This window comes from Castanea sativa, chromosome 12, assembly GCF_040712315.1.
Source record: "Castanea sativa cultivar Marrone di Chiusa Pesio chromosome 12, ASM4071231v1".
Taxonomy (NCBI): Eukaryota; Viridiplantae; Streptophyta; class Magnoliopsida; order Fagales; family Fagaceae; genus Castanea; species Castanea sativa.
Window position 1 is genome coordinate 31,723,991 of NC_134024.1, and position 72,089 is coordinate 31,796,079.

General features: G+C 36.7%; 2 protein-coding genes across 2 annotated transcripts; both read right to left on the minus strand.

Moving 5' to 3' along the window:
* Positions 1-40,167: 40,167 nt before the first annotated feature.
* On the minus strand, positions 40,168-40,842 carry LOC142620529 (uncharacterized). The gene is made up of 2 exons (XM_075793890.1): positions 40,613-40,842; positions 40,168-40,570 (listed from the first exon to the last, which is right to left on the minus strand). The coding sequence occupies exons 1-2, from the start codon at positions 40,840-40,842 to the stop codon at positions 40,168-40,170; spliced, it is 633 nt and encodes a 210-aa protein (XP_075650005.1).
* Positions 40,843-48,295: 7,453 nt separating this feature from the next.
* Positions 48,296-52,009, minus strand: LOC142618804 (uncharacterized). Its single transcript, XM_075791831.1, has 3 exons — positions 51,660-52,009; positions 49,204-49,272; positions 48,296-48,735 (listed from the first exon to the last, which is right to left on the minus strand). Exons 1-3 carry the CDS (start codon positions 51,828-51,830, stop codon positions 48,541-48,543), a joined length of 435 nt encoding a protein of 144 aa, XP_075647946.1. The 5' UTR covers positions 51,831-52,009; the 3' UTR covers positions 48,296-48,540.
* Positions 52,010-72,089: the final 20,080 nt, after the last annotated feature.

A 72,089-nucleotide genomic window follows, 5' to 3' on the forward strand; every position in this document is an offset into this window, starting at 1 on the left:
ATTGGGTAGATCTAGGATGTGTTTAATACTTCAAGAAACCTTGTTTCAAGTCCAAGTATTGAAGCCATGCAAGTCTGTCCAAGATTCAAGTGTGAAAAGTGTTGTTCATTAAAGCTCGACAGCTAGCATCTATCGAGACTTGAAGATCTATTCTAGCCCATGGCTCGACAGCAGCTCGACAGATAGGGTATCTGTCGAGATTTATGAAACTCAAAATTTCTGGTCTGTTTTCATCCAATTCGTGATTGTACATTTGGGCTTTCTTTTCTCATAACCCTAGACATATAAATTGATTATTTTAAGGGCCGTCAAAAGTTGCACAGCCAAGAGCATAATTCCTGAAGTGTGACCGCAGACCTAGTTTTGCTTTAGTTCATCTTTCTTGTGAAGAAGCTACTGTGTTTGTGCATCGTAGGGTTTTGTAACCAAGGAGCTTCTCGATCTTCATCGTGTGATGAACTGAAGAACTTTACAGCCAACATCCTTCTCTAGTTGGTGATTGAAGTCGCGTATTGGGATCCGCGTAATTGGTTTGTCACGTATTGGGAGTCGTGCATTGAAAAGGAGAGACTATCACTACAGAACAAGTCCAATTAGGTATTAGGGTAAGGGTTCAACTATAGGTTGATATAAGGTGCTGGGATTCCTTTACTTGTAACCACTTGTTTTGATAATAGTGAATTCTCGAGAGTGGTGACCTTAAAATCATCCGGTGGGATTTTTGCCGTATTGGTTTTCCCCATTCGTAAACAAATCACCATGTCAATTTATTTTCCATTGCATACTTTAGTTAATTGGTGATTTGTTTGTGCTACCACACATTTGCATGTTAATTTGATTAATTAATAAACTTGGTTAATTAATCAATTAATTTATCACAAGGGGTCAATACATTTTTGGTCTATCAAGTAGTATCAGGGTAGACACACTCTGATTAGGGTTTAATGTTTACTACGAGATCCATTGACCCTGTTTGTCATGGATAGAGGATAGTCTCTTATTATACCTCCTTTATTTGATTGAACTAACTATGCATACTAGAAAGTACGCATGAGAGCTTTCTTACAGTCTCTAGATAAGAAGTGTGGCAAGCTGTAGAGATTGGCTGGACCAAGCCAAAGGAAGCGCCGCCCGATTGGGATGATGTTGAGATCAAGGCGGCAAACTCGAACAGTAGGGCATTGAATGCTTTATTTAGTGCAGTCACTAATGGGGAGTTCAAAAAGATATCCTCCACTGAAACTTCTAAGGAAGCACGGACCATCCTTTAGACAACCTATGAGGGAACTAAGGCTGTCAAGGATTCGAAGTTTCAGAGGCTCACTACAAGTTTCGAAGAGATTAAGATGAAGGAGAATGAGTCATTTGATGAGTTCTATGCCAGACTCAAGGACATAGTGAACTCAGCATTTAATCTTGGGGAAACCATCCCAGAACCCAAGATTGTGAGAAAGGTGCTTAGATCTCTACCAGAGAGATTCCATGACAAGATCATTGCCATTGAGGATTCAAAGGACATTAACAAAATTCCTTTGACAGAGTATATTGGCAATCTGTAGACTTATGAGATGGGTTTGACAAGGATTGGGAAATCAAGCAAGAGCAAGAGTAAGAGCATGGACTTGAAGGCCAAGAGCAGTGACACTGATGAGTCTTCTGTTGATAAAAATTCTAAAATGAAGTCCTACATCACCTGACAATTCAAGAAGTTCATGAAGAATGCCAATGCAAAGGGCTTCAACAAGGACTATAAGCAATCTAGTTCTTCTCAGTTCAAGAGTCAAGACAAAAGGAAGAATGATGCAAGGGATGGCGGTCAATACACTGTTCCCTCAGGACCCAAGTGCTTTTGGTGTCAAGGCTGCTGACACATGAAACAAGAGTGCACCACTTATCTCAAGTCTATTGTGAGAAGCAAGGCACTTGCTGCTACATTAAGCAACACTAAACCTGAGGAAGATTTCGAAAATGAGGATGACGGAATCCTAAATACCTTCACCACCACTATCAATCTTACTAAAGGGATGGTAGAAGATGTGGAAGAAGAAGAAAACTTGGTGGAGTCAAAATTTGAGAAGATGGATAAGCAAGATGACATCCACACTGCCTATGCAAAGTTAAACAAGGTCTCGAAGAAACATGAGAAGTTGTATAGGTTGGCCACCAAAAAGCTCAGTGATGTGGAGCTTGAACATGAAGAACTCTCCACAAAGTTTGATGAAGCCAATCAGACTATAGGAGCCTTGAGGTTTGAGAACAATTTCCTGGCTGAGAAGACCAAGAAGCTTGAGGTAGAACTGTTCCAAGTCAGAGCTTAGCTGGAAAGGACTTCAAGCGCTAAGCTCGATGAGATGCTTAGTTTTCAGAAATCTGCTTCCGATTGAATCAATTTAGGGTATGATCTCTCTTCTTCTAATATTGCTTCTACTAGTACTACTGTTTTTGTTCCTCCTAGTAATAATGTTGATATTGAGAACACTAATGTCAAAACTGATTTAACTAGTGAGAATATAGACAAGGGTAAATCTATCTTAAGAGCACCCTTTAAGTAGAATAAGAAAGAAGCTAAAAACCCTAGGGCTAAGAAGACTAACTCTCGAAAGCCTAAACAGACTCTGTCATCATTGTAGAGCAGCTGGTCATACTTGACCTAATTGCTATAAGTGGTTAGCCACTCGACAGAGCAACGGCTTGATCGCATTGGGAAACCAGAATCAGTTTCCATCCTTTCTTGCACCTTTTGGAGATCTTCTCAAAGCCCTTATGTTCCTTTCGAACTCGAACGATTTTAATTCTTCCCCCTCACTGCCGGTTCAAGGATTTGCTCAAAGGAAAGGTTCTTCCAAGGTGTGGAAGGAAAAGGGCTTCAAGTGATTTTATCACTTCTTTTCTCTTTCCCTTTTTGTTTTTGATTGCATTACTTGTGTGTTTTTGCTTTCTTGTTTTGAGTCAATCTAGTTTTATGCATTGCTTTGCTTTGTTTAACGTGTTTTTGTTGTTTATTTTCAGTTTGTTTTATTTTGGTTTTCATAAAAATAAAAAAATTGAAAAATACAAAAACAATGTGTGTTTATGTACATTGGTACTTGTGTACCTTAAATGGCCTATGAAACAAAGTTTTCTAAACTTTGTATATCTTATAGCTTAGATGAGCATCTCTATGCACAACTAAGCAAGTGAGCTTTGTGGCTCTTTGTTTGTGATGAGTAAGGTTAAGTAATCTCTTGTACTTAACATTTGTATCACTCTTTTTAACGGGAAGGACTAAAAAATCCTAAGAGAAAGGCATAAATAACCATCTCATCATTATTGCCCGCCAATCATGAAATGACATCTGTATGCCTTGGCATAGCAAAAGTGCTATATCAATGACATCTGTATGCTTCAACATAGCAAAATTGCAATGTCAAATGCTTAACATAATTGGATATTTCTTTTCTATCTCTTATATGCCCATGCATGGTTTGCTTAAAAGAAAAATATGCAAAGAAAAATAAAAAGCAAAAAGATCAAAATGCTTTATATATGATTGCAAGTGTGTATTCTAGGAGATATAAGAGTTATAGGATATACCTCGAAGGTGGTAGTCCCTATCAAACAGTTATAATCGTGTGTGAGTTGAAAGTGATTTACTCATATCTCAAATCGTCATAACATTGAGACACTTATACAATTTTTTGATATTTTTCACACACAACATGCAATGTTCTTTGCTGCTTTTGATACATGTGCAGGTACAATGTGATTTGGCCATCACAAGGTTTACATGTGTTAATGTATGCTCACTAAATTGTCTTAACTTGTTTTTGAAATATAAAATTGGTTAGACTTGTTTAGTGTGTGTGTGTGTTTTGGGATCTATGTGCTTAACATTTTCGTCAAGAGATGATTTTGAGAGCTTAAAATGTTGTTTGGATTGTTGGTTGAGTTGCTTGTTTTATTGCATTCATGTCTGTGTTTTTCTCTTCTTTGAAAAACTATTTTTAAGCAATCTCAACAGCTCCTCGACACCTTTTGACACCAGACTTATCTATTGAGCTCTTTAGTTGTTCTTTATCGCAATCTCGACACCTCTCGACAGCTATGTCGATCAATCGAGAATATTTCTGTCCCCTCGATAGTTCCTCGACAAATCCTCGATCCATTGAGCTTCATTTTTTCCTTGGACACCTTCTCGATAACTGCTTCTACCAACCTCTTTAAAGCTTGACAGATCCTCAACACCTTTCAATCTGTCGAGAATTACTAAGGTGCTATATAAGGAGCACTTGCGATCTTAGACTCATTCTGTTCGATCTCTCTTGATTGCTCTCAACTGTTTCACCTCCCAAACACACTTTTATCTCTCTAAACCTCTTCCTTAAGGATTCTTCGACCTTAATCAAGTTTTTCTTCACTTGGTAGTGTCTAAATCCCTCATTTCCATGCATTTCATCTTTTATGGCCTAACTTTTGGAGTTTGATGAAAAATTTAGGGTTTTTCCAAATTAAAGAGGTTTTTACAAAATTTTTGGGATGGGTTTTGAAGATTTGATCTTAAAAGCTTTATGCATTGCATCTCATGTGCTTTATAACTATATTTTCATGCATTTAGATGTCTGTTATATATGTTATCTGATTGTGTGTTCGTAGGATTGGATTGGGCTGAGCCAATGATGCAATTACCTTTGCATGTCACGTGTTCATGCATTTCCATGCATACGTTCTTTCTACTCAATATATTTTGATATATTTGAATTGCATGGGACTTTTCTGATTGTCTCTTTCTCTCTTTTTCTCTCTTTTGTTTGCATTAGTCTGCTTCTATGGCACCCAAACGTAAATCTGTTCCATCCTAAAACCCTCTTTGTTCCTAGGCATCCTCTTCTTCCAATCCTACTCCCTCACATATCTGGTTCCGTGATGAGAAGGCCAAATCGGACTTCTTTGAGAACTTTTCCCGACGAGGCATTCATTCGAAACGCCAAGTCATTTTGTCGGACTTCTCCGACACTGACCTTCCCACTATCATCCACAGTAGGGAATGGGAGTCACTGTGTGGTGTCCCGGTCACATGTCCCTCCGTGCTGATCCAGGAGTTTTACTCCAACGTGCATGGATTCGATTATTTAGTACCTTAGTTTTCCACTCGTGTTCGAGGTACGCGCATCGTGGTCACCCCAAATATTGTATCCGATGTGCTCTATATCCCTAGGGTAGCGTATCCTAACTACCCTGGTAGTGATCGTCTTAAGACTATCTAAAGATGAGTTTATATCCTCTTTTGTGAGCGACCTTCCGATTGGGGTAAGCATTAATTCACTTACTGTTCTGGCTTTGCTAAAGGCCCTCGGTTTCTTAACATGGTTATGACTTTTGTATTACATCCCTTATCTTACTATAACTCTATTACAGAGCCCCGTGCTCGGTTTTTGCTTTCTCTTCTTGAGCATCTTAGTATAGATTTTCCCTCTCATTTCAATCTTTCTATCATAGATGTGAATAGGGATACGACGACCCATGATAAGCTCATATTCCCTTCTGCTATCACGAGGATGTTACACCACTTTTCCATTCCCTTTCCCGCGTTCAATCACTTCCCTGTTATGGGTGCTATAGATGTTGCTACCGTTAAACAAAGCAAGGCACAACTTCGTTTAAGGTGGTCCGGGTCAGCAGCTCCTCCCACTCCTTCAGCTCCATCCATATTCGCTCCCTCTTCTTTTATGAGCGGTGTGATTCTTAAGGAAATCATGATGCAGCTTTTGATGGAAATATGCATGTATCAGCGGAAAAAAAATACAACGAATCTACTTCATTCATAAATGTTAACATGCACTACATAAGTTTAAGAATTTAAGAACAAGAAAGTGTACCTTGGAGTGGTGAATTTCAAAACCGAAGATCAGAAGCACTCGGGAACACTTTCAATCTTCACTCCAATTCCACTAATGCCCAAGATGTGTGGTCTCTCAATTAGTTTTCAAAGGGAGAAATGTCAAAGTGTCTAACACTCCTTACACACCACTTCACAATGGTGTTCTTACAATTCTTTACAGAAAATTTTGTATGTTTCTCCCTTTGTATCTAACTGATTATCTAATTGGGCTGGCATTTTGGGCCTTTCCAATTGGGCTTAAGTGTGTGACTTGGAGTGGGACCAAAAGGGACCAATAAGACACTAGCTCCAATGGGCCTTAGGCTTTTCTGTCAACTCTTAACAAGTCCAATGTTACCATTAATTATATTTAATATCACTATATAAATATAATTGCACTCTAGGCCTTATTAATAAATTATATCTCAAGACTTTATTATACATTCAACCCCTTCATAAAATATTCGTAGTAATACAAAGTCATGAATGTAGACTGCCACTTTGTAGATTACTACATTTTCATTCCTTGAGTACCTGGTTTAATCCTTTAAAGTTATTCATCATATATTTATGAAATCCAATTCCATAAATATATACTTTAGTAACTCCTTACTAAAGTGCTTAGGCCTAACTCTCTGAATAACTAACCTATTAAACTTATCTTAAGGGAATATTTGTATCTCCGTTAAGAGACTATGAATTCCATCTTGAGAATATATGTTCCATCAACACTAAATGTGGTTGCCCAACATACTGAGGTTTTGACCGTTACTTTAGATCTCATTCCAAAATTCTGAGTTTACAAAGAACTTATGATTTATATCTTCTGTGACTAAATCACATAAATCACATACTATGCATCTCATGGACTATATGATAATGTCCCAATATTCATGTTGCCATTATTTTTAGATAATAATAAAACAACTTTATTAAACACAACATTAAGTCATACATAATAACATACATAGCATCATACAATAGGATTTAAGAGCACTAATCCTAACAGCTTTAGCGCATGAATGCTCGCCTCGACACTCTCAGTGATGAGTTGTGGCAAGTGAACACCCGCGTTGGTCATATTGCACGACGGCAGGCAATCATGGGTGGCTTCGTTATGAAGGAAAAATTCTGGTTTTGCATCTCATGCAAAACCCACAGCGGAAGCGACGAACTAGGATCTATTTCATTCATGATTGTTAACGTGCACAATGTAAATTTCAGAATTTAAGAACAAGATAGCGTACCTTGGTGTGGAGAAATTCAAAACAAAGATTAGAAGCACTTGGAAACACTTTTAATCTTCACTCTAATTCCACTTTACGCCCAAGATGTGTGGTCTCTCAATCAGTTTTTCAAAGGGAGAATGAAAGTGTGTCTCACACTCTCTCACACCGTTTCTTATTTTTCTTTTTCACTTTCTTCTAATTAAAATTCTGTATGTTTCTCCCTTTAAAACTAACTGATTATCTAATTGGGCTGGCCTATTGGGCCTTTCCAATTGGGCTTTAGTGTGTGGCTTGGAGTGGGACCAAAAGGGACCAATAAGACACTAGCTCCAATGGGCCTTGGGCTTTTCCGTCAACTCTTGACAAGTCCAAAGTTACCATTAATTATATTTAATACCACTATATAAATATAATTGCACTCTAGGCCTTATTAATAAATTATATCCCAAGACTTTATTATACACGTAACCCCTTCATAAAATATTCGTAGTAACACAAAGTCATAAACGTAGACTGCCACTTCGTAAATTACTACATCTTATCCTTGAGTACCCGGTTTAATTCTTTAAAGTTATTCATTATATATTTATGAAATCTAATTTCATAAATATATACTTTAGTAATTTCTTACTAAAGTGGTTAGGCCTAACTCTCTGAATAACTGAAACCATTAAACTTATCTCAAAGGAATATTTTATATCTCCATTAAGAGACTATGAATTCCATCTTGAGAATATATGTTCCATCAACACTAAATGTGGCTGCCCAACATACTGAGGTTTTGACCGTTATTTCAGATCTCACTCCTGATATATCAAAGCAACCTACACTTCATGATTAGGTCCATTATTCTCTCAGGATTAAGAGTTCATGCAAATAGAAGTCGTGAGATTTATTATTCATTTGACAGTCGTTAGAAGAATAATAAATCTCACAGCGGTCCTGTTCAATATGTTTTAACTCTTAAAACATATCAACATATCAACTAGAAGCTTCCACTTCCATGATCAAGACAAATCATCTTAGTTGACACGTTATAGTCTTCGCAGATGAAATGCCCAATTTCATCACCGACTACGAACTATTAATTCTGAGTTTACAAAGAACTTGTGATTTACATCTTCTGTGACTTTTCACATAAATCACATACAATGCATCTCATGGACTATATGATAATGTCCCATATTCACGTAACCACTATTTTAGATAATAATAAAATAACTTTATCAAACACAATATTAAGTCATACATCATGTCATACATAATGTCATACATAATATCATACATAGCATCATACAATAGGATTTAAGGGCACTAATCCTAACACGTTACTTCTCCTCCACCTACTCTAGAGGCTTTTGAGGATGAGGATGATGTTAATGATGCTACTGCTTCCAATGATGAGGATGAGGATGATGGTGATGCTAGCTCTTCCAGTGCTGACAAGATGTCTATTTGACACTCTTACCATTTGTCACTCGTGACAAAAAGGGGGAGTAGTTTTGGTTATGAGAGTAATCATAGTTAGGGGGAGAGTTAGTATAGGAGATTTTTGTTAGGAGGAGTGTTGATTTTGAGGGATGTAGTGAGGAAAGTGAGAGACACTGAACTGAAAAGAAAGGCAAAGAGGTAGAGTCGATACAACATAACATAATAGCAGATTGAGCATACATATACGCGTATAATTGATGTTTTGAAGGACACTTGATAGAGAGAGAGAGAGAGAGAGAGAGAGAGAGAGAGAGAGAGAGAGAGAGGGGTTATAGTGGATGAAATAAAGAAAAATGAAGAAGATGAAACAAAGAAAGAGAAACAAGCTAAAGAAGGAGAGGGGAGAAATAAGAATGATTAATTGTGTGGATATGGAAAAGGTAGAAAAAAAGAAGAAAAAAAGAAGAAGAAATGTCTAGAAGATAAGGAATGGGTGGAGGAGAATAAATAAGATGAAAACAAAAACAATAGCTTGGCTTGTAGGTGGGCCAATGGGTGGGAAACGGAAAACTAAAGTAAAGAAAATATAAATCTAGTTCAAATATAATGTATTTTTATATTACTATATATTAGGTTAATATATTGATATTATATAATTTGCAATATATATATATATATATTAATGTAATGATAATTCTAAAACGGCATATGGGTATTAACTGGTACGAAAATATTTTGTTTCTTTAGTCAAATTGACTGTCTTGATTTATTAATACTAATTGGAGTTTCATAATATTCAATCAAAAAAACAAAATTAGAGTTTCATAATAATTTTTTTACTCGGAGTCCTGGCTCTGTCCCTGCCAAAGACCATGATGTTATATATATACATATATATATATACACACACACACACATATATATATATATATATATTGAGAACCATGATGATATAAGTATATAACAACTACATGGTTGGGGAAACAATTAACGTGGCTATCCTATTTTGGTTTACTTAAAGTCTTAAACTATTATAATCATGTAATTCATCTTTGCTACCGTTGAAACTATAAAGTTGTAATTTACAACTATGTTTTATGTTGACTTTAATTTCGTGTCAAATTTGATTGCAATTCTGTTCAATCATTTTCCTGTATTTTTGTAAGATTTAATGTAAGGGCTGTGTGTGAGAGTTTAGTGAAGAATTTGTGAAGATGTGCATATTACAACTTGCTCACAACTAGCTCACGACTGCTGACCCGTGAAACAGGTCACGTGAGAAGCACATGCTGGAATTTGAAGAGTTCTTCACAGGCTGGATTTCGCGAGTCATTTGCGACTCAGGCCAAGTCACAAGTAACTTGTGAAACTCACTACTTGATTGCTTTTTTGAGTTTGCCTTTTCCCATTCTTTACGAACACTATAAACCCTCATTACCCACAAAATTTAAGAAGAAGAATGAGTATTTACGAGAAACTTTAAAGAAAAAAAACCCTAGCCAAACAATTGAGAGTTAGAGATTGTTTACCCACAATCCTCTACATCATTTGTCTAGAGTTTCCATTTACTCCTACCTCTCCATCTACACATCCTTGAGAGGTTCTTAGCCTAAACACTTACCTCACACATTCTAAGTGTTAAGAGAAGTTTTGGTGCCAATAGGAAGCATTGGAAGAATCCATTAAGTGGTGGATGTAATCGGGCAGAATTGCGGAATCCGGATAACTAGTGAAGACAAGACTTTGAGAAGTCCGTTGGTAGCAGGAGTATGGAGGGCTCAAGCACGTTGGGTAGATTAGGCTTGGAAGGTCTTTTTGATATTCGTGTACTCCAACTTATTCACTAGTGGATCGATTTTAGCTTGGAGGGCCGCAGAGAGGTTTTTCGTGTAGTAGTTCAGTTTCCTCTTCGATAACACGTCTCGGTGTTATCTTGTGTTTGCATCTCTCTTCCCTTCTTTGATAGGCCAAAAATGTATTGACCCCTTGTGATGGATTAGTTGATTAATTAGCCAAGTATAATTAATTAATCAATTTAACATGTAATGTACGTGGCAACACAGAAAAATCACCAACTAAATAAATATGCAGTGGAAATTAAATTGACAAGGTGATTTGTTTACGAATAGGGAAAACCTCTGAGGCAAAAACCCCACCGGATGATTTTAAGGTCATCACTTTCGAGAATCCACTTTTATCAAAACAAGCGGTTACAAGTAAAGGAATCACAGTGCCTTATACCAATCTACAGTTGAACACTTACCCAATACCCAATTGGACTTGTTCTGTAGTGACAATCTCTCCTTGTATTACACGGCTCTCGGTATGTGACTAACCAATAGATACGCAGATCCCAGTACGCGACTTGATCACCAACTTGAGAAGAATGTTGACAACAAAGTTCTTTAATTCATCAACCAATGAAGATCATGAAGTTGCTTGGTTACAAAACCCTACGTTGTTCAAACATAGCAGCTTCATGAAGATGAACTAGAGAAACTAGGTTTCCGATCACACTTTTCTTCACACTTGTGGAATTGTGCTCTTGTGCAACTGTGCTCTATGTGACGACGCTTAAAATAATCCTTATATATGTTTAGGGTTGTGAGAAAAGAAAGCCTAAACACATACTCATGGATTGGATGAAAAATAGCTTTGAAAATTTGAGTTTCAAAACCCTCGATAGATAGCCATCTATCAAGATAGCCGTCGAGCCACGGGCTTTAGCAACTTTTAAACCTTGATAGATACTAGCTGTCAAGCTTTAAAATCCAGCACTTTCTTACTTGATTCTTGGACAGACTTGCATGACTTTAACACTTGAACTTGAAATCTTGTTCCTTGAAGTATTAAACACATCCTACATCTACGCAATTACAAGTAAAGTGCGTTTTGTCAAAGAATTAGTCAATACATAAAATGTTGACATATGTTCCTAACATGAATCACATATGCTCTAACAATCTAGCCCTTTGACAATCTGTGACAAAACCACAATAAACAAATGAACATATGGGAGAAGTCATAAATCACTCAACTCATATTCACTTGTTAAGTATAATAAAATCTATCCTAACACAAACTCTTGAAAAACTTTGCAAGAAGAGAGTTTATGGCAAGTAGACTTTGACAACTTGTATTTCTGAAACACTTAAAAAAAAACTCATCAAGGCATCTTGGTGTGAAATAGAAATAAAAGATTGCATACAATAAATAAGAAACATGTATATAAAGAGAGAAAAAAAACAACACATGGAGAGATTGGTGAAAGAATTGTAATAACAACCTTAAATGTATATATATTGAAAAGTACAAGGTTTGCTATCACAATATGATTACAAGATCTAAGGTACATGAACAATGTATCTAAAATAGAAAGAAACGAAATAGATACATGAATATGTCCACTACATCCCTAAAAAATATGAACACTCCCCCTATCTCCTAAACTAACCCTTCCCCTATGAGTATGACTACTCTCATCTCAAAACTACTCCCCGTTTTTGTCACGAGTGACAAAGGGCTAAGTACATCAAGTAGACATCTCATCATCACTAGGCGAGCCAGCATCATCATCCTCATCAGCATCATCACTACCGAAGCCATGGTCACTCTTATCCTCGGATGCCGGTGGAGATGGAGAAGAAGAGACCGTGAAACCACCCATGAAAGCCTGTTGTCGTGCGATACAACCAACACGGGTGTTCACTTGACACAACTCATCACTGAGAGTGTCGAGGTGAGCATCCATGCGCACAAGCTGTGCCATTATGGCCTCAAGAGTCACACTGCCCGAAGAAGAAGAGGGAGTGGATGTGGATGGAGCAGTAGAAGCTGGAGAAGCAACTGTCTCGGTTTGAGTCCGCCTTGAGCGAAGCTGTGCAAAACTCCATTTAATGGTAGCGACATCAATGACACACATGAACGTGAAGTGGGGAGACTCAAGATAGGAGACACAAAAATGGCAAAGGAGCCGTGTGATAACCAAAGGAAAAATGAGCTTATCACAGGCCGCCGTATCCTTATAGACATCTATAAGGGAGAGTATAAAGTAAAAGGGAAATCAATCGAAAGATCCTCAATGAGGGATAACAAAAAGCGAGCACGAGGCTCTGTGATGGTGTTATAGTGAGACAATGGATGTAAAACAAAGGTCATCACCATGTTAATGAACCTCAGACCTTTACCAAAGGCCAAGCAACGAGTGTACTGACGATCACCCCAAGAAGAAGGTGTCTCATAGAATAGAGACAAGAGTTCGTCTTTTGACACAGCCCTCAGACGCTCACAGCTAGGGTAGTCAGGATGCACTACCCTAGGAACATATAGTACCTCGGATACAATACCTGGAGTAACTACCATGCGTATACCTCGAACGCGAGTGACAAATTGGGGTATAGAATAATCAAATTCGTGCATATTGGAGTAGAATTCCTGTATAATCACGGAAGGGCACGTGACCGAGATGCCACAGAGTGACTCGTAACCCCTACTGTAGATGACAGTGGGTAGGTCAGTGTCAAAAAAGTTTGACAACATGACTTGGCATTCCGAATGAATGCCTCGTTGTGAAAAGTTCTCCAAGAAGTCCGATTTGGCCTTCTTTTCATGGAATCGTACATGAAAAGGAGTAGGGTCAGAAGGAGAAGAAGAAGAAGAAAAAGATGCCCCAGAATGAAGAGGATTCCAAAATGGAGTGGATTTACGTTTAGGTGCCATGACGCAACTAACGTAAGAGGGAGAGAAAGAGAGAAAGAGAGAGAGAGACAGATAATAAGAAAAGTACCAAACAAAAAATATATTAAAATATATAGAATTGAAGGTACGTATGCATGAACATGTGACATGCAATTATAAATTCATCATGGGCTCAGCCCAATCCAAACCTACCAACACACAACATAAGAACAAGGTATACACACATCTAAAATGTATGAAACATTGTTAAAATGCACATGTAATGCAATGCATGAAGTTTAAACATCATTTTGACAAAACCTATCCCAAAATTGAGCAAAAACTTCATTGATTTTGAAAAATCTCAAAACTTTCCAAAAATCCCAAAAGTTAGGTCAAACATATGAAATGCATGATGAAGAGAGGGATTAAGGACCTTACTAGTGAAGAAAAGCAAGATTAAGGTCGAAGAAAGCTTGGGAATGAAGTTTGAAGTGAGTGAGAGGTGTTTGGGAGGTGAAAAGACTCAAAGCAATCAAGAGAGATCGAGGAGAATGGATTTGAAATCGCGAGGCTTGTATATATAGAAACTCCATAAACCTCGATCGATCGAGAGCTATCGAGCTTTAAAAAGGCGTGTTTTAGCTATCGAACCAGCTATCGAGGATCTAACAAGAGGTTTCCAAAGCAAAGAAGCTCGATGGATTGAGGTAGCTATCAAGGAGACAGAAAGTTTCTTGATGGATCGAACTAGCTATCGAGAAGCTATCGAGATTGCTTAAAAACAGTTTTTCAAAGAAGGGAAAAACATAGATATGAATGCAATCAAGCATGCTACTCAACCAAAGATCCAACAAACAATTTAAGCTCTCAAAATCATTTCTCAACCAAGAAAAATGTCATGCATTTAGATCCAAAACACACACACACACACCACACACTAAACAAGTCTAACCAATTTTATATTTTAGAAACAAGTTAAGACAGTTTAGTAAGCAAATGTAAATCTTGTAATGACCAAATCACATTGTACCTGCACATGTATCAAAAGTAGCAAAGAATATTGCGTGTTGTGTGTGAAACATCACAAGATTGCATAAGTGTCTACATGTTATGACGATTTGAGATATGAGCAAATCAATTGAACTCACACACGATCATAGCTGCTTGATGGGGACTATCACCTTCAAGGTACATCCTATAACTCCCACATCTCCTAGAATACATGCTTGCAATCATGTTTTAAAGCATTTTGATCTTTTTACTTTTATTTTTCTTTGCATATTTTCTTTTATTAAACATACCAGGCATGGGCATATAAGAGAGAGAAAAGAAATACCTAATTATGTTAAGCTTTTTAACATTGCACTTTTGCTATGCCGAAGCATACCGATGTCATTTCATAATTGGTGGGCAACCATTGTGAGATGGTTATTTACGCATTTCTCTTAGGATTTTCTAGTCCTTCCTGTCAAAAAGAGTGATACGAGTGTTAAGTAAAAGAGATCACTTAACCTTACTCATCACAAACACGAGCCACAAAGACCACTTGCTTAGTTGTGCATAGAGATGCTCATTTAAGCTACAAGAGATACAAAGTTTAGAAAACTCATTGGCCATTCAAGGTACACAAGTACCAATGTACCCAAACACACACTGTTTTTGTATTTTTCTAATTTTTCAATTTTTTTATTTTATTTTTATGAATGAAAAACAAAACAAAACAAAACTAAAAAACAACCAAACAAAAACATGTCAAATAAAGCAATGCATAAAAACTAGACTGTTTCAAAGAAAGCAAAACACAAAAGTAATGCAAACACAACAAAAATAGGGAAAGAGAGAAAAAGTGACTAAATCACTTTGAGTCTTTTTCCTTCCACACCTTGGAAGAGCCTTTCCTTTTGGCAAACCCTTGAACTGACGGAGAGGGGGAAGAATTGCACCCATTCAAGTTCATAAGGAACATGAGGGTTTTGAGGAGATCTCCAAGAGGAGCAAGAGAGGATGGAAACTTACTCAGGTTTCCTGCTGAGACCATACTATTGCTCTGCTGAGTGGCTTGCCACTTGTAGCAATTTGATCAAGTGTGTTCAGCTGCTCCACAGTGATGACAGAGATGCTACTTCTTCTCTTTGGACTTTTGAGCATTACTCTTCTTAGCCCTAGGATTTTTGGTTTCTTTCTTAGCAAGATTAAGGGGTGCTCCTAAGATAGATTTATCCTTATCTATGTTCTCACTAGCTATCACATTTTTAGCATCATTATTTTCAAATTCAATAATATTAACAGGAGAAACAAATACAGTAGTACTAGAAGAAGCAATATTAGGAGAAGAAAAATCATATCCTAAACTAGTTCGATCAGAGGCAGATTTTTGCATGCTAAGCATCTGCTCAAGCTTTGCACTCGAGGTCCTCTCCAGCTGAGCTCTCACTTGGAACAGTTTTGCCTTAAGCTTCTTGGTTCTTTCAGCCAATAAATTGTTTTCAAACTTCAGTGCTCCAATAGTTTGATTTGCTTCATCAAACTTTGTGGAGAGTTTTTCTCATTCGAGCTCCACATCACTAAGCTTTTGGTGGCCAACCTATACAGCTTCTCATGTTTTTCTGAGACCTTGTATAACTTTGCATAGGCAGTGTGGATGTCATCTTGTTCATCTATCTTCTCAAATTTTGATTCCACCAAGTTTTCTTCTTCATCCACATCTTCTATAATCCCCTCAGTAGGATTAACAGTGGCGATGAAGGCATTTAGGATTTCGTCATCTTCATTTTCGGAATCATCCTCAAGTTCAGTGTCGCTCAAAGTTGCAGCAAGTGCCTTGCTTTTCCCAATGGACTTGAGATAGGTAGGATAGGTAGGACACTCTTGTTTCATGTGACTGAAGCATTGACACCCGAAATACTTAGGTCCTGAGGGAACAGTGTACTAACCGCCATCTCTAGCATCCTTCTTCACTTTGTCTTGGCTCTTAGATTGAGAAAAACTTGATTGCCTATGGTCCTTGTCAAAGCCCTTTGCATTGGCATTCTTTATGAACTTTTTGAATCGACTGGTGATATAGGACTTCTTTTTAGAATCTTTATCATCGGAAGACTCATTCATGTCACTGTTCTTGGCCTTCAATGCCATGCTCTTTCCCTTACCCTACTTGCCAATCCTTGTCAAACCTAATTCATAGGTCTACAGATTACCAACGAGCTCTGTCGAAGGAATCTTGTCAATATCCTTTGATTCCTCAATAATGGTGATCTTGGCATGAAATCTCTCGGGCAGAAATCTGAACACCTTTCTCACAATCTTGGGTTCGAGAATGGTTTCCCCAAGATTGAAAGCTGAGTTTACTATGTCCTTGAGCCTGGCATAGAACTCATCGAACTCATCGAATAACTCATCCTCCTCCATCTTGATTTCTTCAAAGCTAGTAGTAAGCCTCTAAAGCTTTGAATCTTTGACAGCCTTGGTTCCTTCAAAGGTTTTTTGGAGAATAGTCCAAGCCTCCTTTGCAATTTCAATGGAGGATATTTTCTTCAACTCTTCATTTATGACTACACTGAAAAAAGCATTCAATGCCCTACTGTTGAAGTTTTCCACCTTGATCTTTGCATCATCCTAGTTGGCCAGCGCTTCCTTCAGTCTAGCTTATCTCCATAGCTTGCCACACTTTCTCATCTAATGACTGGAAGAAAGCTCTCATACGTACTTTTCAAAATGCATAGTTAGTACCATCAAATAAAGGAGGTACAATGAGTGACTGTCCTTTATCCATGACAAATAGGGGTCAATGGATCTCAAAGCAAAGATTAAACTTAATTAGAGTGTGCCTGCTATGATACCACTTGATAGGCCAAAAATATATTGACCCCTTGTGATGGATTAGTTGATTAATTAGCCAAGTATAATTAATTAATCAATTTAACATGCAATGTATGTGGCAGCATAGAAAAATCACCAACTAAATAAATATGCAGCGGAAATTAAATTGACACGGTGATTTGTTTACGAATGGGAAAAACCTCCGAGGCAAAAACCCTACCGGGTGATTTTAAGGTCACCACTCTTGGCAATCCACTATTATCAAAACAAGCGGTTACAAGTAAAGGAATCCTAGTACCTTATACCAACCTACAGTAGAAACCTTACCCCAATACCCAATTGGACTTGTTCTGTAGTGACAATCTCTCCTTGTATTGCACGACTCCCAGTATGTAACTAACCAATAGATGCGAGGATCCTAGTACACGACTTGATCACCAACTTGAGAAGAATGTTGGCAACAAAGTTCTTCAATTCTTCAACTGATGAAGATCATGAATTTGCTTGGTCACAAAACCCTACGGTGTATAAACACAGCAGCTTCATCAAGATGAACTAGGGCAACTAGGTTTCCGGTCACACTTTTCTTCACACTTGTGCAATTGTGCTCTTGTGCAACTGTGCTCTATGTGACGGCCCTTAAAATAATCCTTATATATGTTTAGGGTTGTGAGAAAAGAAAGCCTAAACATATACTCACGGATTGGACGAAAAACAGCTCTGAAAAACTAAGTTTCAAAAACCTTGATAGATAGCCATCTATCAAGATAGCTGACGAGCCATAGGCTTCAGTAGCTTTTAAACCTCAATAGATACTAGCTGTCGAGCTTTAAAATCCAACATTTCCTTACTTGATTCTTGGACAGACTTGCATGGCTTTAACACTTGAACTTGAAACCTTGTTCCTTGAAGTATTAAACATATCCTAGTCTACCCAATTACAAGTAAAGTGCGTTTTGTCAAAGGATTAGCCAATACATAAAATGTTGACATATGTTCCTAACATGAATCACATATGTCCTAAAATTCTCTTTAAGCTTTACATTTATTGCTTATTGTACTTGTTTATGGCTTAGAGTACTGTTTTGGTTTATTACATTTCATTTACTCTTGTTCCGTACTTAGATAATTTAGAATATAAGCAATCAAGCTATAATTTAAAATTGGAGGGGTCTAAACAAGCATTAGTGTTTTCACATTAATTGAGCTTTCAATTGATATCAGAGCGGGTACACTTTTTGGATTTCGTTATACTTGTGTGATCCTAGAACCCTTTAGAGATGGATAGATCTTAATCTCTCAATGCACCTCCCTTCTCTGATGGGAGTAACTATGTGTTTTGGAAAGTACGTATGCGTGCTTTCTATGTACTATTGATGAGATCGTTTATGATTCCGTTGAGAATGGTTGGATGAGACCGACAACACCCAGGGCTAAGTGGGACAAGGTTGCACTTGCTTTGGTAAATGCCAATAGCAAAGCTTTGGCAGCTTGTGTATGTGGGCTAAAGCTTGCATACGCTAGCACACTTTTACGTACGCAACTAGGGTTTTGGAAACATAAAAAAGAAAAGTTTTTTGCAATAATGACTGAGGTTTGAATGAATCTCACATCGTTTGGGAGCCGTTCTAAACCCCTTTTTTCCACTATATAAAGCTTTACATGGTACATTTTCAAAACATAGAGAAATCCCACGGGGAAAATATAAGATTCACTAGAAAATAGTGAATCAAAAGAGAGTTTTTCACAAAACACCCTCAAGTCAATTTTATCTGATCGGAACCTTTTCAGGTCCTACTCCTTTTAGTTTAACATTGCTAATCATGTTTTTATAGACTGTGATAGATTTGACTAAGGGGAACGGTAAAAAAATCAAGCCTAGGAGCTTTTTGCTTTAAGGTATTCATTCTAGCTTTTTGTCTAGGAGCTTTTTTTTATTTATTTTTTATTTCTTTCTTTTGTCATTTTAATCCATTTTTCTTGTCTAGTTTATGTTTATATATACTTGTTTAGCTTAGCTTTGTGCTTGCTCGACGCTTATAAGCATGCTTAGTTGTTAGATTTATGTTTTTCTCTTATGCTATGTTTTTCTGTTTCATGTTTTTAGGTTAGGGTTTTCGAACAATCTTACGCACGCATGTCGTGAGCATGTGTACGTAGGTCAAATCCTGTGTACGCAGGCCTCTGTCTACACATGCAGGTATTTGCCTAGAAACCCTAATTCGAATTTTTGCTTTGTTTGGTTTGCTTGTTTCGCATATTTTGCCTATGTTTAAGTCCTTTTTGCATACATATCTATATCTAAGTTCCTGTTTCACATGTTTTATTTGCTTGTTTGATTTTAACTTGTTAGATTGAAGTTTTCTTGTTTAAGATGTCATGTACATGCATTCACATGCTCATACATGATGCCATAGTTGCTGCGTTGTTGAAAGGTAAGTAAATGTAAGTTATGCATCGGTATGAACATGCATTTGATGATGTATATTGTTTGAATATTTGTCTTATGTCTTTTAATTCCAATTACATGCTTTATATAATTTTGTGATTGCCATGATACCTTGCTGTCATAATTGAGTTACTACCTTGTTTTAGATGTATGACATGATAGGGTTTTCACATGCTAGATGAATGCTAGGGTTTGTATATGTGCATGGTTTGGCTTCTTATTGCTTCATAGTTAGATAGGTATGTGTTTTGGGATAATGATGTCATGTTGTATGCTTAGATGTATGTTAGTGTGTGTGTGAGTATAGATGCAAGTGTTGAAGCTGTTTTTAATGAGGTTAAGATGTAAGACACAATGATGAGAGGCTAACCTTAGGGTTGGGCAGTCTAGTAAGATCAATGGTCCTTCCTCGAGAGGACACTATATATATGGTTCCTAGACCATTGCAAAAACTAGGTGGTGACTCCATTTCTGTTGTGTCCACACCAAGCTCAATCTTGGAGAAAAGATTGATGCCAAAGTTGTAAGGAAAGTTTTAAGATCCTTACCTGAAAGCTTTCGAGCCAAAGTCTCCACCATTGAGGAGAGTAAAGATTTGGATGAGATCAAAGATTCAAGAGCTTGTTGGCTCTCTTCAAACTTATCAGCTCGGATTGCCCTCTCACAAGTTTAGAAAATCGCTTGCTCTCAAAACCATAAATGAGAGAACCGGTGATTTCTCGGATGAGGATGATGTTGAGAAAGAGGTGGCGTATCTCACAAAGAACTTCCGAAAATTTATAAAGACTAAGAACAATGGAAAGCCATTTGGCAAAGGAAAATTCTTATCCTCCAAGAATGGAAAAAGAGACTTCAAGAAGAAGAATGTAAAAGAGTAATCACCACCTCAAGGGATTGTTTGCTATGAATGCAATGGACATGGGCATTTGAAGAAGGAATGTCCGAACTATTTAAGAGGAAAGGGTAAGGTGCTAACAACTACCCTTAGTGACTCGGAGAGCTCAAATTCAGATTTAGAAGAAGAATGCAATGGTGATGGTAACTATTTAGTGTTTATGGCAATTACCTCGGTTGATTCCAAAGATGAATTGAGTGAATCGGTTGAAGAACTTGGTGTACACTTTGATGTTGAAGAAGATAAAGTTTCGGATGATGAGGAAGTGTACCTCAATGGAGGTGATAAGAAACTTCAAGATATTTATGAAGCATTGCTTGGGGATTGTGACCAATATGCTAAAGTTGCTAAGAGTGCAATCAAGAAGATGAAAAGAATTGAAGAAGATCACAAATCCACTCTTGCACAACTCAAGGATGCCAAGTGTGAAGTTGAAGACTTGAAAGAGGGGTTGCTGAATGCTTACTCAAAGATCAAGTTTCTCGAACTTGTAGTGATTCAATCTAATATCAAAGTGGAGCACATCACAACCAAGAAGTTTGATAGTGTTCTTTCATCTTAAAAGCCTTTCTCAAACAAAACCAGATTAGGCTACACTGGTGAAGGAAGTTCAAGTGCCGAACCAAGAAGGGAGATGAAGTTCGTATTGGAAAAGGATGTAGAAAAGCCCAAGATTGAGATCCCTATTGTTGAGAAGAAGGACATTGAGCCAAAATCAAAGGCAAAAGGGAAGTCATTGCCTAAGAGTCAAAGGGGACCTCAAGTGAAGCATTTTTGTCACTATTGTGGCATTCGAGGGCACACAAAACCAAATTGATTCAAGCTTCATGCTCTCGAAAGGGCTGATTCTCTGCATTCTCAAGGAAATACAAGAAGAATACCAAGAGGAAAGCAAGCTAAGCGAGAAAATGATGGTCAACTCATTGGAGATGTCATGGAAATGCTTATGAACTTTCATCATGCCTAGCTAGCTTCACCCCAAGGTTTGAGAGTTTTGTTGGTTATACCCCTCTGTCTAAGGATCTCACCCAAAGCACCCGTGCGGTGTGGGTGAAGAAGGATACTTATGCATGATTTATCCACTATGTCCATGCATTAATACTTCCAATGTATTAGGGTCGTAGTTTCATGCACCATGTCAAATGTACTCTTCTTACTTCAATACTTCCTTCTTAGCATATTTCTTTTAATGCCTTTTGTTTTGGTTGCTTTGTTTGTTGATCTTAATTTATTGTTTTTGTTTTGAGTGAGTAAAAATCCAAAAACTTATAAAAAGTATAAAATCTCAAAAAGTTTGATCGCTTGTGTTGTGTCATATCACATGTTGAGTTTGGCCTAGTACCTTCGTACTAATGGCGTAGTGCATTTAGAAGCTTAGCTTGTTATGTATGCACACTTTAAGTGTGAGTGATATCTAGAAATCTAGGTTTGATTGTTGTAAATAGATCTTCAAGCTTGTCATGAATGTCTAGCCAATAGTCTTGATTGATCTTGATATATGCGTAGACTTGCTCCTATATATCTCATCACTTTTTTTTTTGGTCAAAAAGCTCTTCAAATGTCAATCTCTAAAAAGATGGAGAAAATTGTATTCAAAATGTATGATGCCAAAGCCAAAGGCTTATTCCTTAAAGACATATAAAAAATTTCATGGCATCGTTGCTAAAAAATTGAGTTGTATTGATCATAATGTATGAAAAATGGAAGCCAAATGAAAAGTTTTCAATTATTGTAAACACTTTGGTAAGGAGTCATATTTGTTCATTTCTATTAGTGAGATAGGTCACTTAACTTTTTGCTATTTGTGTATGACTTGATTGAATTGATCATTGAAGCTTCATACTAGACAATGGACTTATTCATACTTGATTCCCACACACAACACACAAGTCTAATATTCAATGAATGTCTATTTCCTTTGTGTGATTGTACTTGTTCAAATGTGATGTGTGTGTGCTCAATTGCTTGATGATTAGATCCAAAAATATCCGGAAGTGATTTTTGTCACTTTGATCCTTAAAGTTTTTCTCGAAATATCAAATTATTAATGTTGACAAACTTTGTGTTTGGCCATTTCACAACTGCCTCCGTGAGTGGTCACAAGTTGTGAAATTCATAAAAAACTTCAATTTCTTAAAAATTTCGGCAAAGAGTTTTCCGAGTCCCTCGCGAGTGGTTCGCGACTTAGACCTGTCCCTCGAAATTTGCCTTGTGCATCTACACATTTCGCGAGTAGGCTCACGACTGGTTCGAGAGTCATTGACTCGCAAGATGCACGAAAAGATAGTTTTTAAAGGGCTCAAAAAATCAGTTTTCAAAAACGTTGTCTTTTTGCACTCCATGACTCCCACCCACAAAAACTCAAAATTTCATCAAATCTCCTTGGATTTTGATTCTTGGACTTCTCAAAGGTATTTTCTAACATATAACTTTTATTTATTCCTTTGATTTTGTCTTAGATCACTTCAAACATAGGGTTGGGGTTTTTTTTTTTGTTGGGTTGGGAAAACTTAATTATTTTTTTTTTGAAAATTTTTTCAATTTTTTTGATTGGGCTTAGTCCCATTTTGTTTCTTGTTGATTGTGTTGGCCCCATGTGGCATTTTGAACATGTATTAAGGCAAGATTTTAACATGTTCATGCATTGTTCATCATATGTGTATAGTGTGTGTACACTAGGTGTTTGATAAAATGCCTCAATGGTATTTTTTCATTCTTTTGGACTTCAATGAGTTCCAAATTTTGGGGTTTACCATGTTTACTCATGTTTAACATGTTTTCATCATTGCTTGTGTGTTTTACACACTTTACCCCATGAGTGCTTAGTTATGCATTGGTCATGCATTGCACATGCACACTTGATGCACACACCCTATCACATAACATGCTAGTTAAGTCAGTCTAAACCTAATAGCACGTACAACACGTTCATGTGTCTTTTTTATGCTCGTTTATTCATATTTTAGAGAGTTTTCTTTTATTATTCTTGGTTTTTGTGCTAACTTGTATTTAATCAAGTTTGTTGCCATTTTTGCATATAGTTTGTGTTGGTTTCTTTTTGTAGATGTCTCCAAGAAAGAAAATTGTTGCAAAGAAAACCACCAAGCGCCAAAAGTTTGATGAAAAGATCTTTAGAGATAGAGAAGCCTTTGAGAAACACTCGGATATTTACAAAGGGGATGTGATCATTGTAGAGAGGGAGGTAAACTTGGTCGAAGCTGTTGAGTGGATTTGCAAGAGTTTGCGAACCCATAATTCGGGAATTCTTTGTGATAATAGCTTAATTTTGTATATTTATATCATTATTAGAAAGCATTATCATACTTATTTTGATTTAATTCATGCATTTTATAGTTGGTTTTGGAATAATGCTAAATAATCAATTTTGTGCTTAATTGAATTTTAAAGCGTGAATTTGTATTTTCTAGGATAATGAAATTAAATAAGTGGATTTGTGCAAAGAAGAAAGCTAATGGAATTTACTTTTACGGATTTTACTCTTACAAGGGCCATGATGAAGTCAAAGAAGGTCAACCTAATTAAATTTGAGTCCAATTGGAGCAAGGAATCAAAGGAAATTTACACTAAATCCAAGTCCAATTCGGATTAGTATTTCAGCTTGCACACCAGTTAGTATTTGGAGCATAAATTTTGGCTTATATGTCCAGTCAATATGATTCAAGTTGGGTGGGAAAGTTAACTTAAAGGGGTACAACTTTGTAGTTTACCAAAGGTCCGAATTTTGAAATAAGTGGGCCGAAAATGTTGGTTAAGTGAAGCCTAAAAACCTGGGATTTTCTCCAGATAGGAATTCAACTTGTAATAGGATTCCTTGACCTATTTAAAGGGTCTTTAGGGCAAATTTTAGGGGGGGGGGGGCTGCCGTGGAATGTAATTTAGATCTTCTTAAAGTTTCTTTATAGTGTTTTGAGTTTTATTTGTGTCATGGCTTTCTAGAAGTCTTGCATTAAGCAAGGGGTGAAAGCCAACAGTTTATTAGTATTTTCTTAACAATTATTTTATGATTTTAATTCTTATGTTATTAGGTTTTTCATTGATTTACTCATCTCAAAAAGTGTTTAGTTTTGTATAATTCTTTGATTTATCGTAGACTCTGAGCAAGTTAAATGCTTAGTATTCCTTGCGAAAAAATTCACTTGTTTTATTTTGCCTAAAATTAATCAATTTCATGAAACTATCCTAGACAATTAATTCGTGAGTTTTTATTGTTAAATCATCTGACTAAGATCATCCTTCGTATGAATTTTAGTTGAGTTATAAAATAAATATTGTTAAAACTATCAATAGATGTGTTGTGTGTGGATCCCTAAACCTTAGCACCTTAATATATTGTTATTTTCTCTCAATTTAAATTAACTTTACTAAACCATCAAAAATCTCTTCAATTAAACTTTATTATTTTAGTTTGATTATCTAGTGGTTTACTAATCAATTCCCTTTTCCCTGTGGATTCGACCTCGGACTTACTGAGTTATTACTTTGTGACAATCCTACATTTAGGAGCATTATTTAAGTCCCAACACTTTGCAAATGCTAGAGTTGAAGGTGATCAACTAAATTGTTGGGTTCGACTCCTATCCAAGCCATTGTTGATGAGCTTGGAGGACAGAAGAAGAAGCAATCCTTGCATACGATTGAATTCTCTCTAGAGATGAGGGTCTTTGCTTATATCTTGCTCTTCAATCTCTACTCGGCGAGAAATTTGACAACTCTGTCTCAACCGAGGGCTGTATTTCTCCTTGATCTCTACAAGAAGAAAAACATCAACATATGTGCTCACATCTTCCATCTTTTTACTCTATGTGTTCACAAGAAGACCATTCGGATGACTTTACCATTTTCGGGATTGATCATGTCCATCCTTCACCGTGAAAGGGTGAAAATTCCATCAAGATGAACAAAATGAGACGAGAGGATCCTATATCAGCCCACAAATTGACTAGAAGTAAAGCACGTATTTCAGGCAATGAAGAAGAAGAGAGAGAGTAGAAGGTGAGGACACTGCTTATGAGGGTGGCAACACTGATGAAGACATTAACAATTTCACCCTTGAACCTGAAGATATGGAAGCCTCACCCTCTCAACCTTAGGAGCAGCCATAGGCTCAGCCTTAGGGATAGCCATATGCACCACCTCATGTAATACCCTGATTTGATTTTATGATCATCGCCGTCATCGTCATTGTTAATACAGAGTTGAGGTACTATATGTGTATGCATGGTAAGATGGGAGTAGACAATTTTGTGGTGCTACAAATAGGTGAGAAGATTTAAAGTTTTAGTGCATACAATTTAGTGCAACAATTAAAATAATAAATAAATAAAAGAAGATGTTTTATGGGCTTCTTGGAGACTAAAGAGATAAGTTCAAGTGGGATTTAACTCCAGCCCACTACCCCACCAAGCCCACATCTCTAATGCGTTAAAATATAAGGTAGAGGAAAAGATAAATTAAGGTTTTCATAAGAAGGGTTTCATCACTAAGGAGGCTAGGAGGTGTTTTTTTCCTTGGAGTTAATTAAAGCGGCAACCGAAGAATCCCAGGTATGATTTCTCATTTGTTAGAATCAAAGAAATAAAAATTTAGAACCTTATCGTGGAATCGATAGTGATGGGTAGATTGTTTAAAAGGGGATTGTTTACAGTATAAATCTTAATTCATGTATATATATATATATATATATATATATATATATTAACTCCTAGATTGCATATCCTAATTCAAGAACAACATGGCTTTTACGTTTTCCTGGTGGTCATATAGATTAGATGGGCTTAACGTTTTCTTTTTACTTTGGGATTATAAAGCCACGGATTCCATTTAAGAACAAAGCCACTGTACGCTGTCTAGATAAAGCCATAGATTACAAAACGTGCTAGAGTAAAGCCTCGAGTTACACGGTTTGATTATGTACATGGCTTTTATGTTTGTATTAAATCCTAGGGTCCCTACAGCTTGTATTCTAGAACAAAAGTCAAGATTATAAAGCTTAAATAATGTGTAAGGGTTTACTTTCCGTTGGGGCATATATCAAATCCTGAGTTTACAATATATTGGTTACTGCCTCTAAGGTTTGATAAATTCAAGGAAACATTTTGGGTAGAGATTCCTTGCATTAGTGTTATTAATTAGTTCAACAAAGTATAATCTTGGTGAGTCAGTTTGTATAATTCGATAAGCTTTATATTTGGTGGAGGATATTAAGTAATTCCCATGGTTGATTATAGGTCCAATTTGAGAGTGTTTTGAGACTACTTGGAGGGTGTTTCAATTGGACTTTCATGGTGATTCAAGTGCTATAAGTAATTATGCATAATATGCACAAGTTTTGTTCTTTAGGTTCTTAGAAATTAAAGGTTTTCCAAATTTATATTTTTAAGCTCACATTTTCTAAAGTTTATCAAAAGCATTTTTACATCATTGAAAGAGAAACTTCGACTTTTTTAAATAATGTTTTAAAAAGAAACTTCGAATTTTAAATAACGTTTTGAATTTCCAAATTTCATTTAAAAGATGATTTCTAAACTAAACTATTTTTTGAAAAGAATTGAGGTTCAAAGTAGGTTTTCTCAAAAGATTCTTGTTCTTTAAATTTGTTTAAAACCAAGTAATTTCAAATTCATATTCCTATTCCTATTTTCCAAATTGTATTTAAAATGTTTCTTTTAGCAAATTGAATTTTTAGACTTACTCAAGAATTGAAAAAATATTTATATAAACTCCTCAATTTCTATTCGTGCCCCAAGAAAGTCAAGCATCCTTTGATTTATGTTCAATTTGATATTGTGATCTTTGATATGCCTCTGTATTTGGAATAATTGTTAATATCAAGTACACTATTATATTTTGTATAAACTTTGCTTTTGTGATATGTGGCTCAAAATAAGTATTTTTAGATTTGATCAGATATATGTGTAAGCTCACTCACAGGGTTTTATGTGAAAATTAATGTTGATCCCTCACTAGCAAGAGTTAGATGTTGATATTCGCTCACAAGATTATATGTGAGAATATGTGATATGTGTATATGTGACATTGTGCTCTGATTGATTATGTGTATGTTTTTTCGAATGATTTTAAGATGTGATTAAATATGCGTTAAGTGATTTATTATATGTTTTGGAATAATTATATTTGATATCATTGAATGAGTTTGTGAAAAATAAAAATACTCGTGCTATGCTTGACTCTATCCTGTTGTGTATTGTGTATAATTATTTACTGGATGTGTGGCTCACCCCATCATTACAATTTTCAAATTAAAGTTTAGTTGGGGAACAAAACCTTTGGATTATTTTGTAAGGTGCACGGTAGAGCGTGAGAGTTTTTAGGCGACATTAATAATACTTGAAGCCTTAAAGGATTATTAGTTATTTTTATTCCGCTTTAGATTTCACAATATTTTGGAGATTATTCTAAATTGTGGATATAGTATTGTATAAGATTTATTAAGAGCATTGTTTATTTGGAGTTTTATTGAATTATGTTTAAATTAATTATGTTTATTGAGTTATGTAAGATCAGCAAGTTAGTCATGCATCTAAATTCATGTTCCATGGATTTGGGTCGTTGCTTCTTGATAGATTCGATTATTTCCAGTGCTCACTAAGAAGCTATGCAACAGACGTTGGATGATTGCTGTGCATACACCACAACTCAGATGACGTATCTTCAAGAGTAAATCATTGCTCTCTCCACTCATATTAAAATTTGGTGAACCTTTGGCCATTCCGGTAAAAGAAAGGGAGTAGTATCTAGCTGAGCGGGAGTATATCTTGAGGGGGAGCAGATTTTTTAGGCCATTTTACTGCTCTTATAGCTAATTTATTATGCTATGTTCATTTACATTGCTTTACTTTAAAACTTTTAGTACTATAGTTTAAAACTCAGTTTATCATTAGTACTTTGTGTATCTTGGTGTTTATAGCCGTTTCTTGATGCTTTGAGTTTTCTATTGCTTCTTGCTTTACTTTCTTTAATGCATCATGTATTTGTTGGACATATAATTAATTTTTGCATTGCTCTTAATTGCTTGCGTGTTCAGATGATCATTTATTCGTTAAATGTTCATTGTGGTCATTTCATAATGACTGTTCATGTTTGATCAAGTTATGCTATATGTTCTTGTATCTTTTGTTTTTCTTGATCACATTTTACTTGTTCTTTATACATGCCTTGTATTCTACTTGTCTAATATTTAATGAAGTTATTTTTTATGTGTAAGCGTTTCAGGATACATGTGTATATGGTTCAAGTGCTTCATAAGGTTTTAGATTTAGTTGTGAGTGAGTTTTGCCAACATTCTCATACTCACGTTTTAAGTCTAGATTTTGTTTAGGGGTTTGGTCACAAAATAGCTAAAGGGGGAGATTGTAAAATTGTAATTTACAATTATGTTTTATGTTGGCTTTAATTCCGTGTCAAATTTGATTGTAATTCTGTTCAATCATTTCCCTGTATTTTTGTTGGATTTATTGTAAGGGCTGTGTGTGAGAGCTTGGTGAAGAATTTGTGAAGATGAGGATTTCGCGAGTTGCTCGTGACTGTTGAGCCGCGAAACAGGCTACTTGAGAAGTACATGTTGGAATTTGAAGAGTCCTTGTCAGGCTGGATTTCGGTTATTCGCGGCTCAAGTCAAGTCGCGAGTGACCCGTGAAACTCACTATTTGATTGCTTTTTGAGTGTGTCTTTTCCCATGCTTTACCAACACTATATAAACCCTCATTACCCACGAAATGTAAGAAGAAGGAATATTTACAAGAAACTTTTGAGAGAGAAAAACCTAGCCAAACACTTGAGAGTTAGAGATTCGTGTACTATAGTTGAGAGAAGTTTTGGTGCCTGTGGGAAGCATTGGAAGAATCCATTGAGTGGTGAATGTAATCAATTGGAATTGCAGAATCCAGATAACTAGTGGAGACAAGACTCTGAGAAGTCCGTTGGTAGCAGGGGTTTGGAGGGTTCTGGTACATTGGGTAGATTAGGCTTGGAAAGTCTTTCTAATATTCATGTACTCCAACTTATTCACTAGGGGATCGATTTTAGCTTGGAGGGCCGCAGAGAGGTTTTTTGCCGAGTATTTCAGTTTCCTCTTCGATAATACGTCTTGTTGTTATCTTGTTTTTGCATCTCTCTTCCCTTCTCTTTAAGTTTTACATTTATTGCTTATTGTACTTGTTTATGGCTTAGAGTAGTGTTTAGGTTTATTGCACTTCATTTACTCTTATTCCACACTTAGATAAGTTAGAGTTATATAATGAGTCTCTCACCTTAGTCCTTTCTTTTATGATTTGATATATGCATCGATCGACATGCACAAATTCATTTTCATCGAGTGATATATAATTCGTTCTAGGCCAATTTGGGTATAGCATTATCAAATCTAGCTAATTCTCATACTTGTTATCAAATTTCCTTTTGATTTGATCTTTTAGGGCTTCATTTACTATTGATAAATTTTGAGAGATATAAATTCTCAATAGTTTAAACTCACAAAAACTAAAATTCTTGAGAGTTGATGATTTTGTTGTTGAGATGTGCTTAAAATTTGAATTTATACCTTTAGACAACAATATATTTTAAATTTTATTTATTTAAAATAATCCTATACATACTCATCTATTTATTAACTAAATTATTAGTAATTTAAACTTTATAAATAAAATTTTAAAAGACAAAACAACCTTAAATATATATACGCATCTCTCTCCCTCCCTTTTTGTAAAAAAAAAAAAAAAAAAAAACTCTTTTTAAAATTAACTCTACGTAGTTAGTCCTAAGGAAAACAAAAGGTGAAATTTTGAATCTAATAAGTGTAAGCTCGACTAATTGACTAAGCTCGGTTGATCCACAACCCCCTAGTACCTACTACCTACTACTTAAATCGACCACTAGTAGATCTACTAATTAGAGTCAAGATAATCCAACTGGAATAATGATGAGCTCAGCTCAGGCTTACCTAATGACAAGTTAACCTAGCTTGTCAATTTGTAAATCAATCATGTTCCTAGAATTAGGCCAAAGTTTATGACCATCATTATCCAATATTACTCAGAAAGACAAATATTCAAGAAATGACACTACAATGGGTCATAAAGATTTTTTAAAGGGCAAGAAAAGGAAGAAAGAGGAGATTACAACAACAAATATCTCTCATTCTCTCAACAAAATATATATATATATATACACACACACACACACACACACACATAGAGAGAGAGAGAGAGAGGTGTCCATTGTCCACGTTAGTTTTGCAACCAGCTGATTTGTCAAATAATTAAATAACCTTAACCCATTAAGACACTTGGAGCCTGTTTAGATGTGTTTTTGGACAACTATAATTAATAATAATAATTTATAAGAAATGTACAAAATTGTACAAAACTCTTAATTAAATATGAAATTATGCTAGGGCCACATAAATGACCACAACATTGTGATTGGCAAAGATGTGTCAGTGGGCCATGTGGGGACACACCTTTGCTAATCACAACTCATTATGTGGAGAGTTGTGGCACAATATTGTGGTCATTTATGTGGTCCTAGCACAACTCTTAAATATGTGAGATATACATATTGTCCGGATCGTCGCAAATGGTCTGAATCGCCGGTGAAGACTTCGTCGCGAAGGTTCCTAATCGGCAACGAATGGGTTCCAATCGGCGACAGTGGGAACTGAACAATATTTCCGAATTGGCGACGAATGGGTCCAAAACTTCAAAACCGTCACAAATGGGTCCGAATCAGCGACAAAGGGGTTTGGATCGGCGATGAATGGGTTCAAATCGGCGACGAAGGGGTCCAAAACTTCAAAATCGTCGCGAATGGGTCCGAATCGGCGACGAAGGGGTCTGAATTGGCGACGAATGGGTTCAAATTGGCGATGAAGGGGTCCGAATCGGCGACGAGTGGATCTGAAACTTCAAAACCGTCGCGAATGGGTCCGAATCGGCGATGAATGGGTTCAAATCGGCGACGAATGGGTTCGAATCGTCGAGAATCGCTGAGAATGGGTTCGAAAAGGCGACGGTGGGAGCCGAGATCGTCGCGAATGGGAGTCGGTGACTGTGAATCGTCGCGAATGGGAGTCGGTGACTGTGAATCGTCGCGAATGGGAGTCGACAAGTGGGAATAGTCGTCGCGAATGGGTTCTGTGGTGTATTTGGGAGGCTTTTGTATTTAGGAGGCTGAAATAAAAGAAAGGCATACTTTTTAAGTTATAAAATGAAAGGGAAGTGAAGTAAAAGGCTGAGTTTTTAAGTTTTTAGTGACGAATGTCAGTTTCGTCACTAAAGAACCCAGCTTTGTTAATGTTTTTAGTGATGAACTTTATATTTCGTCACTAAAACATACTTTTAGTGACAAATTGTGATTTCGTCACTAAAAACATTAAGTGTAAAACTCTTATTATTTTAAGTGACGAATATTTTTCGTCGCTAATTCTTCCTTATAGTGACGAAAAGTTTTCGTTACTAATACTATCCACAACAATACCTACAGTGACGAAATATTTCGTCACTATAAATTAATTAAACTCACGCCAAAGTTTCCCTTCACTGGCGCCCATTTTTCAAATCACAATAGTGACGAAATTTATTTTTCGTCACTAAATGTTATAATTTTTTTCAATATTAGTGACGAAATGCATATTTCGTCACTAAAACTGTATTTTTAGCGACGAAACATATTTCCTCACTAATTTTCGTCACTAAAAATACATTTTGTTGTAGTGACATCAAAACTTTTGCAAATATTGGTTGGGACAATTGACCCTAATCACCATAAGGTAACTACGACCATGTTGCCTGAAGACCAGCAAAACTTCGCATTGTCTTCCATGTGGAGCAACACCTTCAAGAGTCCTGTCCCTTTACCACGTTCCGAGCTAATCATTTTTTTTACTTTAATTCGTTGAACGTTCACTAATTTTATGGCTGGTTTTGCTCACGTTATGCTTGCTCAATTAAAAAATTATTCAAGAAACTAACAAGTTGGATTGCAAACCCAAAAATATTTCTGCTTAATATCCATAACTCATTTTTTTACTAATTAGAGCTGCAGAGGAATTTTTTTTTTTTTAATTTGCAAAGTGATAAATTATTGACTAACAAAGCCTAAGACGGCTATGATAGCTACTTAATTGTCTTGTTTAAAAAGTATCAACCATTTATTTTAGTGTATATTTTTAAACTAAGTGCTATTTTTGGTGTTGAAAGCATCATTATGAAATTCTAAATGGGAGTAAGACGATGAATCTATTAATAAAGAAGATGCAGATAGAAGAACACTGAATACCAAATACAGGGTTGTTGATATTATTGTCTTCTTACTCTTGTGATGGTTAAGGTCTTGGAATTTTTTCTGGTAGTGACCGCAATAATATGGCATTGCTGATTTTGCTTAGGTTAAACTTAAATCCAAGATAGGTTGATGTCTAAGTTCATTGTATGTCTATGTATTTTCCCCCCTCATATATTCTAGGTGATTAACCTAATTAGTGCCTGTGGTCACCCCTTAAAAAAGTGAAAGTTAAAAAAAAAATGTAGATACGTAAATCAAGGTTATCAGACCCGAACCGTTCAATGAACGGTAAAAGAAAGAGGTTCAAGGTTTTTAAGGTCAGACCAAAGTCGAACCGAAATCAAACCGTGATGACGTTATAATTAATTCAATAATTTTTTAAATATTAATAAATATATTAAATTAGTATAAATAGAAAATTTAACAAAAATAATCCAATTAAATATAAATATCTATATTTGAAATATATTTTCATATCATTACTTTTACAAGACAAATAAGAAATATCAAATCCTAAGCAAATTTAAATATAATATCTATTTATTTATTTATATATTGATTAGTTAAACTTGTAATAATAATAATAATAATTTCCCGTAATTTTTTTTTTATTACTCACACTTTGCCATGTGTCAAATTTAGAAAAAATTGTGTAAAATATTGTGATACTATATTACTCTTAAAAGAATGATGCAAAAGATACAAATTATTTTACAAAATTTTTTACAAACTGCTGATATGGTGAGCGATTATTAGTAAATAAAAATGTGATATTAATGGTGGGTCTAAACAAAAATTAATAAGAAGCTGACCACATCAACATTTTTTAAAATATTACAAAATAATTTGTACATAGAGCATTACTCCTCATAAAAATACTTGAAATATTTAATGCACCTAACAATGCATGCCACATCATGTTGGGCAGCTGAAAATTTAATGGCCGAAAATCTAATGGTTGTTGGCATACTTAAATATTTAATGCACCTACGCATGTCACATCACATCTTTCCAATGTTAGCAACGTGAGGGACTTGGGAATTCCAACTCAAAAGGAGTAACAAAAGAAAGAAAGAGAACACATAGCAGTAGTATTCAGCGAAAAAGAGGAAATTACAGAGTGATCTCCATCAACGAAAAAAAGAAAGAGAGAAGAAAAAGAAGAAGAAAGAAGAAGAAGAAGCGGCAGCGGAAGACGAAGGCGTGATTGGTGTTCTTCTTCTCTCTCTCTCTCTTTTTTTTTGAGGAACTTGTCTTCTTCCCTAGTTCTTTTTTTTTTCCTTACAAATCCCTTTGTTCAAGATCTAAAATTATCAGATCTCCTTCCGATCTTTGTTCTTCTTCATGTTCTTTTATTTCTTTTTCATTTCTTCTAGATCTGACCATTACTTCATACTGGTGTATTAGCCAAATTTCACCGAAAAAGCTGAAACAAAAAGAAACCGTTCGAACCTCAAAAACCGGTCATGGTTCTCAAAACCATACTGTCCGATCACGGTTCGCGTGGGTCTCTGCTTTTTTTCCATAGAGCGGTTCTTGAAACTAAAAAAACCGCAAAAACTGAGAGGTTCGTGGTTTTTCCAGTCCGACCGTATGGTCCGGTCCGGGTTTCAAAACCATGATGCAAATAAGTTAATAAACTATTGAAAAAAAAAAAAGAGTTAATCTAAATGCACTAAACTGAGACAAAATGCAATTTTGATTATTATTGACTTATAATTACAAGAAGTTTCGAATTAGTAACATATAACCTATCTCACAAAACTTTTGTCCAAAAGCCCAAAACATGGTTTTGTTTAGTTTTGATTAACACTTTAAAGTTCCATCCCAATAATCAAGAAAAGAAGTTATAATTAAAAAAAATGATTGGAAGGAAATTTCACCTTAAAACAAGACAGCACAACTCCTTTATTGAAGGTAAAAGTTTTGTTCTTGGACCTCAATACATAAAAATAAGTCTATTATATTTATATGTTAAAAGTTGTTGCATTAGTAACTTAAAGTGGTGTTTGGTATGAGGAAATTCACATTACACCACTATAAAGATTCTTAGGAATATGGTGCTTTGTAATTTAGGAATGCAACTATTCATATGTTTGATTTAACTGGGAATCTAATAAGATTCTTATGCTTTATTTATTTAAGAATCTTAAAGAAATTATTTATTTTTCTCATAGTGTCCTTAGATTTGTAAACCCAATATCAAATCTTTTATTTTTTTGTTTTTATCTTCCTCCATATAAATAATGACAAACAAAATATAAATTATAAATTATGACAAATTCATTAAAACTATAGTTTAACATTTCAAAATGACATTGTGGTGGCCTAGCCCAATAACACTTGGCTCTTGGGTTCGGGCCCCTAATTTATATGTATACTGGGTAGGGATTATCCCACAGTGGAAGGCCTAAGAGATGACCCTAATTGCTACCGATAAGACCTCTTGTGTTGAGTTAAGATCCACACAATATTTTCCCTGACCCCCGAGAAGGTTCAAGCTCAGCCAAGCAAGACTTCTTGACCCTTAAGCTATGTTTATCCTTATTTCCCTTGTGTCTCCCCCTGCCCTAAATATTCCCAAGCCCTCATTCACACCCTCCTTCCCCCTTTTGTAAAGTAGGCGGGTCCCCCTTTGCACCATATTCCTGACTAGATAAGACCCGTTGCACACTCCCGAAATGACCTCCTTGGAACTTGCACCAGACATTGGGTCATGCTTGGTAGGCAGATTCCCCCAAGGCACTATCTCTAGTCCACGGCTCATTAGGGGTGCTCGATTTATTCTCGATACTGTTCAGTTCGGTGTCAGGACAGGTCGTGCCAATTTTAGGGAGCATGCTGTGATTTCGGGTTGGGCCTTTGTTCATGGTTCATAAAATAGCCCCCACAATCCCATCTTCAGATCGTGGGGATGGGATCGTGGTCACACTCTCGGCGCGTGGGGAATTGTGCCTGAAGTGATCGCTGCTTCTTGGAGACACCAAGCGTCAGGCAATAAATGTGCTGGATTTGACAACCTTTGCACTAAGCATGCGTAGAGCCAGCTATCAAGATCAACGGCCAAGATTGCCTGACCTTTCAGTTACCGAGGCACGCATGGGATAAAGGACAGGGGTGGTTATCAGGTTTCCTGCCCAAACATTTATTGCTCCCCACCCTATAAATATCATTTGACTTTCCCCTACTTACTTTATCTACTTCATTTTCCCTCTCGAGCTTTCAACTTAAATCCTTCGAAGTCCCAAGAATCCTTCCACCAGAGAATAGCCCTTTTATCGAGAAGACCAAATAACCTGTAAGTCTTTTGGCCTATGCCTTATTTTCTCTTTAGTTTTTACCAGTAATGGGGTTTTCCCATTTAGTAAATAACGACGCCGCCGTAGTGGCCTTTAAAGCTATGTTCGATATCCCCCAAGATGTACAAATCCAGTACTGTCTGGAAGGGGACATAGAAAATGATAGGTTGTTGAGGGTGATTTTCATCCCAATAATGGCAGTCCTTAAGGGTGGGACTAGGTTCTCTTTAGATCCCTTTCTACTAAAGACCCTTCGTTTTTATGGGCTTTGCCTCAACTATTGTCTACCCAACTTTTACAAGGTAGTAAGCTGCATCAATCGAATTAACAGGCTATACAACCTAAAACTTACCCACCCCGACATCAATTTTTTGTATAGTTGTTGTGGTAGCCTCACCAATGGCTATTACCTCAAAGTTCGGGATCCCCGAATAAGGATAATATCCTACCTCCCGAATTCCAAAAGGAATTTCCAAGGGGAATTTATAAAGGTGAGCAGCAACTGGCTTGCTAGTGAGCTCATATGTCCGACTTCACCTCGGAGAGTAGGTCAATGGCCCTTAAGAACTTGTCTTGCACAATTTAGCTTGCTTAATTTCCTCCCCCTCCCTTTTTTTCACTAACTATTCTTTCTCGGTTTTCATTGTAGATTCTCGACACATCAAGCCGAATCCTAGTCTCGTCAAAGCTCGGGATCTAAACTTCGTCATTTGTTCGAAGATATTCATGCACTTTGACAGACAACTCACTCCGGGTGTAGACATCTCATTTTGTATCTTGTTAATAAACTTTAATCCTCGGTCCCAATGGTGAGCTTGACATGTATACAAAAGGTAATTGAAGTTATTTTGATAGTTTGGAAGTAATCACAGCTTAAAAGTGCTCAAATCGCTTTGAAAATGATTCTGAAAATGACATTTGCTCACTATTTTGACCATAAATTTTGATCCACAAAAATTTTTTGAGTGCGGTTTGTTTCATTGGAATTTAGAAATCATGGGTTTCAATTTAAATACAAATTGTGCCTAATTTGGATTATATTGAGTGAGTTATGACCATTTGAAGTTAGGCCAACTGAGCAGTTCGATTTTCTGGGTTTTAAAACTTCATTCTAAGGGCCCAAAAACATTGTGCTTTGATGTGAGCCAGCCCACAGACCTTTGGGTATGTCCAAAGACCATTAAAAAGCCCTGAAAACTCTAATTTTAACTTATAAATACTCATCTTATGTCTCCAATAAAAATCCTAGCCACAGAGAGTGATATTTGGTCTTCATTTTCTCTAAAAGCCTAATTCTCTTTTCTAAAACTCTAGAGTAGCACCTTTGCACCTTTTTTTACAAATTAAAAAAGCTCTCTTTAGTTAGTTCTAGAGGGTGGCCTACGGCTCAGGGGACCAGATCGAGACCCCTCCTATAGAGCAAGTGCCTCCTTTTATCCCTACCTCCGCCGATCCCCCAGTTTCTCCACTGATGACTCCTAGTCCAAGGCAAGAGGACCACTTGAGCACTGAAGGTGCTAAGGGGGCTTCATCTTCTACTCCCCTAGCCCTAGGTTGGCAGCACACCTTTAGGCTAGGTGAGGGGCCCCTTCTTGCTAACTTAATCTTGTGAACTTAGAGGAAGGGTGAGGGTGGATGCATAGCGAACAACCTGGGGCAAGTGCTACTATTGCTTGAGGATGTACACTTTTAGGATGATGTCAGGGACGAAGACATTGTCCTTAACCTCAAATGGCACACTATCGCTCTAAGTGCTCTTTCTCGGTACTTCTTCAAGGTTATTATGTAAATAATTCTTTTCTACCTTAGTATTAATGTATTTCTTCTTTTTTAGGCTGCTAAGGGGGCACACTTGCTCGAAGGTTGGTTGAAAAATTTCATCGAGGAGGCATCTAGGAAAGGGCTTTGAAGCAAGTAGCAGAGTCCACTTTTTAAGAAAAGGCCAGAGAAGTTGCTTTGGCCGAGAAGAAGTTGGCCATTGATAAGATGGCCCGGGATGCCGTCGAATGGAAGATGGGGGTTCTTCAGGGAAGTTTGAGGAGTCCGACACCAAGCTAGCCCATGCTTTAATTGTAGTCTCAACCCAAGATAAGGAGCTAGAGGACATGAAAAAGAACATGGAGTAGGTCGAGTAGAAGTTCTATGACACCAGCTTCGATGAAGCCGAGTGCTCTGCCACCGTGGTGATCAAGGAGGCTAGGCTAAAGGGCTTCATGGAGGGGTGGATGGCATCTATTAATGACATCAACCTTCCTCTGACTTCCCCTTTCAAGGACTCGTCCTAGGTTCCTTTGTTCTAGATCCCCTATAGAGGAGGCTCATAATGAAGGGCGTTCCAAAGCAGAGGAGGAAAGCCCCAATTTGCATAAGCTTGTGGAGCAGATTAAGGCCCACACCAAGGTGATTGATTTGGACAACCCAAATCCTCCTATGTTGATCCAGCCCCTACTACTCCCAAGGGTGTGGAGACAATGCCCGACCCTACTGCTCCGGCCACCGAATGGGGCCCCACTCTTAGTCCTCCAACTATCACGTAGAACCCAAGCCCTTAGGCATAATTCATTGCTTGTTGTTGTTATGTATTATCTCTTTTTCCTTTTTTTTTTAAACCATCCCTATATTTTGTAAGGAAAATTTTTTCCTTTTTTTTTTTTTTTTTTTAAATAGAACAACTTTCTTTTTGTTTCATTTTTGTGTCCATTAAATTTCCTGCGCTGAGTTTTCATTTATTGCGTAAATTTAACTAAGTGTGAATGCACGGCACTTGGCCCTTGAATGGGATAGCCTTTAACCTTTGAGTTAACAATGTTTGTACAGTAAATGCATAATAACTGACGGTTATACGACTTAGCCTTTTTTAAGTTGCCAAGTATACATTCATGGTGTTTGTTTCTAAAGCATTCGAACTGCCTTCTTTCACCTTCCATTTTCTTTTTTCTTACTTTCTAACCTAGACGATGGCCGGGGTTAGACCAAGACTAGGTTGCTGTCCTAAATTAAGTTTCCACCTAGTTGGTGACCAGGGTCAAACCGAAGTTAGGCTTCTGTCCTTAGTTAATCTTCATTATGCATCATCTTTCTTAAAACCAAACTCATATCTCTTCAACAGAATAAAAACATGTTGGCACATAAAAGATCATGGACATTCATTTTTCTCAAAATTTACATTCCAGAAGATGTTAAGTGCACAAAAATTGCTAGCAAATCAATAGAAGTATTTCTTAAGATTGCTCACATTCCATGGCCAAGGGAGTGGCCTTCCCTCCAAATCCTCTAGGTAGTAAGCTCCAGCACAGGCCATGGCGTCACTCGATATGGGCTTCCCATTTCAAAGCTAACTTTCCCAAACTCGACTCCCTTATACACCCCAGCACCCTTTGCAAGACAAAATCTCCTGCAAAAAACTCCCTTGGTCTCACATTTTTGTTATATCCCCAAGATAATTTTTGCTGGTAATTCGCCAACCAAATAAACACTATCTCTCTATCTCCTCCAAGAAGTCTAGTTGCTCGGTCATGACTACATCGTTTGTGCTCGGGGAAAAGCCTGCAGTCCTCATGCTTGACAAGCCAATTTCCACGGGTATCACTGCTTCTATTCCAAAAGTCATGGAGAAGGGCGTTTCACTTGTGGACCTCCTAGAATGGTCTGGTAAGCCCATAGCACACTAGGTAACTCTTCGATCCACTTCCCCTTAGCAGTCTCCAACCTCTTCTTCAATCCATTAACAATAGCCTTGTTTGTAGCTTCTACCTAACCATTACTCTGAGGATATGCCAGAGACAAATACTTGTTTTTAATCCCGAGGTCACCATAGTACTTCCTAAATGCCTTACTATCGAATTGTAATCTATTGTCTGAGATTAGGGCCTCCAGTATTCTGAGCCTAGTGACAATTTTCTTCCAGAAAAATTTCTTAACATCGACATCCCGAATGTTTGCCAAAGCCTCAACTTCTACCTATTTGGTGAAATAATCGATTGCTATTATCACAAACCTTCTTTTCCCCATGACTTGAGGGAATAGGGCCACAATATCTATCCCCCACTGAGCAAAGTAAAAGGCAATATACTAGAGATCGGATTGAGATTTCGTCCAGGCTAATGGATGTTCAGTGCGTGCCTTTGGCATTGGTCACACTTCTTAATATATTATGTGGCATCTCTCTGCATATTCAGCCACCAAAAACCTTATGCCATCACACGATGGGCTAATGACCAACCACCAATGTAGCTCCCACAAATCCCTTCGTGCAACCCAGCAAGGAGCCTTGTCACGACTTCTGGGTGCATACACAACAGGTAAGTCCCCCTAAAAGATTGTCGATATAGCCTTTTCTCCACTGATAACCAAAACCTGGTTAATTTTCTTCGTACCTTCTCGACTTCCTTATGTTCACTGGGAAGTGTTCCATCAGAGATGAATGAGATAATGGGGTCCATCCAGCTTAAGGAGGCAGTCGAGGTTGCAACTATACAACGCTGATGGTCTATGCTCAGATGCTCCAACAACTCCACCAAGATAATTTGGGGTATATAGTCTCCCACGGATGAAGCTAGAGTGGCCAAGGAATCCGCATGGCTACTACGCCCCCTAGAAATTTTAGATAAATTCACCAACTTAAAACTCGCTTACAGTGAATGCACCAACTTCTGGTACTTTGCCATTTTGGGATCCCACGCCTCAAAACTTCCTTCAACTTGGCTCACTACCAAATCTGAATTAGAAAAAACCTCTAACTCCACAACCCCTAGCTTCATGGCTGCTTGGAGTCTAGCCGCTAGCGCTTCATATTCAACTTTATTGTTAGAGGCATGGAAACCTAGTTTGAGCGAATGTTCCAACTTTATACCTGTAGACACCATATTTTGTTCGCCCTCGATTTGCGTGCTGACCCTGAAAATTCTAAAAATATTATCTTTTCTCCACGGGACCGTGGAAACATCTAGAGTGACGTGGCGCAACCCGTTCGGGCATTAAAGCACTCGAAATGCCATTTCAAGTCAAATTGACCAAAATGCCCCTAGTCAACCCTGGGTTGATTGAAAGTCAAAGTTGAGTCAAAATCATCCCAAAATGATATTTTCATTTTCTACATCAGACCTGAGCTACTCGGTGATTTTCGTCAACTTTGACTAAGTTTGACCCCAGGTTGACTCCCAAGGGCACCGAAAACCCTAATTTTGATCCGATCATCAGATCGGTTTGGGACCAATGCCATTGTGAATATTATCAAATTTCCTTTCCAATGACTATTCATGGGTCGAAGTCAAAGTTAAAATGGTTGAGATATCCAAAAAACCATAAAAAGCGCATTAGCACGCTTCTTGAGGTCACAACTTTTGATCCAACCATTGGATTTTCAATTTCTTTAGTTTTTTGAACACTAGACATCCATAGCTTTCCAGGGACACCAAGATCTACTCAATCTAAGCCTAGAAAGGCTTTTAAATATGCATCCAAAGTCAAACTGGGATAAGGCCAGATGTGTTGGCTGGCTGCCCTTGAAGGTTTGTTGGCAGCTGAAGGGTCAATTTTTCAATATAAATACCCCTAGACCCCTCATTTTGTAAAAAAAAAAATGATGAATTTCTAGGAAATCCTGGGCAGATTCTCTCTCTTCTCTCTCTTATTTCTCTCCTAAATACGTCCAAACACATCAAAACATCTTAGAACACCAAAAAATCTCACATTTTTCCTACAATCTTCAAGGTAGTGTTCTTACACCTAATCTTCCTCTCCTTGGTTCCATAACTTGGATTTGAGGTTTAGGGGTGTGGATGTAGCTTTATAGCTACAATCCACAACCCTTTCTCTTTTTTGCTTTTCCTCTCTTCTTTTTGCTCATAAAATGCTTTATTTGCTTCTCCTAGTATGTTTTAGCTTCCTAGCATGTTTTATAACTTTCCTAGAATGTTTACTTGCTTTTTTCCATGATTTATCACTTTGATGTTGTTGGCCTAGCCTTGTTGGGTTATGATATGTCTACTTTTCATGTTTGTGCTTAAATCCACATGTTTTTAGGCTCCTTTTCATGTTCGTTCTTAGATCCACATGTTTTTAGGCTACTTTCATGTTTGTGCTTAAATCCATATGGTTTTAAGCTCTTTTTCATGTTTGTGTTTATATCCACATGTTTTTAGGCTCCTTGCCATGTTTATGCTTAGAACTATGTTCATATGCTTAGATATACATGCCTTTTGTGTTCTTTGCCTTATGTTTGCTTAGATCAATAAGTTAGTGTTTAGATCTATGTTTCTATGCTTAGATCTATGTGTTTATGTGCTCTGTGCCATGCTTGTGTGCTTGGATATATGTTAGTTGCTATGCCATGTGCTACTTTAGCCCTTTTGTCCCTTGTTATCTCTCTTTCTTGCTTTTCGGCCCTTTTAGTGGGGCGTAGATCTAGATCCAATGGTTTAGGCCTACATTTGTACACCTAGGCCTATATTAAAGGGTTTGGATCTTTTCCTTTATCCATATACATGTTTGCTTTCTTGCTTCTACGCTTTATATCTATGTATTAGCCTCTCTAGATCTAGGCTTTTCTATGTGCTTTTTGCCCTCCATAGGTTTATGCTTAGGTGGCTACATTCGTCTCTCCTATGGTTTGTTTGGATGTGACCGCTTGTGAGATACACCTTCGTGGTGTCGATGTGCCAGATTCACACCTTTCTCCACCTCGTGCGATATTGATATGCTTGCCTTACTTGCTTTGTGCCACCTATTTGGCTTTCTTTGCTTCTATGCTTTCTTGTTGCACGCTTGCCTACATGTTCATGCATGAGTCTGTGTGTCATCCATACTTCAATTCAATGGAGCTATGGGCACTCGATCCAAACCTACATTTGTCCTCCTAGGGCACTCCCTTTTGTTTGATAACATGTTTGTTTGCCTCTTCGTGTGCTTCACATGTTTGTTTGCCCCCGTTTGGCATATTTTCCAAGCTTGTCTTTAGCATGCATTTCCTTTTGTTTGTTTCTTTGCATGTCTACTAGCTTGTTTCTTTTGTCTTTGCATGTACACGCATGGAGCGAGGATACTTGGATCAAGGGTGCGACTTCCTAGGCGCGAACAAAAAGGGCAACGATGCAAGCCCACAAATGGCAATGTTTAGTAGATTAGGGGACCTAGCCCCCTCTAGATCGGTTTTCTCTTTCCCTTTCTCTAAGCCTCTTCTCTAGAGCATGTATTAGGGTCCCCCTATATGTACCTCCTTTTCTTTTCCCGCTCCTTGATTGGGTCGTGTTCCCTAGGTATGACAATGCCTAGTTTACTTTCTCACTCTATGTGATAGCATTGTACATGATGTATGTATGTGTATATATATATTTGCCTCTGTGTGTGTGGGTAGTTGTGCACTTTGTATGATGGACTCTCATGGCTATGTGAGCGACCTTCTCTAGTCATGAGAGCTCTTGACCTTGTAGTATGGGTATGTGCTCAAGCCGATTGTTGTAGGTGCATCTTCATTCTATATTGTGTGCATGATCATCGCGATGATTGTCTAGATCCATATCACCAAGTGACATTGGTTTCCCTGTGTATGCAACACATATCAACATGTTTAACACTTTGGAACCACCACGCACCCTTGGTGTGGTGGTCACTCCACAAGTATAAATGCTTGTAGGGTGGGGGAGGGCAAGGGCCGGGGTTCAAGTCTCCAAGAGGAAGCTTCACACATATATACTCTTAGATTAGGCTAGAGTAGAAATTCTAGCTTGTATTAAAAAAAAAAAAAAACTTTGGAGGGCTTCAGCTCATCATGGTGAGAACATGTCAATGCACGCCATATACACAGACACGAAACCCTGCCGATGCGCCATAACGCATCAAATGCGAAACTCTGCCGGATTTTCACCGTGAAAATAGGGCATCCCCATTGCCGTATTCTCACATCGAAACCTTGGTGAGAATAGTGTTTTATGTGCTATGACACATCTGAGGCGAAGCGATGCTGGATTTCTACCACGTAAATAAGGCAAAATGCAGCCGGATTTTCGCCATGAAAATTTGGTAACGACTTCAAACACACATGGAAAGTATCGATCGGGACCACACCCATTCCGAAACCAAACCTCAAAGCCCAACACAATTAAAGCCCTAAACGCTAATGCCAATAGCTTGTTTTCAACCGCCAATGTCCAAAAATTATAATTTTACCAAAACAAAGGACTGTCTACAGATAGGCATTGTGGGTGTCTAACACCTTCCCCACATATAACCAAACTTCCGAACTCAAGAATCAAGATTTTTTGCCCATCCATATTAGATTAGGGAAAATGTCCTTTTTCTTAACCTAGGATCAGTAATAAAATCAAATAGAGTCAAGTGGCCAATCACATCTTAGAAAAAACCCAATGATTAGTGGCGACTTCACTTACCCTTGGTAATTCCCATAAAATCGACTCACATTCCAGTTACACACCCAAGGTACGACACACCTCCTCCACATATGTGAGCGAGCGTCACCACGATGGGTGGTCGACATAGAAAGCCGCGAGGCGAGGCGTTGGCAATTCCTTCTAAAGATTCCAACACGATTCCTATCCTAGCTCTGCGGGCATTGGATGCCCTGTCCACATACATCTTCCATGGCTGAATTGAAACTTGGCAAACCCTATGTACATCACCAACTGGTGGGGTGAATTCCGCTATAAAGTCTACCAGTACCTGCCCCTTGATAGCATTCCTTGGCTTGTACCTAACATCAAAAGATCCCAACCTTGTCCCCCTCTTAGTTATTCTCCTCGTGAAATCTAACCTCGTCAAACAAACTTGTAATGGATGCTCAGTCAAAACATACACCATGTGGGCTTAGAAGTAGTGTGGTAGCTTCCTAGTAGTGTGCACAAGGGTCAGTGCCATCTTTTCCATATCCACCAAAGTCTTGCTGACATAATACACTATCCTTTGCATTCCATTTGATTCTTATTAACATGGCACATACCACATGCTCGGACACTGCTAGGTACATATACAGGTCTTCTCCGAGCTCTAGACTGGATAGGATAAGGGGACAGGCCAGGTAGAGTTTCAAACTTTGGAAGGCTTCATCACATTCCTTGGTCCATTGGAACCTTTTTCCATTTCCTAAGTAACTGAAAGAAAGGCTTGCATTTGTTAGCTAATTTAGACATAAATCAGTTCAGGGCTACTATCATTTTCGTGAGCTTCTGCACTTCCTTAGGATTGCTTGGCTAGACCCTACCCCAAATGCACACTTAGTAGCGTTGAGGCGCAGCTTGTGGTGCCTTAATATCTTAAATACTTCACCCAGATTCAGGATGTACTCTTCAGGCTTCTTACTTTTAATTACCATATTGATATCTCTATAGTTTTACTGATTTGGTTCCTTTAAAATTTTCGTCATCAAAAGCAATTTTCTCTTTGGCCAACCTAGGCTTCTTCCTAGGACTATCTACTATCTCCAGCTAGGGATGGCAATGGGGCGGGGCGGGGCCGAAGGATGGGGTCTTTGTCCCCGCCCCGCATGGTTTTGTCTTGCCCCATCCCCACCCTACCCCGCCTCGTATGACGGGAAAAACTTTCACACCCCATCCCTAGCCCTGCAAAGCCTCGCCCCACCCCATAAAACTCTACTTTTTGTTAATTTGTCCTACAACTAGTACAATTTTTTTAATGAAACATATTTCATTAATAAAAATATACTTGAAATTATAACTAAATTTATCCCATCATATCAAACCAATTTTTAGAAAAAATTGAATAATATATCCAAGTGTTTAACAAGACAATCACAAAAAAAAAAAAAAAAAAAAAAAAAAAAAAAAAAAAAACTCATAGTATAACACATAACAAAATAAAGGCAAAAAACCACATTAGGTAGAATAAAACAAGCTAATATTGATATGTTTGTTTAAATACTAGGGTTTTAGGGTATGAAAAATTTATAATTATAACTCTTAGCAATGCAGAATAGGGCGAGGATAGGGAAGGGCAGGGCAGCTTGGGTCTAAGAAGTCTAAACCCATCCCCACCTTACCCCGTTGTGCGGGGCTAAAATCTTTCCCCATCCCCGCCCTAACACCTTTGCGAGGCGGGCAAAACCCACGCAAGTTGAAGCGGAGAGGGGCAGGTTAAGCGGAGCGAGGCAAAATTGTGATCCCTACCTCCAACTTCTAGTGAGGGGTGATGCTTAGAATCCCTTTCTGATGGCTGGCACTCACTTTGATGGATGCTGCATGTATAATCTCAATGATCCCATGGGGAAGAGGCAGTATACCTCCTCGATTTTTGACGTCTGTCCTGTTGTGCCTCTCCCTTAGCTGACCACGTACTCCCTCAAGTGCCTAGCTCTAACGAGATGCTCTAGGTGTTCCTGGAATGTCTTGCACTATTTGGTGGTATACCCCTTGTCTCGATGATATGTGTAGTACAGACTCTAGTTCCTTCTAGTTGAATCCCCGCCCATCTTAACGGGCTAGCGAAAATATGGTTCATGCTTTATCTTCTACAAAATTTTATGTATTGGCTCTTTAAACCCCATATTCACTCCCTCAGTTTGGATATTAAGGTTCTGTCCCCTTGCTTCTCTTCGTGGCCTTTGTTGAAAGTCCTCAGGTCAGTGATCCTTTTGGTACTGTGAAGCAGCAGGAGCCTTCCCCCTTACTTTGTAACTGATCATCCTCCAACCTCTTATGCTCTTTAATCCATCTCATTAACTGGTGCATGTTCTTGGGAGGCCTCATGGTCAAGGAATCTCTTAACTCGAATTCTTGGGGGAGCCCCAGTCTTAAAGTACTCATTGTCTTCCCCAATCTCATTGTACAACTCCCAATACTGTTTACGTATGATCGGAGAGTCTTCCTACTCCCTATCTTCATAGATAGCAAGGCATCAATGGGCCAAAGGACCTAGCTACACGTCACAAAGTGTACCCCGAACGCCTGAATTAACTCCTTGAAGATATGAATGGAACCCTTCCTTAAAACGTTAAACAACCTCATTGTTGTGGGTCCGAGGCTAGGGAACACTTCACATAAAAGCCCATCATTTAGAGAGTAAAGTGCCATGAGCTGAGCGTAATGGCTTATGTGATTAATTGGATCAGTCTTGCCATTATAGTAGGTAAACGGCAGATAAGTAAAATGCCTTGGCATCTCGATACACTCTATTTCTTCAAAGAACGACAACCAAGCCATTCTCCTGAGTGCTTGGCTCATGCATCTAGCGTAGCACTGGGATGTCCACATCTTTCTCTCCTTGGTGGCATCAAACTATGGTCTCTGGATTCTTTTGACCTGTCCCTGATAGACGAGAATGGCCCTAGTGGGATGATCCCTCGATGTACTCACACGTGGAGTCCCGCTCATGGAACAACCCCTCGTGGTTCCTTCTCTACCGCCTGCCCCTTATCTCTAGCTTTAACTCCTTAATTTGCCTCCGCAATCTCTGTATCTCGCGATCTCGGTCATTGTGGTATAAAGCCTCAGGTATGTAAGATACAGTCAGTCCACTTAAGTTTCATACCTATCTTGGTCGTGGTGCTCTCTTCTACGCTTTCACTCCACCGACCAAAGGGCCTGAGATGAGCCCATTACCGGTTTCCCTTAGACCCCCCCTGAGTCCTCATTTAGATGTGGATTCTCCATCTAATAAAGTCTTTCACCAACTCTAGGCTTTCAGCAAAGTAGGAATTCTCACCAACAACACCAATTATGGTGGCTAGCCCAATAGCACTTGGCTCTTGGGGCTAGGCCCCTAATTTATTTGTATATTGGGTAGGGATTATCCCATTGTGGGAGGCCTAGGAGATGGCCCTAATTGCTACCTATGAAACCTCTTGTGTTGAGTTAAGGCCCACACTCTATTTTCCTTAACCCCCAAGAAGGTTCAAGCTCAGCTGAGCAAAGACTCCTTAGCCCTTAAGCCATGTTTCTCCTTATTTCCCTCGTGTCCTCCCCTACCCCAATTTTACCAACCCCTCATTCACACCCTCCCTAGTCTTTCCCCCCTTTTATAACCTTCCTTTAGTGGGTCTTCCTCTATGCCATATTCCTAACTAGATGGAGCTCACTGCACACTCTTGAAATGACCTCCTTGGAACTTGCACCAGACACCAAGAATGCTCTGTAGGCGAATTCCCCGAAGGCACTATACCTTGTCCACGACTCAGTGGGTGCTCAGTTTATTCTCAGTACTGTTCAGTTCAGTGCCAAGACAGGTCGGGGAAGTTTTAGAGAGCAGGCCGTGATTTTGGGCTGGGCCTTTGTTTATGGTCTATCCAGACATGTATAATACAAAAATAACTATTTAAATTCTTGTTCTTTATGGAAATCACAACACCATATCTTATTAATAAAAATAAATATTTTATTTTATTTTAGCATCTAATTAATCCCAAATAGGAGACATAAATATTGTATGAAGCTAAAGGGAGACTCAGCACTGTTAAAAAAAGATTCACATTCCACAGCTCCCAGAATGATTTTTTTTCCTGATCCTTAACTAAGATGTGGGACTTTGTACATTCGTGACAACATAAAAACATCCTATAAATCTGATATTTAGTAACCTTGATCCTAATAAGACCATGATTATTTGATATTTTGACTGGCAATAAATGGTCCTTGCTTTTGGTTCAAAAAGAGATGGATTGCCTTGGCTGATGATATGGCAGAGTCTCCTTTCTTGACAATTTTCTCCAACTCTCCAACCTTCTCTGACAACAACCTGGCATTTGAGTTGGTGGACTGGACCAATTCATTTGCAGTTTCCAGCGCAGAGCATAACTACCAAAAACAAAGTGGAAAGGGTAGCAACATGATCAGAACAAAGAAAACACCTCATCTCAAGTTAACAGCCTTGCGAAAACATATTGAGGGTGCAGTCAAGACAATGTCTCTAGTTTTATGCAGAGCAAAATCCACAAAAACACACCCAAAAGAGGAGGAAAAAACCGTCATAGCAAGTGTCCTACGACACCAATAAGGAGAGGAGGTGCTTTTTGAACCCACAACCTCACCCTCCATCTTGTTCTTATAAGGAGAGGAGGTGCTTTTTGAGCTAAAGCTCATTGGCATCCTAGGACATCAATTGTAATATAACATTTAGAAATTATGAATAATTTATGGTGGATGAAACGACAAGTGGTGGTGGGGATGCATAATGTGTTCAATAATGTCTAAAGCACGAATCATTGATGTAGAGATGTTTTACATATACTTATATATGTCCTTCAATGCTGATCATTTTATCACCTTTAGAGTTAGAGCCGTCCAAGAGTGGTTTGTACCAGAAAGTGCCTCATTCAAGCGGCCGTAGTCTTCCTGAAGCAAGACCAATGATATTAGATGCATTCTTCTGTAAGATATGTACATGCTGAAACATAGATTACATAACAATTGGGAACAAAAGATTCCTGCTTGTTGATTTGAAAGTGAAACTCTTATATTTCTAAACAGCATTTAGCAAGATTACATTACTCCAAAATCAACATGTACAAAGGAAATTATAGGATGAAATTTATAACACAAAGCAAAGTTTTTCTATTCTGGAGTTGGGTCATTCCCTGCAACTCAAGACACTCCCATATATCACTTCTCCAAATACATGGCACTTTTCAAATTAGCGTTTGATACCAAATACTTTGAGATGTAAATAGCAACACTTCAGTAAATTTGTTGACATCTATAACCTATATTCTGAAGTAAGACATTTGTGCCTAATGAAAAAGCCACACTCCCAACATCATTTATCATTTCACATGCCACAGTCAGTTCACTCATCTAAACACATGACCTGTTAAGGGCAAATATGCGCAAAAATAGATTTTGAACTTCCGGTAGTAAAGTTTGTTGGAGAGGTTTTTAAATAGGTCATGTGACTAAGTGTGCATTTGAATTGGGATGGAAAATTAAAATTATTTTACTATTCAGTTTATTTTTGCTACTATTCATGGGCCCCACTGCACTTTTTGATACTATTCATGGGCCCACTGTACTATTTCAACTAACTTTTATCTTTATTTACACTACTTACAGCAATAAGTTTTCAGTTTCAGCAAAATAAGCGATATCCAAACACACCCTAAAGTACATACGAATGGTTTTAGGAATCGCCACGTATAGGGTTGGAGGAGATTCCTCCCAAACCAGTTTGGATGAAAGCTTTTTCCTTGATAGAAATCTTCCAGAATGCTAGATCAAAATTTTCATTAAAGATGGATGTGAAGAAAGATGAACGACCACACCAATAAGGAGGGGTCAATAATAATTTACTTGAAGAACCACACCAACAGGGATAAAAGGAAACTAGGAACAGTGAGTTGAGGTTATGATCACAATGCCCTACAAATAAACTAAAGATCCCCACAAAGAGCTGGTGGCAAAAAATGTCACCATATTAGACCAAAAGTTGGTGGAAAATAGTCATTAGGCTCTGTGGTTGCATAAAGAATTTTTTAGAATCTAAAGAAATAAACCATCCAATTTGCTAAGTTTCGCCAGTTACATAGACAGAATTTTAACAACTGAATAATTGTTAACGATAACAAGTCTGACTTCTTGTCAAACCAAAAGAAATGCTTTTCTCAACTGCATAGATTACCATTAAGATTCATTATGCATTGCACGAACTGACAGCACTAAGCAATCACTAATAACTGAAGCCGAATCAGCTACCTTAGCAGTCCAATTTAGCTAAAAGTGCTTTAGAAGGCAAATGAAAATGTATTCAAGTCAGACCCTATCACAGCTCCATGATAATGGTACATACAGCTTCCCCTAATATATAACAACTTTCTAAAGACTTCAGAATACATGAGCTTTTCACTCAATTTGAAGGCATCTCATATCAGGATAATAGTGGTCAAGTTATAAAAATGTTAAAAACAAGTTGTGACACAGAACAGAAATGCAATAAGGCTAGATATTGTTTTTGCTAAACATAAACCTTTGATCTATAAGAATTATGGAATCCACTAGATGAAAAAAAAAATTAAATCAATAGCAATTTTATTAACACTTCTTATTTTCGTTTTACAACTTAGGGGCTAATTTAAAGGCTTCAGTAAACTTATTTTCCAAGAAAACATATTCTTAAAAGACCATAGAAGGACTCAATTTTGACTAGGAAATCCTTAAAAACGCCTAAAATCAAGGAAATAAAATCCTAACTTCTAACATTAAATTTTTTTTATCCTACATCAAGTTGCTAAAATGTCGAGCTATCCTTCAAAACTGGAGATCAATAGGACAATGATTCTAAACCAGATCTTCTTTGAATGCAGCCAACTTGGCTTTTCTGTTTGTTTAAGAATACCACTTGAAAGTATTTGACCCAAAACTATGATCATACCCTCAGAACGATTCATTATAATTAAAGACATTTTTTCAAATTTGCTAAATTGAATATTTGCAGGCTCCCAGTGGAGAGGAGCCCATATCAGCAATCATTCAAATATATACAGGAAAATTAGCAAAAATATAAATGCAAAATCCTCATGGCCAAGCACATGATACCCAGAAAAACTAAGTGCAACCCTTTTCAGATCCTTATCCGTTTAACCAATTTTCTGATCATGTGTCTAATTAACGTTAGTATACATATACGTACATTAGATAATTCAGATGGGTATGAACCAAAATGCGATTTTTATATGTTTATAATGGTGAAATCGAAATAGTTTTAAGGAAAAGAGTGATGGGAGATGAACCTGAAAGAGCTTGGTGAGGTCCAAGGCTTGAGGGGTGTTAGTGGGGCTTGAAATTGAAGAGGGAGAAGATGAGAGAGGGGTTTCATGGTGTGGAGTTGCAGTGTCATCCGATTCTCCAAGATCGCTGAGCAAATCACCTATGCATAGAAGCGGTCCTCCTATTCCTCTCATGTTTGGAGAGTTTTGGTCACCAAGACAAGATTCTCCACGTTTTTTTCTTCCTAGTAAGTTTGTTTGTGGGATTTGGGCACCTTAACAAAGTTTCGCAACTAGCGAGTTTGTAACTGAGATTGTGTTCTATGTCCCCAAGGTTGGGCTTGGCGTAGCGAGAGGAAGACCTAAAACAATATATACTTGGATATATGTAACTTTTTATTTTATTTTAGGATAATTATTCCATACTTACAATGAAAGTGATGGATATTTTTTTTGATTGGAAACTAGAAACTTTCATCAATTAAAAAGAAATTACATCATGATGAAGAGCTTGCTCTAAAAAAACAAGGATTCTCTTCCATCCAAATTAGAAAATCAACAATGCCACAAGCATGTTTAGCTAAAAGATGAGCAGGCGTATTTCCCTTGCACCTCACATGAGAAAAACCTAACATTACGAATATCATGACAAGAATCAAGAATCTCATATATTATAAGAGCAACCACAACAGCTGCATGAGATAAACTAGCAAGAGCCCTATAAACATTAAGAGAATCACCCTCTGAAATGAAGTCCTATATTCCCAAATCCTTTGCAAACTGCAGACCAGCCTCAAAAGCTTTTACCTCAACTTCCAAAGGACCCAGCGGAGCACTAACTTTCATAGACATTGTAGCCATAACCAATCCTTGACTATCCCGAACCACAATCCCAATCCCTGCTTCCTTCTTTGCAGAGAAAATTGCCCCATCAACATTCACTTTATACATATTCTTCGTAGGTGGACACCAATACTCAATCTAATTTTGATCAGACTTAATTGAAACGTTTTTGGCACCAACATATTCTTGCAAATAATGACAAGACCATGCGGTAGTTCTAATTCCCCTTTCTTCTTTCCTCCATTTCAAACTTCATTACGATCAGTCCAAATACTCCAAGCTATGGTGACCACCAAAGCTATAATATTTTCCTCACAATCATCCACCATCATCATTTTCCATAACAAGTCAAGATAAGAAGGGAATGAACCAACAAAACCCGATTGGAAAATCCCAAAGCTTTTCCAAATTTTTTGAGCTCTAGGACAAGACCAAAACACATGTCCTGTAGTTTCTAAATCCAGATTGCACTCATCACACATATCCTTGGCTAGAATCTGTCGGTGTCTCAAAATCCTTTTTGTAGGTAATATGTCACAACAAGCCCTCTACATGAAATGTCGAATCTTATAAGGCACATCTAAATTCCAAACACGCCTCCAAAAACATTTCATATTGCTCTCATCCAAACTAGAACCTGAAAAACCCAAAGGAGAAGCATCCAAGATGTCGATAGCCACCATATAAGCACTTTTGATAGTGAACAACCCATTTTTAGTCTTCGCCCATATAAGCTTATTAGTAGGCAAACGCATGCTCAACGGTATACACTTAATAGAATCCACCTCACAAGGTAAAAAGAGTTTTTCAATTAAGCCCGAATTCTAGAAAGATTTATTGGCGTCAATCAACTCAAAGACTCGAAAATCTGGAGAAACATTAACCTGAGGAGAAACTACCATATGAGAAGAAGAATTTGGGAGCCATTTATCACCCCACACCCTAATATTGGTCCCATTACCTACTTGCCATCTCATCCCCTGTTCGCCAAATATAAGATGGATTATTCCCCATGGATGCCTTCACAAAATCACATTCAGGAAAATATCTCGCTTTGAACACTTGGAAAACTAAAGAGTTTTGTCCAACCTACAATTGCCACCCCTGTTTTGCAAGAAGCACCAAATTAAACAGTTTGTGCAATTTAAATCCTAATCTTCCACAAGACTTAGGCATACACAACTTTTCCCAACTCGTCCAAGCCGTCTTCCTTTCATTTTGCTTCTGCCCTTACTAGAAATTTCTAATCAAGCTTGTCAGTTCATCACAAAGAGTATTTGGATGCCTGAAACTGATGGAAAAATACATGTTTGCATCGCATACAAAACATACGCAACGAAAAATTAACGGATCTACTTCATTCGCAATTGTTAACATGTACTATGCAAATTTCAGAATTCAAGAACAAAAGAGCGTACTTTGGTGTGGTGAAAATCAAAACCGAAATCAGAAGTACTCGGGAACACTTTTAATCTTCACTCCAATTCTACTTTACGCCCAAGAAATGTGGTCTCTCAATTAGTTTCAAAGGGAGAATGATAGAGTGTCTCACTCTCACATACACATCATTTCACAAAGATGTCTCTCTTTTTCATGCATTAAAATTCTGTATGTTTCTCTTCTTATAACTGATTATCTAATTGAGCTAGCCTTTTGGGCTTTTCCAATTGGGCTTTAGTATGTGGCTTGGAGTGGGACCAAAAGGGACCAATTAGACACAAGCTCCAATGGGCCTTGGGCTTTTCTGTCAACTCTTGACAAGTCCAAAGTTATCATTAAATATATTTAATACCACTATATAAAAATAGTTGCACTCTAGGCCTTATTTATAAATTATATCCCAAGACTTTATTATACATGCAACCCCTTCATAAAATATTCGTAATAATACAAAGTCATAAATGTAGACTGCCACTTTGTAGATAACTATATCTTAATCTTAGAGTACCCGGTTTAATCCTTTAAGTTATTCATCATATATTTATGAAATCCAATTTCATAAATATATACTTTAGTAACTATTTACTAAAGTAGTTAGGCCTAACATTCTACATAACAAACCCATTAAACTTATCTCAAGGGAATAGTCTGTATCTCCGTTAAGAGACTATGAATTCCATCTTGAAAATATATGTTCCATCAACACTAAATGTGGTTGCCCAACATACTGAGGTTTTGGCCATAACTTTAGATCATACTCTTGATATATTAAAGTAACTTACACTTCATGATCAGGTCCATTTATCTCTCAGAATTAAGAGTTCATGTAAATATAAGTCGTGAGATTTATTAATCATTTGACAGTCGTTAGGAGAATAATAAATCTCACATCGATCCAGTTCAATATGTCTTAACTCTTAATACATATCAACATACCAACTAGAAGTTTTCACTTCCATGATCAAGACAAATCATCTTAGTTGATATGTTATAGTCTTTGCAGATGAAATGCCCAATTTCATTACCGACTACGAACTAAAATTCTGAGTTTACAAAGAACTTGTGACTTATATCTTCTGTAACTAAATCACATAAATCACATACTATGCATCTCATGGGCTATATGATAATGTCCAATATTCATGTTACCATTATTTTAGATTATAATACAACAACTTTATTAATACAACATTAAGTCATACATAATGTCATACTTAGCATCATACAATAGGATTTAAGGGTATTAATCCTAACAGAAACAACTCATCGTATAAGTTGGAATAGCTTAGGCCACCGCCTTTATCAGAACTTTTTTCTCTGCCTTTGACAGCAACTTCTCCTTCCAACACATCAATTTCTTAGCAAGCTTCTCCTTAATTGAATTAAATGTGTTGTTTTTATTTCTACCAACCAACGATGGAAGACCAAGATAGTTCTCATGATTTCTGATCACTAGTGCTCCAAGTCAATTTTTGATTTCCTTCTTCACATTTGTATCTGTATTAGAGCTAAAAAAAAACAAAGATGTCTTTGTTCTATTTAATTGCTGACCCGAAGCTACCTCATAAACTTGAAATATCCACTGCAAAGAGTCACATTCCTTCAGAGATGCTTCACAAAAAATTAAGCTATCATCTGCAAAGAATAAATGTGAGAGCTTCAATCCTCTTCTAAACACAACTACTCCATGTAAATCACCCACCACCGTAGCCTTCTTTATCATTGCTGACAAGCCTTCAGCACATAACAGAAAAAGATATGGAGATAAAGGATCTCCCTGACGCAAACCCCGAGTTGGAACAATGTTACCACATGGCTTTCCATTAATCCTAATAGAGTATGTAACCAAAGAAACACACTTCAATAAAAGATCTCTCACTTTCTGATTAAAACCCAACTTTTCCAAGATTTTCTCAAGACACCTCCATTCAACCCTATCATATACTTTGCTCATATCTAATCTTATCTCACCTCACCTTTCTTGCCTACTTTCTTCTGATTTATATGGTGCATAGTCTCAAAAGCAAACAATACATTATCAGTTATTAGTCTACCTTGTACAAAAACACTTTGAGAATCACTAATAATGGAACGTAAAACTTTTTTAAGTCTATTTGCAATAGCTTTTGAGGCAAGTTTATAAACCATATTACATAAACTAATAGGACAATAATCAGTTATTCTCTGTGGTTCTTATTTTTTGGAATTAAGACAATGTGAGTTTCATGGAAGTGAGGAGGGTAAATACCTAAATTAAGAAAATCAAGTACGGTCTTAACAACCTCATTGCCAACTATTGGCTAGAAAAGTTGAAAAAACAAAGGTGGCATACCATTGGGGCCTGGAGCTTTTAAAGGATACATTTGGTTAAGAGTTGCCTTCACCTCTGCTCCTTGGAAATCTCTAGTAAGCAAGTTATTCATATCTTGAGAAACTTTAGGCTTTATTGCTTCTATTAACTCCATGAAATCGGAAGGGTTTGAAGAAGAGAACAAGTTTGAATAATAGTTCACCACTATCTCCTCAACCTTCCTCATATCTTCTTGCCAACAATCATTCGAACCCAACATACCAGAAATTAAATTCTTTTGATACCTGGCTGAAGCTTTGGAGTGAAAAAATCTAGTATTTTGGTCCCTATCGTGAAACCAATTTATTCTAGATCTTTGTAGCCACATGGCATCCTCTTTGTCTAAAGGGATCCACTAGATTCTTTGCACCATCAATCTTTGCTACTACCACATCTCCACGAGTAATAATGTCTCGAATGATATGATACTTTCTCTCAATGTACTTTCCTTTCTTGTGATTCCTTGGATCTTTGGATTGTGCAACCGCTCCACTATTGTCGCAGAACAATGTAATAGGAACTTGCTCAATTCTTACAACACCAAGATCAGAAAGGAATTTCTTGAGCCAAACAGCCTCCTTTACTGTCTCACAAGCAGCAATATAATCGGCTTCCATGGTGGAGTCAGCAACACAAGATTGCTAAACACTCCTCCAACTTATGGCTCCACCTCCCAAGGTGAAAACACATCCCGAAGTAGATTTTCTGAAATCTAGATCCGACTGAAAATCTGAATCTGTATAGCCAATGGGAATCAAATCCTCACAGCGGTAAATGAGCATATAATCTCTCGTTCTCCGTAGATTGATATCTCATGAGTAGTATCTTGTGGTGTATCTAATACAACCACATCATCCCTAGCTTCATCCATTGGTTGTTTAACTACAGGTTCATTCATTTCAGCCAAGACAACTTTACTTCTAGGAGTAAAATTATTCATATAGTCATTTTCCAAGAATTTGGCATTTGTGCTAACAAACACTTTATTATCCTTATGACTATAGAATAATCCTCCAACTGTTCCTTTTGGATACCTTACAAAGAAAACCACTTCTGTTTTAGACTGTAACTTGTCAGACTTTCCTTTTAACACATGTGCTGGACAACCCCAAATGTGGAGATGTCTCATTCTAGGCTTACGCCCATTCCACAACTCTACAGGTGTTTTAGGAACAGACTTCGAAGGTACTAAATTCAGAAGATACATTGTAGTACTTAAAGTATAGCCCCAAAAAGAAATTGGTAGAGTCAAATAACTCATCATGGATCTAACCATATCTAAAAGAGTCTTATTCCTTCTTTTTGCTACACCATTTTGTTGTGGAGTTCCAGGTGCAGTCAACTGGGATATAATCCCATTTTCAGTCAAGTAATCCTTAAAATCACCAAGAAGGTATTCGCCACCTCGATCAGATCATATGGCCTTTATGCCTTTACCCAATTGATTTTCAACTTCAGCCCTAAACTCTTTGAACTTGTCAAAGCTTCGGACTTCCATTTCATTAGGTACACATAACCAAATCTAGAGTAATCATCAGTGAAAGTAATGAAATACTCATAACCACCTCTTGCTTGGATTGACATAGGACCACATACATCTGAATGTACTAGTTCTAGCAAATCTTGAGATCTTCTACCTTTTGCATTAAAAGGTCGTTTGGTCATTTTACCTTCCAAACAAGATTCACAAACTGGAAATTTATCAAAGTCCATGGGTTCCAAGAGTCCATCTTTGATAAATCTTTGAATTCTGTTTTAATTGATATGACCCAAACGCAAGTGCCAAAGATATGCTTCACTAGTAGAAGGAAACTTTCTCTTTAATGATTTCACATGTGAATTATTATTAAATTCAGAATTATATAATTCATGCTTATCTGGAGTTAAAATATAAAGACCATCCACAATATTGCCAGAACAGATAAACATTTTATCCTTCTTTATTACAACTTTGTCTTTCAGGATAATACAATACCCATGTTTACCTAAATAAGTTGCAGAAATTAAATTCCAACGAACATTAGGTACATATAGATAGTCTTCCAGCATTAAAACTCTAGAACTAAAACATAAATTAACAACACCAATAGCTACAACTGGAACTCTACTCCCATCTGCTAAGGTCAGAAAAAATTCTCCTTTATTCAGCTTTCTGGTCTCTTGGAACCCCTGCAAAGAATTGCAGATATGATTAGTACAACCTGAATCCACACACGAGGAATCTGTGGGATCCTGTACCAAACATATTTTAAGAAGAAAAGATCTTTTCATACCCTTATTCTTGGTAGCTTTAAAAATTGGACAATTCCTCTTCCAATGTCCTTTTTCACCACAATGGAAACACTTTCCTTTGAGCTTCTTTTCCTTATTGGCAACTCCCAAGGCAATTTGTTTACCCTCTTTCTTAGTGAAGTCCTTCTTCTTCTTCTTACCCTTGCATTTCAACTTAGGTTGAGAAGTAGAAGCTTCACCAACATTGGCTTCAACACTAGAAGTACCAAGGATGCCTTCCGCCACTACCAATTCATTCATTAGTTCAGACAAAGAATAAACCTTTTTGTTCATATTATAATTCAGTCTGAATTCCTTGAATGATTCCGATAGTAAGTGGAGTATCATATCCACTTAGGATTCTCCATCAATGTTGGCACCTAAAACCTCCAATGTATTCAGACTAGAGATCATTGTAAGACAATGCTCTCTCACTGAAGTACCTTCAGCAATTTTGGTATTATAAATTTGCCTCATGGTTTCTTGTTTTGTTGAATGGCCTTGCTCACCAAACATCTCCTTCAGACTATGCATAATGTCCGAAGCAAGTTCTACATCCTGCATTTGATGCTGTTGAACATTTAAGATGGATGCTAGGATATAGCACTTGACCATTTCATTAGATTTCTGCCAACGATCATATCGCTGTTTTTCCTCAAGAGGAGCATCTAATGAAGGAAAGCTAGGATATGGTTGAGTAAGCACATATTTGTGCTCTTCAGTTGTTAAAACAATGTCCAAATTTCTTTTCCAGTCAACATAGTTGGATCCAGTCAGTTTGTTTTGATTAAGAATAGAAACAAGTGGGCTAAATGATGCCATGTTCAAATATGAAAATAATAAACATAAATATAATAAGTAAATTGGACATTATCAATTTTGCATATAAACGTATAGTATGGAACCTTAATAAAATCATAACATAATATATGCAACAACAACCCAATCCCATATTCAATATTCCTCAGTATAGAGTGAACATTAAATACTATGATTGATTGAGAACTATTCTCATTATTAGTGCTATCATGATAACTCTTATCAAACACTAATAATATGCCGTTTTACATTTAGCCTCTAAGTAATATTAGTAAGAACTCAGCATAAAGGATACTATAATACTTAGTCTAGTGTATACCATTGTCTAGAATCATGTGTAGCCACATTTCATCCCTTTAACAAGCTTATTTTGTAGTACCATGATACAAACACCCTCTGCATGGAATACAAAGCTCGAAGCTAAGACAAAGCATTTGATCAAACCACTATAAACCAAGAAATTCAATCTTGTAGGACCATGAAATGAATACTCTCCGCATGGAATGCTAAGCTCGAGGCAAAGACAAAATATATATTTCACACTACTATGAACCAACAATGGAGGCCGTGAGATCCAACCCTTGTATCTCTCTCCCATTAGATGTTTTAAGATAAAAGTTTTTAAATTTAAAACATGCATAAACTAATTACACATTGCCTTGCTCTTTATATATGTAAAAACACTTAGGAAAAATTCTGAATCCACAAACCTCGATCGATCCTCGACAGATTCTCGATCGATCAAGAATAAGTTCTACAAAGCTCGATCAATTCTCGATAGATCCTCGATCGATCGAGAGATCTTCTATCAGCTCGATAGATGCTCGACAAATCCTCGATCGATCGAGCGTCGCAAATTTTGAATTTTCCAGAATTTTTCTAAGACAGTTTTTCTACGTTTTCATGTACTAAACAACCAACATACGATCATAATGAACATAAATTGATATCAAAACTGAATTACATTGATACTATAGCCTTAAAGTTCAGTTTAACATACTTAAACTCAAAATTAAACAACATCATAACATCAATATCAGTTTTTATCAAACAATAATTTCAACAACCATGCAGAAAACTATTTTCTAACAACATGAAATCATTGTTACCAATTCTAAAACTCAAAACATGTTAAATAGATATGAAAATGAAGACCGCTTTGATACCATTTGATGGAAATATGCATATGCGCAGCCGAAAAATAACGGATCTACTTCATTCATAAAAGTTAACATGTACTATATAAGTTTCAGAATTTAAGAACAAGAAAGTGTACCTTGGAGCGGTGAATTTCAAAGCCGAAGATTAGAAGCACTTGAGAACACTTTCAATCTTCACTCCAATTCTACTAACGCCCAAGATGTGTGGTCTCTCAATCAGTTCAAAAGGGAGAAATGTCAAAGTGTCTAACACTTCTTACACCACTTCACCATTGTGTTCTCTTACAATTCTCAACAGAAAATTCTGTATGTTTCTCCCTTTGTGTCTAATCGATTATCTAATTGGGCTGGCCTTTTTGGGCCTTTCCAATTGGGCCTAAGTGTGTGGCTTGAAATGGGACCAAAAGGGACCAATAAGACACTAGCTCCAATGGGCCTTGGGCTTTTCTGTCAACTCTTGACAAGTCCAAAGTTACAATTAACTATATTTAATACCACTATATAAATATAGTTGCACTCTAGGTCTTATCTATAAATTATATTCCAAGACTTTATTGTACATGCAACCCCTTCATAAAATATTTGTAGTAACACAAAGTCATAAATGTAGACTGCCACTTTGTAAATTACTACATCTTATCCTTGAGTACCCGGTTTAATCCTTTAAGTTATTCATATGAAATCCAATTTTATAAATATATACTCTAGTAACAATTTACTAAAGTAGTTAGGCCTAACATTCTGAATAACAAACCCATTAAACTTATCTCATGTGAATATTTCATATCTCCGTTAAGAGACTATGAGATCTTGAGAATATATGTTCCATCAACATTAAATGTGGTTTTCCAATATACTGAGGTTTTGACCGTTACTCTAGATCTCACTCCTGATATATCAAAGCAACCTACATCTCATGATCAAGTCCATTATTCTCTCAGGATTAAGAGTTAATGCAAATATAAGTCGTGAGTTTATTATTCATTTGATAGTCGTTGAAAGAATAATAAATCTCATACGGTCTAGTTCAATATGTTTTAACTTTTAAAATATATCAACATACCAACTAGAAATCTTCATTTCCATGATCAAGACAAATCATCTTAGTTGATATGTTATAGTCTTCGCAAATGAAATGCCAATTTTCATCACCGACTACAAACTACATTTTGAGTTTATAAAGAACTTGTGATTTACATTTTCTATGACTAAATCACATACGATGTCATGGATTATATGATAATGTCCCAATATTCATGTTACCATTATTTTTAGATAATAATAAAACAACTTTATTAAACACAATATTAAATCATACATGATGTCATACATAATAAAATACATAACATCATACAATAGGATATAAGGGCACTAATCCTAATAGAAATAACAAGCAGAGGAGTAGCAGGAAAAATGCTCTTGGTCTGAGATGCCCCTGACGTAGAGTGTCGTAGAGTATGCTAAAAAATGTCGTAGCTTCATTTTACGGTGCATCATGTCGTAAAGTATGCTAAAAAATGCAAGTGCAACTATGACCGTCATACTCTACGACATGATGCACCGTAAAATGGAGGACTATGTAGACAATATTGTGGTGAAGTTGAGAAAGCAAGAAGATCATGTCAAAGTATTGAGAATTGTTTTCGAAAGATGTAGACTTTTGAAGTTGAGAATGAATCCGTTAAAGTGTGCTTTTGGAGTATCTGCCAGGAAGTTTCTAGGATTCCTAGTCCACTGTATAGACGTAGACTTCGCCAAAGTAACAACAATAGCAACTATAAAGCCACCGGCCACGATTAAAGAATTAAAGAGCTTTTTGGGCAAGGTCTCTTGCATCAGGAGATTCATATTCGGCCTAGCATCAATCACTTTGGCTTTTATGAAGTTATTAAAGAAAGGACAGAGCTTTGAGTGAGGAAGTGCACAGTAGAAAGCTTTTCAAAAGTTACAGCAGATTATGATGAACCTCTCCACAATGTAAGCCTCGGTTCATAGAAAGCCATTATTGCTTTACTTGGCCTCAAGCCCATCTGCGATTGGGGCCCTAATAGCCTAAGAAGATAAGGGCAGCATTAAACAACCAATATACTATGTAAGCTGAGCCTTAAGAGATGTTGAAATACGCTACCCTCGGGTGGAGAAAGTGTGCTTGGCAACTGTTTATGCATCACAGAGGCTACGCCATTACTTCTTGGCCTATGAGGTGCATCTCTTAACAAAATCTCATGCGATCAAGGTGCTTCTTTGGCAACCCATTCTATTTAGAAGAATATCCTAGTGGTTGTTGCAGTTATCACAAAATGACTTGAAAGTGGAAACACCTAAAACAATAAAAAGCAAGGCCATAGCAGATTTGTTGGCCCAATTTCTTGGAGAAGAGGAATTCCCCTTAAACAATGAGGTGCCTCGAGAAGTAGCCACAAAAAAATAGCTAGAGAACAGTGGGTCATGAAATTTGATGACTCCTTTACGGCAAACTCAAGAGGTGTAGGAATGGTCCTTTATCACAGTGACAAAGAGGACACAGTGTAGGGAATTAACACGAAATTCCCAAACCTGTGAGAAACAAAAAAATAGAGAAAACACATGCCAAAGAAAAATAATCACACGCACAAGATAGTATTTACATGATTTGGCAATTTGCCTATGTTTGCGGAGTTGCAGGGATTTCACTATTATTAGGGAAAAAATACAAAGTGCGACCCTATAGTTTTTCACTCTCTTAAAAACAACAACAAGAAACCCTAATAACCAAAACAGCAGTTTCTATATCTTGTGCACAGGATTCACAATGGGCTACAAAACGGGCCAAAATCTTCCATTAAAAATCGCGCAAAATTATTTAGGGTCGGGTCGTCAACCGGATTAAACACAACTAGGCTCCACAAAGCCCAACAAATCTCCCACTTGGAGACTAGTTCAATCACCAACATCAACCACAATCTTCCAAAAACAATCCCTCATCCCTGAAACTCATCCTCCTGTCCTCAAGCTAGAAGACCAAATAAAGTTGCATACAGCTTCAGCTTCTCAATAATGAGAGCCTTAGTCAACATATCTGCCGAGTTCTTAGATCCACAAATCTTCTCAAGTATTACTAGTTTATCTTCAACAAGGTACCGGATAAAGTGGTATTTTGTCTATATATGCTTTAACTTTGAATGAAAAGTTGAATTTTTAGCAAGAAAAATTGCATTCTAACTGTCACTATGTAGAATGCCCATCTCTTGCTTCTTACCCAATTCATCTAAGAAGCCATGTAGCCAAATCATCTTCTTTCCAGCTTCAGTTGTTGCAACATACTCAGCTTCTGTAGTAGATAAAGTAATAATCTTTTGTAAATTTGAAGCCCAAGCTATAGATGTACCACCCAGAGTAAATACAAACCCAATAGTACTATTTCTACTATCAATATCACCGACGAAATCAGCATCTACATAACCCTACAGTTTCAAATTTGTACCTGTGAACCAAAGACATGTATTTGATGCACCTTTCAAATATCTCAGAATCCACTTGATTGCCTCCCAATGCTGCTTTCCTAGCCTACTCATGCATCTGCTCACAACTCCCACTGCATGTGCAATGTCTGGCCTTGTACACACCATAGCATACATCAAGCTGCTAATAGTTGAGGCATAGGGCACGTTGCTCATATAGTCCATTTCTTCTTCTGTCTTCAGTGACTATTCTTTGCTTAGTTTGAAATGACTACCCAGAGGTGTGGTCACTGGTTTAGCTTCATTCATGTTGAATCTGCTGAGACTTTTCTTCACATACTCTAACTGTGAAAGCTTCAATGTACTATTAGCTTTGTCTCTAATGATTCTCATACCAAGGATTTCTTTTGCAGCTCCCAAATCCTTCATTTCAAACTGTTTTGACAATTTCTTCTTCAGATTATTAATCTCCTTAATGCTAGACCCTGCAATAAGCATCTCATCCACATGCAACAGTAAGATGATGTAAGAATTGTCAAAAGACTTAACATAGCAACAGTGATTAGCTTAACATCTCTTGAACCCAATTCTATGCATAAAACTGTCAAATTTCTTGTACCACTATCTAGGAGCTTATTTTAGGCCATACAAGCTCTTTCTTAGTTTGCAGACTAGATTCTCTTGTCCCTGAATAATGAACCATTCTAGCTGAATCATGTAAATGTGTTCCTCCAATTCACCATGAAGGAATACCGTCTTCACATCTAACTACTCAAGATGTAAGTTTTCTACAGCCATTATTCCTAATACCAATCTAATTGTTGACAGCTTCACAACTGAAGAAAATATCTCTAAGTAGTCAATGCCCTTGTTTTGCTGGAACCCTTTAACAACTAATCTGGCCTTGTAACATTTGCTACCATCATGCTCATTCTTTATTCTGTATTCCCACTTATTGTGCAAAGCCTTCTTTCCTACTGGCAATTCAGTCAGTTCCCATGTCTAATTCCCCAACAAGGAATCCATCTCATTCTTCATGGCTAGCTCCCACTTGCTTGAATTCTCATCTTGCAAGGCTTCATCATAACACTCTAGCTCACCACCATCAGTTAACATGAGATAATCTAGAGCTGGTGAATAACGATGTGGAGGTCTAATGGTCCTTGAAGATCTGCAAACTTCAGCAACAAGGGCACTCTGATCTACCTGTGAATCTACATTCTCCTTATCCTCTTCACCCATTTTCTGGACAGTACTTTCAGTCAATTCAACTAAGTTGACAAACTTAAATTTATTGTGATCTATCTCTATAACATCTGGCACTACAGTTGACTTGTCCTTATACATAACCTGTTTATTAAATATGACATTTCTACTTCTAATGATTTTCCTGTTTTGTTCATCCCAAAACCTATAGCCAAATTTCTCATCACCATAGCCAATGAAAAAATATATTTTAGACTTTGCATCAAGTTTACTACAAGCATCAGAATTAATACGAATATAAGAAACACAACCAAAAACTTTTAAATGGGAAAACTTTACCTCTTTACTGCTCCAAACCTCCTCAGGAAGTCTAAACTTCATGGGAACTAATGGTCCTTGGTTATCAAGTAAGCTGCAGTGCTAATAGCATTAGCCCAGAAAGTTTTTGGTAGTCCAGCATGCAACCTCATACTCCTAGCATGCTCATTGAGAGTTCTGTTCATGCGCTCAGCCACACCATTTTGTTGTGGTGTCCTAAGAATGGTCCTCTCCATCCTAATTCCTTGTGTAGCACAATATGTTGGGGTTTATGCCCTAAAACCCAATTTGTTGGCATGTATTTAATAATTAAATTGTTTAATTATATGAGACTATCTATAAATGAACTGAGATATTATCATAGTCTATGAGATGCATTGTATGTGATTTATGTGAAAAGTCACAGAAGATATAAATCACAAGTTCTTTGTAAACTCAGAAGTTTAGTTCGTAGTCGGTGATGAAATTGGGCGTTTCATCTGCGAAGACTATAACATATCAACTAAGATGATTTGTCTTGATCATGGAAGTGGAGACTTCTAGTTGGTATGTTGATATGTTTTAAGAGTTAAGACATATTGAACTGGACCGCTGTGAGATTTATTATTCTCCTAACGACTGTCAAATGAATAATAAATCTCACGACTTCTATTTACATCAACTCTAAATCCTGAGAGAATAATGGACCTGATCATGAGATGTAGGTTACTTTGATATATCAGGAGTGAGATCTATTAGTTACGGTCAAAACCTCAGTATGTTGGGCATCCGCATTTAGTGTTGATAGAACATATATTCTCAAGATGGAATTCATAGTCTCTTAATGGAGATACAAAATATTCCCTTGAGATAGGTTTAATGGATTTAGTTATTCAGAGTGTTGGGCCCAACCACTTTAGTAAGGAGTTACTAAAGTATATATTTATGAAATTGGATTTCATAAATATATGACGAATAACATAAAGGATTAAACCGGGTACTCAAGGATTAAGATGTAGTAATCTTCAAAATGGCAGTCTATATTCATGACTTTGGATTACTACGAATATTTTAATGAAGGGGTTGTATGTATAATAAAGTCTTGGGATATAATTTATTAATAAGGCCTAGAGTGCAATTATATTTATATAGTGGTATTAAATATAATTAATGGTAACTTTGGGCTTGTCAAGAGTTGACGGAAAAGCCCAAGGCCCATTGGAGCTAGTGTCTTATTGGTCCATTTTGGTCCCACTCCAAGCCACACACTAAAGCCCAATTGGAAAGGCCCAATAGGCCAGCCCAATTAGATAATCAGTTAGTTATAAAGGGAAAAATATACATAATTTTTATTAGAAGAGATTAGAAAAGAAAAAGAAACGGTGTGTGAGAGAGTGTAAGACACACTTTCATTCTCCCTTTGAAAACTGATTGAGAGACCACACATCTTGGGCGTAAAGTGGAATTGGAGTGAAAATTAAAAGTGTTCCCAAGTGCTTCTAATCTTTGTTTTGAATTTCTCCACACCAAGGTACGCTATCTTGTTCTTAAATTCTGAAATTTACATTGTGCACGTTATCAATCATGAATGAAATAGATCCTAGTTCGTTGCTTCCGCTGTGGGTTTTGTATGAGATACAAAACCAGAATTTTTCCTTCAATTGGTATCAGAGCCAGGTTTTCATATCATGATTGTATAGCGTGTGATTGAATTTTAGAATTTAAGAAAACCGTTATCTTTATGTTTTTTAAATTTTTGCATAAAGATATTGTTCCATAAATCTTGTGTGCATTGATAAATATATGTGATATATTGTTCTACATGTGCACGGATTGGACATTGATTCCATAACCATTGACGGATTCATGTACGGATTGCATATAAAGCATTGTTACGTTAGAATGATTGAATCCGTATATAAATATATATATTGGAAGTTGGTGTGAATAGTGCCGTATCTTGAAATGGTTATTGTTTGGTAGTAACTGTTTGTAACTCTAAGAAGATTGCACGGCTTGGACTTGTACATGCACTGCTTGGCCCATTTGCTTTGCATGCTTTGGACGTAGTTTCCTGGGAATTGTTGATGGCCATATATTATATATTATATATAATATATTTATCACATAAGGAATCAATTCCTTGATGGCCCACGGTTCATGCTTCCACTTTTATTTATAACCAAGTATTTTGCATGTGACAAAGGCTACTTTCTTGGATTGTCTTGGAGTACAATTCCTTGATGGCCCACTTTTATATATAATAAGACAATTCAATGGTAATTGTCTTGATGGACGTTGTCTTGATGTCCCACACACACACACACATATATATATATACATATATTAATTTTTATATTATATTATATATATATATATAATATAATATAGATTTTTATATGTAATAAGGGTTTTATATTACGTTATATATATTTATATATGTTAATGCTAGTTTAATGAAATTTATTCCTAATGAGATTAGGATTATATTTTTTCGCGTGTCTAGCATTATTATGGTTCTTGATCTGTAAATCTTCGTTGATAAAATCAAAAAGTGTTTTTGATGGTAGAACAATGAAGATGTCAAAAACGGTTACCTGAAAATTCTGAAAAAATCAGTTTTGCGAGTCTCGATCGATCGAGAATTCCTTTCGACCGATCAAAGGCACTGAATTTTGAATTTTCACTTGTTTTTGACTAAGTGTTAAAACTTTAATAAAAGCAAGGCTATATGATTAATTTTATAGTCCTTAAAAGTTAAGGATATTTATTAATCATTATCTAACTAAAAGACCTGAGATCAAAGATGTTAGTTAAATAGAACTCTTAGTCCTAAATTGTTTTATGATTAAAAGTCCTTAATTTATTTTAATTAGAGGGTTTTAATGAGATTAAAATTCTAATTAAAAAGTTATATAGTTTCTAATGAGATTAGAATCTTTTATTTAGTAAATTAAGGAGAGAGTTCTATATAACTAATTTTTGATTAATTAGTGTTTAAGGAATCCTAAATAGTTTAGGACTTCCATTTTAGTTAGTGATTCTAATGAGATTAGAGTCTTGAACAAGTGCAAGGTTATTAGTTGTGATGGGATCACAATTATTTAAGAAAAAACCCAAATAACGAGTGGGAGTGCTTAAATAACCCTTTTGTTAAGTTTATTGTAATGTGAATAAATACCTTGTCTTGACTTCGAGTCTTGCATTCCATGCGGAGGGTATTTACTTCACGGATTACAAGGTTAAACTTCTTTGTGATTAAACGAATGTTCGTTACACTAAAGTGACGTGACTTAGTAACATCACATCGAATTTAAACAATTAAACACATTTGATGTGTAGAGTTAAATTTGTGATTAGATCACAATGTTTTTAGGACAATCCACTTGTTTTAAAATTTCTAGTGGGAGAGAGATACAAGGGTTGGATCTCATGGCCTCCATTGTTAGTTCATAGTAGTGTGAAATATATACTTTGTCTTTGCTTCGAGCTTAGCATTTCATGCGGAGAGTATTTATTTCATGGTACTATAGGATTGAATTTCTTGGTTTATAGTAGTTTGATCAAACACCTTGTCTTAGCCTCGAGCTTTGCATTCCATGCGGAGGGTGTTTTGTATCATGGCACTACATAATAAGCCTGTTTAAGGGGATGAAATGTGGCTACACATGATTCTAGGCAATGGTGTACACTACACTAAGTTTGATAGTATCCTCTATGCTGAGTTCTTGCTATTATCACTTAGAGGCCAAAGAAATAGCGGCAAATTATTATTTTTGGTAAGAGTTACCATGATAGCATTAATAATGAGAGTAATTCTCGCCTGATCGTAGTGGTTGGTATTCACTCTATGCTGAGGAATATTAATTGCGAGATTAGGTTGTCGTTGCACCTAGTATAGTTTGTTTTTCGGGTTTTATACTATATGGTTATGGATGCAAAATATAATGTCCCTGTAATTATGTTCATAGTCTCGAATTGAAGTTGCCATAAATTTTTGTTCTCTAACTATTTTTTATTGAATCACATTAACTAAGATATAATTTTGGACATGGTGCTTAAGGAGCTGAAGTACATATATATGTTTCAATTCAGCATTATCATAATTTCCTATGCATGATGCATTGATGGAAGATGACTTATGATATGATCATAATCTCCATTAAAATGCTAATATGTTACATTGGCTTTTATCTCAAATGTGCTACAGCATGAGATGCAAGAGTTAGTACTAGACTTAGACTTTGTATTAAGTCTAAATGAGATGTTTGGTATGAAATATAGTGCTACTAGATGATATTTAATATAAGTCATATTGAGTGCCAAGAAAAGCTTAAATAGTTCCAATTCTATATCATTTTATGAAAATATTTTCATTTTAAAATGAATTGGAATTCTTGGATGTAGAGATTAAATGTTAATCTCATATGGATATGATCCATAAGTCCATGTTAGAATCATTTGACCATTTCAGATTGTTTTGAAAATAAATTTCTTTTATATTATCTGAATTGATGAGTGAGTTCTACACAACGGAAGACATCCTAAAATCTAAGGCTAGGATCAATATGATTTAATCAAATTCTTAGCCTAGACCAAAAGGAAAAGGTGGTAAGAAGAGGAATTAAAATACCAAACAGTTGGGCAAGGTATTTGCTCTAGTAGTTGCCAAAAGGAAATTAGACTCAAAAGTATGACCAAAAGGAAAGTGTTTCCGTTTTGGTAAAGCTAAGTTTTGTCTATGATTGTTTTCTAAATGGAGATTTACATGTTTTACTTTTTAAAGAGAAAGTCTTCATCCTTTGGTATTGTATGTTTTTGGCACTTATGTTTAGATCTTATTAATCTAAATGATATTCAAGATTGGTGAAAGATGGGCTTTTAGAACCATTATTTGTTAAATTTTCAATCTATGAATTCTATTTAGAGGATAATATGATCTAGGGTTCCTTTATTGTAAAGGAATATAATATCAATGACTTCTTTAAGTCAGTGCATACATAAAGGAGGAATAAGACTCTTTTAGAAATAGTAAAGTACATGATAAGTATTTCCATTTCCTTATTTCTTTTGGAGATATACTCTATGTATTACTATACATTTTCTAAAATTGATTTCAAAAGTTTGTTCCTAAGACATTTGTCAAATTGTGGATTAGGTAAAAACCTAGTATATGATACTTCCACTTTTGGGGATGTCCAGCACTTGTGCTAGAAAGGAAGTCTAACAACATGAAATCAAAAGGTAGAAAAATGTGTGTTTATGTTGGGTATCCAAAAGGAATTTCAAAAGATTGTTTTGGTAGTCATAAAGAAGATAAGATGTTTGTAAAGTACAAAAACAAAGTTCTTGATGATGACTATGTGAATAATCTTAAAGCTATACATAGAATTGTTCTAGAAGAAAAATGTCAGAATTTGTTGTAAGACAACTATGAAATACATTTAGAAATGAGATGGTTGTATTAGATACATCACAAGGAATTATTCTAGATATATAGCTAATACACCAATACAATATCGTAGTGGGAGGATTATCAATTATCAAATAAATTCATACTTTTGGAATAAACTTTTGAAGTCATTCCGCAAGGATATGAATTTGATCCTCGGTCCTACGTTGAGGCAATAGATGATATAAATATGGATTACTAGATCAAGGTTATGTAAATAGAATTAGATTCTATTTAAAGTCTAGAACTTGTAGAGGAGCCTAATGGCATTAAGCCTATTGTTCTCAAATAGGTCTACAAGAAAAATTGAAATTGATAGATTTGAAGGTGCAAACCTTCAAAGTCAAGACTAATGGTGAAAATATTTATTCAGAACGAAATGGTTCGACTATGAAATTTTTTTTTCACCAATAGTCAAGTTTGATTTTATCTAGATTCTCTTATCCATTATATTTCATTTGGATGAAATATGGCAATGGATATCAAGAAAGCTTCTTTTAGTAGCAATCTTGAGGAAGACATCTATATGATGTAACTAGACTTGTACATAGCAAAGAAACAGTAGTATTTAGATTGCAAGTTCCTTAAATTCCATTTAAGGATTAAAGCAAGCATCTAAATCATAAAATATTATCTTTGATCAAGAAATCAAATTGTTTGATTTTGATCAAATATTAAAAGGCCCTATGTGTGTATAGCTATATAGAATAATAAATTTCTTAATGTATGTTGATGACATTCTAATCATTTAGAATGATGTTGATTTATTGTCATCAATGTGTTTTTGGTTATCTAGTCCTGTTTGATATAAAGTACTTGGGAAAGACTGGTCACATCCTAAGAATTAAACTTTGTTATAATTCAGAAATTAGGATGTTGGGTCTATCTCAAACTGCTTAAATAGATTAGATTCTAGCCAAGTATAGCATATAATACTTCAAGAAAGGATTCTTTCCTTTTAAGTTTGAAGTTCCTTTATATAGGATTGTGGTCCTAAGACATATAAAAGGAAGAGCATATTAAGACGGTCCATTATATCAAATAGATAGGAAGTCTTTATACTATGCTACATGCTAGGCTAAATATCTATTTTACGGTGGGCATAGTAAGCAAATATCAATTGAATCAAAGATCATTTAAATTAGTGGGAGTAAAGCATATACTCAAATATCTTAT

Excerpts from the sequence above, each read along its gene's own strand:
- LOC142620529 (XM_075793890.1), bottom strand. The coding sequence starts at position 40,842 with ATGGTGTCTACAGGTATAAAGTTGGAACATTCGCTCAAACTAGGTTTC. Across the intron at positions 40,571-40,612 it reads CAGAAGTTGGTGCATTCACT|GGGGCGTAGTAGCCATGCGG; the intron begins GTAAGCGAGTTT and ends TAAAATTTCTAG.
- LOC142618804 (XM_075791831.1), bottom strand. The coding sequence starts at position 51,830 with ATGAGAGGAATAGGAGGACCGCTTCTATGCATAGGTGATTTGCTCAGC. Across the intron at positions 49,273-51,659 it reads ACCTCACCAAGCTCTTTCAG|GAAGACTACGGCCGCTTGAA; the intron begins GTTCATCTCCCA and ends GTCTTGCTTCAG. Across the intron at positions 48,736-49,203 it reads GGACGGCTCTAACTCTAAAG|TTATGCTCTGCGCTGGAAAC; the intron begins GTGATAAAATGA and ends TGTTTTTGGTAG.